The 71,377-nt window shown below is 41.8% G+C and overlaps 2 protein-coding genes across 5 annotated transcripts; one reads left to right on the top strand and one right to left on the bottom strand.

The window, feature by feature from the left end:
* Window positions 1-22,807: 22,807 nt before the first annotated feature.
* On the top strand, window positions 22,808-49,008 carry PPARA (peroxisome proliferator activated receptor alpha). 4 transcript variants are annotated; one of them, XM_040061276.2, is made up of 9 exons: window positions 22,808-22,970; window positions 23,672-23,952; window positions 25,264-25,386; window positions 38,966-39,210; window positions 41,066-41,226; window positions 42,240-42,378; window positions 44,804-45,006; window positions 47,836-48,283; window positions 48,460-49,008. In XM_040061276.2, the coding sequence occupies exons 4-9, from the start codon at window positions 39,003-39,005 to the stop codon at window positions 48,705-48,707; spliced, it is 1,407 nt and encodes a 468-aa protein (XP_039917210.1). In that variant the 5' UTR covers window positions 22,808-22,970; window positions 23,672-23,952; window positions 25,264-25,386; window positions 38,966-39,002; the 3' UTR covers window positions 48,708-49,008. The 4 variants fall into 4 exon arrangements, with proteins under 4 accessions (XP_039917210.1, XP_039917209.1, XP_039917211.1 ...); XM_040061275.2 differs by lacking the exon at window positions 23,672-23,952; XM_040061277.2 differs by lacking the exons at window positions 22,808-22,970; window positions 23,672-23,952 and adding an exon at window positions 23,191-23,251.
* Window positions 49,009-57,523: 8,515 nt separating this feature from the next.
* CDPF1 (cysteine rich DPF motif domain containing 1) lies at window positions 57,524-65,598 on the bottom strand. The gene is made up of 3 exons (XM_040062764.1): window positions 65,570-65,598; window positions 64,011-64,116; window positions 57,524-58,654 (listed from the first exon to the last, which is right to left on the bottom strand). The coding sequence occupies exons 1-3, from the start codon at window positions 65,596-65,598 to the stop codon at window positions 58,535-58,537; spliced, it is 255 nt and encodes an 84-aa protein (XP_039918698.1). The 3' UTR covers window positions 57,524-58,534.
* Window positions 65,599-71,377: the final 5,779 nt, after the last annotated feature.

Genomic DNA, 71,377 nt, shown 5'->3' with positions numbered 1-71,377 from the left:
CTTAGTCAGGAGATAGAAATCTGATGCTGGAGAGAGTCTGGAGCTGAGCCTGATCAATCTGCTTTGAGTTTTTCAAAATACAAATTCCTCCTGCTCAGGGGGACATCTTCTAATGAACAGGGTATATATTGGCTTAAAATTACTCCCCCAGAACTGGTCTTCAAAGTGAAAGTTTGTCTCAGTATTTGAACTCTTGAGAGTGCGAGATTCTGCAAACCAAGCAGAAGGATCTCCTGCAATTCAATATTCAGCAGCTGTCAAAGCTTTTCAGTCCCTCATGTGAATGAGGCCGTCATGGAAAACAGTCAGGCGAAAAGAGGTTTCAGAAACAGTCACTGCCCTGCAGGTGTAAACATCACAGGAGATGGAGGTACAGGGGAACTGGCAGGGAGGGCTTGGACAGACACGAGGAAGCTGCTCAGATCGTGTTTCAGCACTGCCAGGACTGTCAGTGTGTCTGTTAAAGATGGCAAGAATGAAAGATTAAATACCAGATTAACGTAACACATCAAGCTGAAATAAACAGGATCTGGAGAGAAGCTGAAGAATGATCAGAGTGGGGCACCCTCCAACAGAGCAGGGAGGGAGGGATGGATGGATGGATGGATGGATGGATGGATGGATGGATGGATGGATGGATGGATGGATGGATGCATGGGGAAGTGTTAAATCTACAGATGCATCCCAACTACAAAACAAACACTTCCGCTTCCAGACATTGGCGATGTGGGATGGAGCTTCAGCTGTCAGACTTGTCTGGGAATTGGGGAGATGTACATGAAGCTCCCTGGCAAAAGGTAGAAACTGAGGCACCTAAAACATGAGAAAATTCTGTTTAAGAAAGTCTCTAAAGAAGCAGTATAAATTATAAAGAACAGCATTGAAACATTACCTGTGACTTACAAACCCCCAGTATGATTCTGCCTTAACATCTTCCTTCCTCCCTTCCTACTCATTTAACGAGTTTTCCATGTACAATAGTGCCTTTATACAACGTTTCAATTCTTTTGCAGCAAATGTTACTGACTTAATATAAAGCTGCTCTTTGAAAGAAGTTACTTTCCCTTTCACCACTTCGAAATATTTCTGTTTTGACTTCATGCTCCTTTCCCCCCAAAATCTGAGTTACAAAACTTTCTTCTGTCCCCAGTGGAGGCTTATTTGTATTGGCTTTGATGTGAGCAGTTTAGCTGCTTGGTTTAATTTTAACCTTTCAGGGGAAGAGTTTATTCAAAATTAATTACAGCATGAAATCTCAAAAGGCACAGTGAGATTCTCATGGAAAAAAAAATGCAAAACAGGTCTGGTTGGGGGAAAAATGTTACAGAACTGATGTTCTCCTTATCTAAAAAAGGAAAGTACAGGTGGTATCTTTGTCAGTCTCCCAAAGGAAACAATAGGCAAGATTTTAAAAGCTGATTAACTGCTGCAGATGAAGACTGAACTCTGTGACTGAACTCTGACAGTCGCACAAAAATCAGAAAGACCAAAACAGTCTTAAATAAAGAGCCGGATGCTTTCTAAAAATATTAAAATTAACATCAAGTGGCTTCCCAAGAAGCAATTAGAGGTGATACAGACTTGAGGAGATGAAACCTCCAGGGCAGCTACAGTGTCTGGGTAAATTAGGAAGCCCAGTTGTAATGTTCAGAAGTATGAGATGGATAGGTAAAGCCACTGGCCAGCTGCCTGCTGCTGATCAGAAATGTCCTAAGCAGCAAGGAAGTACAAAAAACCTGAACTGCTTTGGCTCATACCAACAGAGAGAAACTGCAGCAGCAAGGAGCTTGCAAAAGGAAATTAAAAGCTGTCAAGATTCCTTGACGTGGAGACACGGATCCATCCAGTATTTCAAATTTTCTTTTACTTTGGATACAGATGTCAGTGATTATAGACCCCAAAATTACTGCCATAAGAAGGAGGGGAAGGCCATTACTATAAAAGTCTAAATTTTCTAGGGGCACAGCATCAGTTGAGACTGAAGAATGATCTTGCTGCTCTTGCTTTGGGAACAATAAACTAGAATACACCTCAAACATAAAGAGTTGGATTGGGCATAGGAAAGATGGAAGCAATTGCTTTACCTCAGAGTAGCTAAAAAAGGCAAATATTAGCTGTAGAGGAAAATGTCTTATTTCAGCATATAAGCAAAAGCCTTCCTTGATGTTATAATCCCTGCCTTGCTCCCGGCCAGATGTTCTCCATAGAGGAAATTTCACCAACTCCTCAAGTACCAGAGGTATATGAAAAGACACTAATTTTATACTGTCTGATTAATTCAAAATTGTACCACAAAGTCACTGTAATTTTACTCATCAATGCTCTAAAATGGCTGGGATGAGTAGGAGTGCCAGATAAAAGATAAAGCCCAGGAAGTAGGATGGAGATATTGAGTTTCTGTGCTTGCAAAACCCAGCCTCGACCCACCAAGTGGTGACAGGAGAGGCTTCTGGGCTTGGTCACCACTTAGAGTGTTTTTACTCTCCCTTATACAGAGTAACGAGGTGCAGAGCAACAGGTGGTGATGTTTTGGGTCTCACTGGAGGCATTTATGGAGAGAAACCACACTGGGCCTGAATATAACACAAAACCAGTGCAGCGACTCCGAGGGTCGCAAGAACACGTGAAAGAAAGTACAGATTATCAAAGTGTCAGCTTTTTCTGGGAAGGCTGCAAAGATATGTAAAATGCAAATAAGGACGCTATAATTAATTTGCTTAATAGACAACGTGAAGCTACACAAGACAGGCAACCCAGACACGCTGATTCAGTGCAAGGAGTGAGATTTGACAGCCTGTGCAGAAAGAAGGAGCCTCTCAAATTGTGGTGGGGGTTTTTTGTGGAAATCTGTGCATGGAGGAGGTTCTCAGGAGTGGCAGAATCAAAGCATTTGGAAATTTGTCTGTGTGGGGATATGCCCCTTTGGCCTGAGTGCACAAGGGCAAACCTGTGGTGTGGGCACCTGGCTCGAGGGCTGCCTCCCCTGGCCCCACGTAGTGTTTTGAGATGTGGATGAGATGTCATCATTGCTGTGTCTTTCAAGGACACGTGTGCGTGCTCTACCCACCCTGCAGGGTTTGGGGCTGCTGGTGGCAGGAAACTCAAACCCCTCTGGACTCACACCTCCTCTTTGTACACCCCTAAAAACCCCAAATTCTGCAGCTGCGAGGATTGCTCAGTGTTACCTTGCCAGTAACACACAAGGCGCACCCTCATCGACGTAAACTCATGCTCCAAACAGTAAATATTTGTTAATCCAGGGCCCTTTCAGAGCTGTGTTACAGCTTCACCTGTGATTCTCATTAGGCAGCACTGCAGTTTGTATCTGCAGTAACATCTGAACCCCTCGTTTTCCTGGAACATCTGTTTTCAGCTGGGGAGGAGGGTGGGAGAAGAGCACTTACTGACGTTGCTGTGCAGCTCAACCACGCTTCTGGCTCTGAATGTCAGAGCAATGCCAGTCCTCTGCCAGCCCATGGCCTCTGGACCATGGGGCATGGGCTTTATCACGTGCAGCAGCCAGCTACAAATTAATAGAGTAAAGCATACTTTTTGTCCTGTGAACCACGTTAGCCACAGAATTACGCCATTATTTCTTTCTTCAACGGCTTTTCTGGTTCAGTTCCAGTTCAGCTCTGCCTCAGCAGAATCCCAGCCAGGCTGAATATGAATTTCAACTGAACCAGAATCTCTGCTGCTTCAATGTTCCTTTCTTGTTGTGATACACAAATTAACCAGGAACCAGAACGCAATTAAGATTGATGAGTACAAGGATTATTTTTTTCACTCTCACAGCTTCTTCACAGAAGCTTCTTAGAAGTTTCTAGGTCTTCCTGTCTACAGCAGCAAGGATGAGGGATGAGCAGAACATGTATTCTACGTCAGCAAGTTACAGTATCAGAAAGAGAGTAAACAGCCCCTACAACTTCTACAAATCTAGGAGATGGATATTACCCATACCAGAGGCCTGTGTAGACACAAACAAGAGTAGACTCAGTCAACTTTGGGTGTTTTAAAGCCAAAATGCTACAGTCTGACTGAAACTCTGTGACTCAAATATTCCTCTACCCAGGACAGGAACTGTTTTGAAAATCTAACACGAGCTGAACCCCATTTTCAATTTACAAAAAGTGAATTTAGTTTTTCAACCACTAACCTGTCACACCAATAAAACTGGGAACAAATTATCAATTACTAAAACACATAATGAAGCATCTTTTGAACAGGAAGAGGTCAACTTACATTTTCCCGGGGATCATTATACAACTTTACAGCACCAGACTCTCCACGATTTGAACACTGTATTTCTAAATGAAATCGTTTTGGAGTTCTCACATTTTATGTGGCTGCTTTCCTGCAAGAGAAAATGAACGGTAATGCTGATTTCCTCTCAGCTCTCTCAGTTTTCCATACACACACACACCCCTGTACATATATACCCAGTGTAGTGTTAGTTCTTGGTACCTTAATGAAATGCCTAACTCGTAACAGCCTATTTTAGTACATTTGACCACCAAGTCCACGTTGGAGAGTCTCTTCTCCGTAACTTTTCTTGGTGTTTAACACTACCTGCAACGTTAGTGAATAAATTCTGACAAAATCGTGTGGTGCAAAGGCAGGTATTGTTTCTACTGCTATTAACGTACTCTTTGGAAATGAGGCCAAAGGAATACACTTCATTCAACGTGTACTACAGGAGTTACAGCACAGAGAGATTTGGACCCACATGCTCCCCCTCTCCCCATCCTTTGGGCCTTGAAACCTTTCTGCATGCAGTAATTTAGCAAAGGTTGTGATTCTGTATTGTTGTCCGACGTCTGGGTCACCTGTGTCTGGACACAGCCAGCTCCTGGCTGGATGAGAACCGGGCAGCTGACAGTGCCACGGTGTTCCTGGTGTAAATCCTTGGGCTGCTCCTTGGGGAGGATGGCAGAGCGTTTTGGGCTTGGGTAAATTACAGCCACGAACTTTGCGCGTGCCAACTAAAACAGCACAAAAATATAAAATTCCGCCCCCCTCCCCACGCCCAGCAGTGGCGAGGCTTTCACCAGAGCGAGCGCAGCCATCGGACTATAAATAGCAACTTCCCTAAAATTAGATGGAACTGGCAGGCTCTGGGCCATGAATGGGAGCACTGTTAATATGCTCATCAGGTACTGGAAGGGCTCCAAATCTGACAAGGCCTGCTACGGCACAAACGCTCTGTGCCTGGAAAAATGAGCAGGAACGGCTGAATGAATGGGGCCAGGGATGTTTTCCTAACTGGATAATAATGGCACAGCCTGCCTGACGATGCTGCCTACATTTAAAGGAGTACTGCGAGGAGGAAGATTGCTCCGTATTTCTTACTGCTTTGCTTGTGCTAACAGAAAATGATGTTACATCTAATGAATAAAGAAAGGTGGGGAATCATTTAGGGGGAAATTAATACCGAGGTACTCAGTAAAGTTAAGCCAAGCTGGGTAACAGTGTAAATTTTAGTATGCAACTGCTTCTGGCTATTTTTATTCAGAAATGGCTAGGGCTTCTCTGCGCTCCTCCATGGTGGTTTCCTAAATAGTGAATAAAAATATGAGTCGATGGTACACCATGTACTTGGTACTAATGGGCTGTTCCCCTGCTATGGAAACATCAAAAAACGCTGTTTGTCTTCCTGCAGCTCAAAACAGACCCCACAGCATAGAAGGTGCCATTGTGGTTCCAAAATGGCAGAGAAAACTTCAACTGCACAGATGATGTATGCTGACCTTTTCTCTACTGTAGCACCACTGAAATTCAATCACTTCTGCACCTGCCGTCAATCAGCCCACACTTCCATACAGAGCCTTTTTTTCCCCCTAAAAAAATTAAGTTACCTCATACAAAGGCACCTTGAGGGCACGTTGCATTTCCACGTGGGAAGTCAGAGCACGGCAGCTGATGAATTGTGAATTTACACCAAGCTTATTGTACACTGTCTCTCCCATGTTGATAAACCATTAGTTCACTTCAGTCTAATTCATTTTGAGCGTGAATTAAATTAAGGTAATTATGGCCGGCTGACTCCTAAATGAGTGTCCACAGAGAAATTATATATGCTCGAGTTCTACTCACTTTAAATTCACATCTTTTTTGGTTAATTCACATTGGCTTCTTGTGCAGGACAAGCCATTGGGTATCTTGGGCTTGTGCCAGAGAACCTTGGAGGTAAGGAAGGAGATTTTGAACTAGTCTCAACAGAGAGCAGAAAAATCAGATTCTCAGAGGCTACTAGATGAAAAACATAGCTATATATATATATATAAATAAATAGAAGACATAGAAATTACTCAAACATTATAAGATTTTAGACATAACTGTGATAATTTAATGGTTTTTTATGAAAAACATTAGAATTAAAGAGCATAGCACTGTTCCTATGCCCTTCTCAAGTCAGCACTTGTCGGCCATAAGGAAACTGCGAATTTACCCTGCCATGCCCCAATTAATGTGAACATTTAAATGGGCTAAAGTATTTGCACAGCTTTTTTTTTTTTTTCCTGAAATCATCTCTTCATATGGCTGTATTGATTTGTTTGTAATGTACAGAATTCTCTGAGTCACACGTAGCTTCATTTTCACTCTGGCTTCAGGAAATAAGCGTGAGTTACTCTAAATCCAACTGGAAAATAATGATGCCATTTCTCCGGTCCCCCTGCAGCTTTGCCACTGTCACATTAGCAGGCTGTACCGGTGGTCTGAAGGCCTCACACAGCTGGAATGAAAAGTAGGTTTAACCAAAGCTTCCAGACAATGGTTTTTGCTTGGGAGAAATTTTGTGTAAAGCAGCGCTTTGAAATTTAATCCTACAGGGGTTAAAAACAAGGCTGTTTTTCCTCCATGAGAGGATTTAATATTTGGGTTAACCACTTGATTAGCAAGGTTACGACCTTTGTTTATGGAAAAGCTGCTGTATTTTTAGTCCAATGGGAAGGAAAGCTTTGATGTCCAGAGTGCTGGTAGTGAAGTACGTATTTTCACTGGGGAGATGTTCTGTGTCATTGAGGAGCAGGAATGAAGTCTAATGAGGACTCAAGTGGGATTCTTGAATAATTATGTGTGCATGGGGGGGAAAGAAACAAAGTGACAAACTTACTTTCTATATGAAGCTATAAAACCTGTTAGGATATTGCTGTCATTCTTTTGGAAGCCTGTGCACACGCTTCCTAAACATAATGATAAACGTGAAGAAAAGTTTCAGAAAGAGAAATCCACAGCTACTCAATGTCCGTTTACTCCATGCAAATATTTTTGTTATGATACAAACATTATTTTAGAGGATGGCACAATGGATTCTGAACTGAGATTTCAGTAGAAAAGGTAATGAAACAAAAAATTGACAAAGCAACTAATGGAAGTTCAGGCTCCACATCACAGTTCCAGCTTACTCCATAGTCCCTTTTTTCCTCCCATTTCCAGCACTCTCCGTTCCCACCGAGCCCGGACAGCTGCCACTAGAGGTCAGGTGTTTATCGCTCTCCTTCCTCACTGCCATCGATCCCCTCTCGTGCTGCCCGCCTGGAAACCAACCTGCCTGAAGACAAATTCGAGCGAGGATGACCTGCGGATTTACACCGCGTTTATGTGTTCTTCACATATCGGGACATTTAAAACCTAGCTACGATTTTGTGTGAGAAAGCTGCAGTACAAAGATGGGATTTCCCTACGGGCAAAGATATCTATCAGTAATGGTGATGAACACAATGGCTAGGTACAGTACATGTAGGTTTGGAATGGCATAGGGCAGGTTTTGCTGTAATTTTTACCAGTGATGATTATTCTCCTCACACAATTAGTGTTTGCCTGACCGATTTTTTGGTCTCTGCAAAAGGGGGTGCCAGCTTGGACAGGCAGCATGAGCACAGGGGCAAACCAACTACTTTGGCCCCAAATGAAGGATGCTGGAGGATGTTCAATCTAGGGCTGCAAGCAATGACATTGATTGACAATAAAGGAACTGGGGGAGAGGACATGTCCAGCTGAAGTTCCCATCACACAAAATGCTTGGGAAATCAGGTTTTGCTTGTTTCCTGCCACACATGCAATGTGTGTATGGCTAGGAATTGTTCTATTATTTTTTCCAACTTGCTCTCAAGCTCTTCAGTCAACATTGCTGCCATGTGTAAAGATACAAATGTAGAATTTTGTTGAGTTGGGTCTTTCCCAGTGACGCAGAGAATAGTCATACAAACTAACACAAGTAGAGCAATCATCCCAGGTCCAAGTGCAAGCCCATTTCATCCATACGTACATATTTTATGGAGGATCATGATAATTTTCTGAGCAAGAGCCTAAGAAACAAGAGCTTAAGAAAAAACAAGAACTTATTATTTTTTTAAATGAGATGTAATTTAAATGAACTAAGCCAGCACGGGGTGGTGACATCAGAGAACCTCACTTAAGCTATCACCTCCCAACTCCACATCTTAATGGGGAGATGCATTAAATTAATTTCTGGGGATGGATCCACAGGCCAAAGGCATGTGCAAGGGTATTTAGCCAGCAGCATTACAGTCTCCTGAAAACACAGGTCCGGAAACCCCAGCTCATTCATGGTGCTTCTGAGAGGCACAAACCCAGCTCAGCACAAGGAAGGAAACTTCCCCCTTATCCTTCTCTTTCACAAAGGTGTTCCCATGACATGCTCCCTGTTCCATGGATCCAAGCAAGAGCAGGTATTTTGCTTTCTGTAGAAGAGATTAAAAAATCATCTGCTATTCTTCCTTTGTTAAATAGAACAGTTGGGCTCAGCCTTCTGTCAGAAACCATTCAGTAGCAAAGAAAGAGCTCTAGGCTATGTAGATGCAGCCCTGATCAGCCCCAAGCATCACTGCCATTCCAGCACTTTAAACTTCTGGTTTTGCAAGCTTTTCACTCGAGAAATCTCCACAGAAAAACCTGGAGAGTATCCAACTTCACTTTAAAATTTATTTCACCTGGCATGCAGAATGTCTTGTGTAAACCGCACTGAGGTGATCTTCAAAGCCTGTTCTTTCAGAGCTTCTTTCAGAGTGCAGCAAATTCTCTTACAGAGATTTCTGTGATGGTAACAACAATCATTAAGTATGTCCCAGAGCACAGTCTTTTATTCATTGGCATCGCTATGTTTTCAAAATATTTTCCAGGTGTGTTTGAAATAAGTAATTTGAATTTGTTATTTAATCTCTACCTCCATGCCAAATTGCAGAGGACCTTCAGTGCAATGTCTTAGAACTGTGGCAGGGTGAGAGGTGGTATAAAATTTCATCACTGAAAGACTCAAAGCACATCAATTCCAAATTTTTGGAGAGATTTAACTTTATCAACAACCAGAAAACCAAAACAATATAAGAGTAAAAAGCTTGAAATACCAGTCATACACATTAGCAATAAGGAAGAACTATGCTAATTTCGGTTTGGGAGGGTGGGCTTTGGGGATTTTTGGTAGTGGGAGTCTTTTTATCTTTGTTTAAAGGGTGAGTGGCTACTGTTCTAAGCAGCAGTATGGAAAAGGGTAAAAAACAAGTTGTTTTGTCTCAGGTGTTGTCTATTGTCTCCACCTTGTTTTTACACAGTGCAAATCGCAGGTACAGAAGTCCACAGTTACTCAATGTCCGTTTACTCCATGCAAATATTTTTGTTATGATACAAACATTATTTTAGAGGATGGCACAATGGTCGTGTTACTATTTTAAAACAACTGCTGGTAATATGAAACTACTCCCAGAGTACTTTAAACTGCTACTCTATGGTTTGCTAAAACTGGATTTAGGGTTTGTCTAGTGGCTTTGATGACTACATTGCTCAGATCCTGCTGTGCCTTGTGCTTTGTCTGCTCAGAAGAGGTACTACAGCTTTTCTTTTCAACCAGAGAGAAATTTAAACAGCAAATATTTAATTTTTAGGTTTAAATGATTTCCAGGGGGGGTATTCTTTGTTATTTGTAGAGACAAAGTATAAGGAATAATAATTTAAAAAAAAAAAATCATGGGGAATCACCTATTTGTTCTCTTGTAATGCCTTAAGACAAATGCAAAGAGAAATATTTTTAAATGAGAGAGGAATGGTTCTATCAAGCAAATAGGAAAATAAATTCAGTAAGTAGGCATTCATCCTCATTTTGCAGAGAAGTCATGTATATACCTTGAGTGTTAAAAGGTCAGTCTAAAAGATCACTTGTTATATCAAACTTCCACTAATTTGGGAGCAAAAAGATCCGCACTCATGGCTGCAGATGTTTTCTGCAGGGCTGAGTTCTTACCAAATCTGATGACAACAGAGCCCGCACAGTTCTGGGTGGAGCCCTGTGAGGTTTCTGTGCCTGCTGACAAATAGGAGAAGTAACTTTGTTAACACGGAGTGACTGCACTTTGTAAAGCTAAGCCACCGCATGTGGCTTTGAGTCCTTTCTTTTCTGAAAAACAGTGTTTTTTAAATCCATTTAATGCTGGAAGAGTTAGCATGCAGCGAGGTGTTCTCTGCTGCTGCCTTCATCTCTCTGTAAGTTCTGGCCCAGGTGTTTGGAGGCACATCATATATTCAAAGGTGAATATATAAAAGGAATATGTGCATCCACGTACTCCTGACAAAGGGATAACGTGGCTGGTTTATGTGGTGTGCAGAACCGACCTCCTATCAGCTGCACTCTTGCTGTCTTGACCACTTATACTTTTCGTAGTGATACAAGAGGAGAGCAAGAATGCAATTTTGCTGTTTGTTAGGGTTTTATAAAATAACTTTCTGGCTGTGTCTCTCTTCTACACCAGTGCATTTAGCAAGGCAAAAATAACCACATTATTCTCTCACAGCATGCCCCCAAAATAGGTAAAACCTGCTCACAAGGTGTAGGCTAGACAGGGTGCAGGGTACTGATAGAGACAAGAGGGTGGAAATGCCAATAGCCATCCTGCTCCCCGCCTCCACCCAGAGTTCTTCACTGTCAAAAAAGTGCCATTTGAAGGGCTCCGTTTCTTTTCTCCTCAATGTCTCTGCATCTGGCACGTCTCACAGTCCCTTATTTTCCTTTTTGTAATACCAGCTTCCCACTCCTGAGCCTCAGTCCGAACACCACCCGTAAAAATTCATGAAGGTGCCAAGTCCAGCGCGGCATTTACAGAGCGGAGATGCCACGTCAGGCTTTCATTGTGACCTTTATTGTGACCCATGTGTCCTCGGGCTCTCCTGGGAGCTTGCTGCTGCTGTAGCACAGGCCCCTCTGCTCTGGGAGGAGCTGCCCCTTTTTTTTTTTTTTTGCTGCAGAGCACTCTGCTCTCGGTGAGGAGCGAAAAATAACAGCGGTGGGTTCCAGTATGCATGGCATGAAGGATGTGGCTGCCAAGAACAAAGGCTCGATCCTCGTGTTCCACAAAAAGAACAGCTCAGTACACTTAGCACATTGCTCCAAGTGATTAATCCAGGGAATAAAGATGCGGGTTTTCTTTCCTGAGGCACAGGAATATTTTTTTTAAAGTACAAATTTGTTCTCCTGGAGCAGCAAGACCTTAGAACTGAATAACCTAATTTCTACTAGTCCTATCATGACTTGTGATGAGGAATGGAAAAACAATATAAAATAGTAGCCTACTGTATCAAACATATTTGTTCAATAATCTTTTTGATACTCAGGAGCTTATCAGAAAACCTCATATCAGGTACAGACTGCACTGGTACAACCCGTTGTTCTGGCTGGAGCAGTGTCCAGATCAGCTACCAGGATTCAGAAAACTGCACATATTGCAGGAAGCATTAGGTATTTTCATACATTTGTATAATCAAGCTTTTCTTTTAATGTAGTGTTTGTCCCTTCACCCTGAAGAGACTCTACCTAGAGGCTATTTAGTGAAGAGCCTTGCTGGATTCAGGCCCACTGGAAACTATTTATCACTGTTTACAGAAGAGAAAAGCAGGGCCACCAGACTAGCAACCAAATCTAAAACTGACTTCAAAGTACATTCTCCGATAGCACAATACGCATCTTTCAAATTTACGGCCATGAACGGGTATCTGAGAAAAACATGAAATCATCATTTATCCAAAGACAGCCTGACTTTCACGAACCATGGGTACAAATAAAATGTGCATACATTCCAGAAGCAAAAGCTGTAGCTAGGTCTCAAAGGTAACTCAAATCTGACTAGATTAATTTAACATCTGTTAGGTGCATTTCTAAATCAAAGCATCATTAGTGTAGTATACATACCAGCTGTAAAGTTTTTATTTCTGGAGTGAAAAACCAATATAAAAGCTAGAGACAGAAAAAAACCAATAAAAAATGGTTGGTTGTTCCACTTGGGCTCTCCGAGGATTTACAGTTTAGGGAGAAAAAAATCAGCATGGTATTTTATTTTTAATCACAGGTTCACTGGGTCTGGATTAAGTACATTTTGATAAGAGTATTCCACTCTGATTTTTCTGAATGTCTAGTTCACCTTTATTTATGTAATCATATTTTTCACCATATAGTTCCTGGGATTGATAGTGGGGTAATGACTGACTTGAATCTTTTCTCTAAGAGCAAATCAAAGTTTGCTCTAAAATGTCTTGGGATCTTTAGCTATGTAGAGGCAATCAGCACTTTACAAAATTGAGAGAAATTGTAAGATTTAGCCCCAAAGAACTGAATAGTCAGGTAAACAGGAGCAAGAACTTAGTATAATTATGTTAAAAGCAGTCAGTGGAGAGTTGGCCAATTGGAAAAACAAAGTTTGCAAAAGAAATAGGGCATGAAGGACTGATACAAAGAGAGCAGGCAAGGACAGTGTGTGCTTGTGAAGAGGGACATTGACCCAATCAAGGGGTTTGAAGATGGGGTAAAGAAAAGAGGAATAAAACTAATACTGGTGCAGTGGGAAACCAAACAATCCACCAGGGATTTCAAACACTTTTTGGTCTGTTCGTTAATGTCTGAAGAAAGTGGATATGGCCTTCACCACCTTCTTCTAAGGTGTGGTTTAAAAACCAAGGGAGCTGATGTAACACCTTACAGCTGCAGGGGGGAAGGTCTCTCTTCCTTCTGCCTTCTCCTGGTGTCCTCTCCTCACCCTTGTGCCTGCTCTGCTGCTCTGTGGCTCCCAGCTATGGCAACACAAGTCCCTTACCCACAAACAACTAGCCAGTCTTTTGGGGGGTTGAAAAATGCCAAGAATACTAAAGCCCAAAGAAGGTAAATGGTGGAGCCTGTACCTGAAAGAAGAGGTAGGAGGAGGGAATGTGGTTTACTATTTTCAGCAGTTCTACATCGATATTACCCCAAAAGACTCCTCTGCTGCCAGAACACTTTGAAGTGCAGTTGTGTGACACCTGGCTTGAGGATTTTTTCCTGACTCAGTTCCCAGTGTGAACACTCGCCCTTGATAAGAAAATAAGAAGACACTTCTTCACTTTGTGCAGTAATTAGAGTTTTACTGGGTCTAAAAAAAAAAAAAGTTAAAAAAAAAAAAAAAAAGGGGAGGCTTGGGTTTGTTTTTACTTAACAGCTGGTGCTGGAGCACAGTCACAGGTAATCGCTAATCTAACTGTAAAATCTGAGTGGAGAGACAGTTCTTGTAATTGCAGCCCGAGTAATTAGGTGATGTCAGCACCCTCACACCCTCGGTTCGTCTAACCTGGCTTACCCTGCGATAACATAACAGTGCCTTGCCTTCCCCATCTGCAGTGCCGCGGGTTCCTCGCTCTGCGCGGGGCACCTGAGGCGTCCTGTGCGTGTCTGCGTGCCCCGACAAACCTGGTGACATGTGGGACAGTGACAGGGCACTTCACCTCCCGCACAGCCCCGAAAGGCAAACTGCCAGAACGTAAACAAGAACGAGATCTACAGGGCAGGTATATTGACGAGATGCTTTTTCTTGCCAGATTAAATAGGAATAAATTGGAGGGATACTGAGATATCAGAAACATTCGAAAATCCAAGCCTGGTCATTAAATAAACATTTGTAACGCTGAAGCCCTAGGAAAAAACAGCAAATATTTTGTGTTCTCTAACAAATATTTGCAGAGTTGCAAACAGATGAATTAGGTAATCAGAGCAACTGCTGTCAGGTAGCAACTCAAAATGGGTGCAAAACTCTACGATATATCTCTAATTAATCACTCTTGTATGATGCTTCTTGTTCTCTGAGGCTCCCAGAAGGGCATCAGTGTCCTGTTGTCAGCATTTCCCAGTGAATTTCCAGACTTTCCAGAATTTTGGGGGTCTCCAGCTGTGGCTGTAGAAAGGGCAAAGCCCGACAACCAGTGTGTGTGCACCCTGAGAAGCAGGCAGCTGGCAGGACACCAGCTTTGATCTATTTGCTGCTCTACATTCAAACCTTATGGATTTTGCCTGCCGGTTTCTAGAGCGAAATGTACCTCAAGACATAAACAGGAGGTAAAAAGGGAGAAAAGGAGAGAATTATATTAAGATATGCAAAAGATAGTAATGATTTTATTTTTTTTAAATGGGAGAAGACCTGTGAAAGAATTCGGTTAAAAACCAAACCTCTGATAACACTAGTACACAGAAGAGCAGACTTCACAGGCTGCTCCTTAGAGAAGTTCTTGTTCTTGCCTCTTTTGAACCATATATCCAGATTTTTCTTCTGGCTCTGGCTGCATTTGGAGTGAATAAAATTATATGAGAAAAGACAGTTTCTTCACATTCTTGCATTTTTTATCTAGAAAGACATTAGCTCAGAGATTATTATGAGAAAAAGAACTGTTTGGAAAATATGCTGAATATTGCAACTGCAGAGCTTTGAAAACTTGCTGGATTTTCATCTAGTTTTGAACATAATTTCTATTTCTTACAGGTTCAGCATCAAATTGTTTCCACAAGGTCATGAGGTTTTCAGAAACAAATGGAGCATTTCAGGCTTGGTTTCACTAAAGAGAGATGGGTCTTGCTGCACAAGGATCTGTCATGTGCAATTTTGTTTACTTGGGACTGTTTGCTAACCTCCAGCTTCAATGAGTCATGGTATTTTTACTACCGTGCTGTCCATTCCATAGGCTTTGACACACTCCTCCACTTAATTATTAACAAAGTCCAAAGGTATCCACCCCTCTCCCACACAGATCTTCCAGCTAAACACAGCTTTGAAACCTCTTCTTATTTAAAATTGTTCTTTACTGTTTGGATAAATACAGTGTTAGCAGTTGATGCTTTCGTGTTGCTGCAATGACGTCCTTCCCCACGAAGGCTCCTGCTGCTGCTTACATTCCTCATGTCCAAACAACCCTCACTCCAACAGATATCCTCTGGCTTTGCTCCTCATGATCCAGCTGAAAATCACCTCCTTTCCCAGGGTTCCCTGTAGCCACTGAAAGAAGCCCTTCCCTCTATTTCCTTATCCCTCAGGTTCCCTGCCACAGTCACCTTTTCCACATCCTTGATCAGGCTGGCTTTGATGCCAGGCTTATTTCCAGGGTAGTGCAGATGGCAGGAATTCAGCCAGTGCTCCTCCCAGATGTGAGGCACATGCCGTGAATTATATAATGAAATTATTTTTTATTTTCTGCCGCTATTTTCTATTATTTTTCAGTGGAGCAAGTTCCCCGATCTGGTTCACAGCATAGCCCTGGCAAAGAGCTGGAATTGGGAGGATTGAGGAGTGGTGCAGCATGGCATGAGGACAAACAAGCTGGTACTGGATCTTGGGATGCTTCTGAGGCCAAAGGATCAGAAAACTGTGGCATTTCTGCTGCTTGCCTGGGGTGAGCCTCAATTTCTAGCCAATAATAAGCTTGTTAATCTGTCTTATAACAATGTGTTTTCAAGTCTTGTATCACCTCCCTCTTCTACGTTTTTTAGCATCTTGTTTATTTTATCAATCACTTTAAACAATATTAGAAGTACAGTCTTGCTTTAAAAAAACCTGCCTAGGACTTAGCTACGAGCAGCTCTTATTCACACAGTGAAGTTGGTCAGGGTGAAGAGCAGTGAGAAGTACTTGAACAAGAACGTGCACCATCAAAGTTTAGAGGAAAAACTGGTACCTACAAAGCATCGACACCATTATGTGTGCTTTTGTTTTGCAGTCTGACTTGTAGATGTGCAATTGTTGAGCAGAGATCCCCAAAATGAACTGTGTGATTGTTCATCCCAAGGCAGCTGTGGCTGAGGCTCGGTGTATCAGTTGTGAGTGTTGGAAAAGGCTGGGTGTGTATCACAGCGGGTGTTAGTCACGGCTTGGAAACAGGGTAGGAAAACAATTTAAGCTGAATGGTTACTCAGCTAATTGCTTTGACTAAGTCACACATTTAAACACCCAAAGCACCCAAACTCAACGTTTTTACTTGACAGCATGGTAGAAACACTTGCCCTTCCTCTGTGGGAGATAAGTACAATCAGTACAAGGGAAAGAAAGTGCTTGTATTAAGGATCCTGGAGAACTGCAAATCTGTGATTAAAGAGCTCTGGGAAATGCGCTGGACACACAGCACCACCACCATCCGGCAAATATCCTACTGTGTGCCACATGCTGCCAGCTCTGGGAACAGCAGCAACCTGTACTTTCCCTTTAATTGCCTCAGCTAAAACCAAACAAACCCAAATCGGCTTAGCTTTAAGCCCCCCTTCGGGAGCCACCGGACTTTGCACCAAAACAAGCACACATGCACGATTGGCACAGCATCTCCTCGGGTGCCCTGGCAGTCCTACAATGTGTGCACAACCACTGCATCTCCCTGAGTGCTCTGGCAATCCTACAATGTGTGCACAACCACTGCATCTCCCTGAGTGCTCTGGCAATCCTACAATGTGTGCACAACCACTGCATCTCCTTGAGTGCCCTGGCAGTCCTACAGTGTGTGCACAACCACTGCATCTCCTTGAGTGCCCTGGCAGTCCTACAGTGTGTGCACAACCACTGCATCTCCTCGGGTGCTCTGGCAGTCCTACAGTGTGTGCACAACCACTGCATCTCCTCGGGTGCTCTGGCAGTCCTACAATGTGTGCACAACCACTGCATCTCCCTGAGTGCTCTGGCAGTCCTACAATGTGTGCACAACCACTGCATCTCCTCAGGTGCTCTGGCAGTCCTACAGTGTGTGCACAACCACTGCATCTCCTTGGGTGCCCTGGCAATCCTACAATGTGTGCACAACCACTGCATCTCCTCGGGTGCCCTGGCAATCCTACAATGTGTGCACAACCACTGCATCTCCTCGGGTGCCCTGGCAATCCTACAATGTGTGCACAACCACTGCATCTCCTCGGGTGCCCTGGCAGTCCTACAATGTGTGCACAACCACTGCATCTCCCTGAGTGCTCTGGCAGTCCTACAATGTGTGCACAACCACTGCATCTCCTCAGGTGCTCTGGCAGTCCTACAGTGTGTGCACAACCACTGCATCTCCTTGGGTGCTCTGGCAGTCCTACAATGTGTGCACAACCACTGCATCTCCTCAGGTGCTCTGGCAGCAGTACGACCTGTACAACCACTGCATCTCCTTGCTAAAAGGGAGTGCTTACAACTCTGGTGCGTGAGGTGTACTGGGTTTGGAGGCGAACAGAAGCTGCAGCTTCGGTTTTAATTTCTGCACTTGGACAGAATTATTTACAAAGTAAAGTTATTTAGGGCAGGCTGACATTTTCACAGCAATTCCTTCTTGAAATCTGCATAAAACACTAGTGAAGGCCCAGAAACTTCTGCAACTTACATTAGACTACAACTAAAGCTAGACAAGCACAGATAAGCATTGACGCTGGGAGAATTGACCAGTGACTGCATAAGCTGATCGAGGCATGCAAGGGAATAAGTACACACTGCAGAGGTGGACACATTTTAAAGAAAACCAAGTAAAAATTGCTAATAATTGTCTCTTGCCTCTTTGTTGTGCTGTGTCATGCTCACGTAGAGGCTGTGCAGGGAAAGGGCAGGTTTCCTGCAGGATTGGTAAAGGACAGTAGAGAGTGCAGTGGAAGTTTCAGGAAAGCAGAATTGGGAATTGTAAGCAGACGTCAAAGGGGGTACAGTTGACGTAAATAGAAAAGAGACTTGAGAGGGGACAGTGAAAGTTAGCTTTAGCTGGAGAGAGGGGAGAATGAGGTCCAAAAGATATGTCGCAATAGCCACTCGTGAGTAAGGTCTGAGTCACAGTTATGGCAGGGACAAAAGGGGCAGATTTTAAGTATATCACCTAAGAAGAGAATCTCAGTGACACACATAAAACACCAACTGGGAAACTGAGACTGGGGAGAAGGGGGCAACAAAGGCTTCACTGAGCCAACAGAACAAAAGCAGGAACAAGTGGGAAACCTGGATCAGAAAGAAACTCTTTATTTGAAACGGCAAACATTCAAATAGTATACAGTTCAAAGGACTGGAAATACAGGGATCTATAAATTAAAATGCATTAAGCAATTAAATTAAGAGCACATTTATTTCCAAGGATAATAGGGAAAAAAATCTGCCAAAAAAGGAGGAAACTTATTCCCTCTGTCACACTATGGCAAGTACCACATTCATCAAAGAAAGGAAGGAGCAATCCACCCCAGTAAGAGAATAACAAAACTTCTCCCCAGTTCAAGATACCAAGCAGTGATTTGTTTTCTAAAAATGTATATATTTATTATATTAAGCTTAACTGATTTTTAGCAGTTCTCAGAGACCAAAACCCACAAATAAACCTGCAAAATCCTGCTGAATCTGATAACGAAGAGAAGAATTCTGAACAATTTGGCTTAAGAAGAGTTAAGTTTAAAGTACTATGATCTTACATGCAACTATTCTGAAGTATTTTTGACACCTGCAGTGTTTGATCTTGATGCTGACAAGTAATGAATTGTTTCAGTAAGTGAAGAGTAATGAGCAAAGTAACTTTCAAACATGAAAAGAAATTATCTGAAAACGACCAAGGCTGTACCTTATATAGATGGAGCGGCATGGTAAACTTCTCTAACAGAAATCAAATGTAAGTAACAGCTTCATTGCTTATTTTGTTGGAAAATTATAATAATCACATCTTAGATTTTATAAAAAATTGAATATCTAAATAGTTTTGTGGGACATTAGGCTTGTGTAAACCTGTAAGTTGCATCCTGCTTCCATCCAAAACGTGTCATAGTAAAATGAGGCAGATGAGTCTCATGTGACTTATCTAAATGTTTTCATTTATCATCTTTAGCCTTAGAGCTTTGCTCTAATCCAGGAGAGAGACATGCATCTAAAAACAACCAGCCCTCAAATCCAGCCTGACCTAAAACAACAGCAAAGCAAAGCAGCACAGATATTTCTGTACCCAGGCTGCAATGATGAGAGAGAGCCTCATGAGGAAAGCTCAGGGTGAATACATCTCACTGGTCTCCACTGCTTCACCAGTTTTCTTGTCTGTTTTGGGGGGTTTTTTAAGGGGGTTGATTTAATGAGAGAAAGGTGTGCTTTTAACATTAATTTGCATGCTGTGTATATTAAATAAATCAGAATTAATCCTCTCCTGTTCATTATCACGTGGGACTTTTGGCTTTGAGATATTTTGACCAGGCACAAAGGGGCAGGATCCAGCAAGCACAAAGTTATACAGAAAAAGATTTAAATTACACTCTGATAGTTTTCTATACTTCTGCTAGTGATCTCTGTTCATAAAACTTGTCGCTTTGTGATTGTCCAGCCTCTTCTATTCTTCTAATAAGTATGATTCAAAGATTAATTCAATGAATTTTCCATTAGTGCATGTTAGTTCTGTGAGGCTTCAGTAGGCACTCAAAGAGAAACAGAACCCTATGTATGCTATTTCAGCTGATAAAGTGCTGGCTACGATACCGGGTCTCTGCAGTTCCCACTTCAAATAAATACTCAAATGGGAAGGCTCTGTGGCTCTATCGACTTTGTAGGGGAAGTATTTCACGATGACCCAGCAAAAACAAGGCCCATTGTCTGTTAAAATCTCTATCATCAAATCAGCAAGAGAAACCACAGCAAATGTTTGAGCGCAGGGTCAGCCCACTTCCTGCATTCTACCCGTAGTTGGAGGAGGTGGCGAAGGCGCTGCCAATTTTTCCTGGTATGGTCTGTCCTCCCAGACTTCTGAATGAGCCTGTGCTGACTGGGAGCTACTCATCTGCTCCCGCAGAATTGTTATGAGAGACTCCATATCCGGCCCTTAAATAAAATGAAAAGGCATTTCCCTTTTGCAAATGAAAATGTTTTGTGATAGAAATGCTGTGCGTGGCTGTGCAAGTCTCTGACAAAGCCAGCTGGCTACTGGAAAGATGGAAAATGAACAACTGCACAAATCTGGCTGCTTCTCCCACAACTGTTGAGCTGTTAAGCAATTGTAATAAGGTTATTACATATTAATAGAATATAACACTCATTGAAGGTTATTCCAGCGAAAAAAATTAGTAAATAATCTAACTTCTGATTTCTAAAAGCTTGCACATTTAAATAGTTAATGGATTTTTATGATATTTAATATGTGATTAAGATTTGAACTGTGATACAAATTTACACAATCCGGTCAGTAATCTACACTTTAAAAGCTCTTTCAGTACAAAGGGAATTACTGCAGTCTCCTGTGCAAATATTTGGAGTGTGGAATAGATTCTCCTCCTTTACCTCTTTCTGCAACACCAGTCATTTTTGTAGACAAAATGTTTCCAAGTTCTTCAGAAGAATCACTTCCAGAATAGGGGTTAAGAGAGCTCTCCTCCATGCCTGGAGTAACACAGCTCGCCTTGCTGCAGATGGAGATTGCTACATGTTTGGTGTGGGCTGAGGAGCCCACAGCTCATAAACAGGAAACAATCCACAACTCATTTTGAATTCCAATAAATATTTTGTGTTTTTACTGCCTTTGGAACAGCGCTTGTGCATGAGTCAGGACAAGATGAGGTGTGGATAAAAAGCTGAGTCAGCCCGGCATGCCTCTCACTGGCAACAGCGGCGAATCCCTCAAAACGTGCATATTTCCCCAGGCAAAAGCCTGCATCCATTCCAACATCTTATTCTAGAAAACTGTACTGCAGTACTCACAGCATGTCACCTCACCTATGGGGAAATATGCAGGTGTTAAAATTGGGAATTAACCTGCTAAATCAACTGATTCTTGTGGCATTGGGTGTTGGCCCAGCTAGGGACAGACCTTGGAGCAGCTCTAGTGGTTGAGAAGTTGAACTGTGAACAGAACCAGTTTGAAATAGTCTGAAAATATTTTAAATCAATATAAGACCTTTAGTTAGCTTATGTTTTCCATGGTCAATATTGCCTTTTGCTGGCTGGTCCTGAGCCATGCCTTTGAGGGCTTTTCACCCTCTGCTGTTACTGCTGTTTCTGCACTGAGTGCTCTGGTGTCCAGGGCCATGTGCGAAACCCAAATTTATGAGAAATTTATGGAATTAAGTGTGGTGCTCACTGCAGTATGGACCCAACCCCCAAAACAGTGTTCTTTTCCCTTTCTAGGCCTCATTTAACTTCCCATTGGAAACATCCTAAGTGACTCTTGCTTTATCATCCCCGTACTGTGCCATTCACTACTCATCTCACTAATTAAGTGGTGTTCCTGATTAAATTTTGGTTTTGTTTGTCTGATTGGTTGGTTGTTTGGTTGGGTATTTTTTTCTTCCCCACATGGAATGCAAACGTGACGGCAAACACGCGTTTCTATGATTTTTGAGAAGCGTTTCTCAGGGCGACGATTGTCTCAGCCACAGCCCCTCAGGGAGGCGGCGCTCGCCGGGCCCGCGGCAGCCGGGCCGCCCCTCCGGCGTCCCGGGGGCTCAGCCTCGACCCCCTCAGCCCCGCGTCCCGGTAAAAATGCGGGGTCACGGAGGGTTATGAGGGGAGTGAGGGATGTGAGGGCAGTGAGGGGACTGAGAGCAATGGAGGGGTGTGAGGGGTGTGAAGGCAGTGAATGGCGTGAGGGCAGCGAAGCAATGAAGGCAATGAGGAGAGTGACTGCAGTGAGAGATATGAGGGCAGTGGGGGGCTCTGAGGAGTGTGAAGGCAGTGAGGAGTGTGAGGGCACTGAGGGGTGTGAGTGCAATGAGGGGTGTGAGGGCAGTGAGGAGCGTGATCGCAACGAGTATGAGGGCACTGAGGGGTGTGAGTGCAATGAGGGGTGTGAGGGCAGTGAGGAGCGTGATCACAACGAGTATGAGGGCACTGAGGGGTGTGAGTGCAACGAGTGTGAGTGCAAGGAGGGGTGTGAGGGCACTAAGGGGTGTGAGCGCAACGAGTGTGAGGGCACTGAGGGGTGTGAGTGCAACAAGGAGCGTGAGGACAGTGGGGATGTGAGTGCAATGAGGAGAGTCAGTGCTACGAGGAGTGTGAGGGCTCTGAGGGGTGTGAGTGCAATGAGTGTGAGTGCAGTGAGGGGTGTGAGGGCAGTGAGGAGAGCGATCGCAACGAGTATGAGGGCAATGAGGGGTGTGAGTGCAACGAGGAGTGTGAGGACACTGAGGGGTGTGAGGGGAGCGGGGCCACCCCCGCCCCGCCAATGGCGCGCGGCCGCGGCGGGAGGTGTGTGCCGACCTCACTTCCGGGACCTGTCACCGGCCGCTCCCGCTCCCGTTCCCGTTCCCGTTCCCTCCCCGCTCCTTCCCCGCTCCCGCTCCTTCTCCCGCCGGCAGCCGGGGACGCGGCTCGGCCCGGCCCGGCCCGGCCCTGCGCGGCCCGCGGCAGCGATGCACGGTACTGCCTGTGGAGCGCCCCCCCGCCCGCGCCGTGCCCGCGTCCCGGCCGGGGCGCCGGCAGGAGGCGGGAGCGCCCGCCCGGCGTTGGGTGACGCCCCCGCCTCGCTAACGCGGCGACGGCTTCGCTAATGACCTGTCCTTTCTTCTCCTCCCCTCCCTTGCTATTCGCTATTACTCATTTCTCCGGCCCCGCGGTGCGAAGCCCTCGGCGGAGCGGCGGCGGACAGCAGGAGGAGGTAGCCGGCCCGGGGAGATGCTGTAGCGGCTCCCGCTGCTCGCTCTGCGCGGAGCCCGCCCCCGGCTGCGGGAACGGGGCCGAGGGGCTGCGGGACGGGCAGAGCCGGCCCGGAGCGGGCGGGTGCAGGTAAAGAGCCACCCGGGAAGCCCCGGGGGAGAGGGATTTCAGGGCGCTGGAGGTGGGAACAGAGGACGGGGTAATGTCCTGTCGCACGACGGGCTGGCTGGCGACTGTCACGTCTCCTAAATGGAACATCTGGGTTGCCCTTAACCTGGAATGAACTCGGGCGCCTGGCACAAAGCATGTGCTCGGAGGTTCCCGCTGTTGGCTTGGCTCAGCCGGACAGGTTGTGCTGTCCCCGGTCGGCTGGCCAGAGGAGGGTCCTCTGTCCTGGGAGCGAGGAGCAGGTCGGTGGGAACGCCTCCGGGGCTTGCTTTTGTGGTTTGCCGAGTTCTTGGTTGTCCTTGTGGGGCTGGATACTTGCTTGCCAAAAAGCATTCCAGAAGTAACAATGGAAAGGAGTGCGAAAAGGTGTTGCCTTGTGTTCGTACTAAGATTGGCCCAGTCTCGCTCAGTTGATGCGGGGAGCTGTTCCTAAGCTCTCTGATGGAAGTAGTATGAGCACAGGATTCGTCACACAGGATTATCTGCCGTGATAATGTTTGGCACTTTTAGCATTGGGTGTCTTAGAAGTACTGCACTAATAAAGGTGTTGCATAAGTTTTATTGTGAAGGAAAATCGTGGTCAAACTCCTTGTATTACGGAATATGCACAGACTTTCTCGTTGACATGAGGCACTGCTCACCTTTTAAAATTTGCTTTGCAGGCAGCAAAACGGATCAGCTGTAAAAAGTGTTTCCTCTGTAAATCCTGAATCATTGACTTAGCACCGGGGCTGCTACCTGGTCTCGTGCTGGAACTGAGGCAGTTGTGGTTCATGTGATGTGGTCACACGTCTGCTAAACCTAAACCAGTGTCATAACCTTTGTTGGCTGGCATGAGCTACTGAGCTATCGGCTCCTAGCGACTTTGAGAGGCAACTTTGGGAATTTCGAGTAGTACAACGTAGTGAGTTGGAAGGATGAGAGTGTGCACACCTTATCAGAGGTTTGTGGAACTCCACAGACAGCATGCTCACTGTCTTTTCCCATGTTTGGAAGGAAGTCTTAGAATGGTCAAAAAAAGCATTCTTGTCAAGCAGTTGCTGCTTTATATTGTCCTCTACAAGCCAGGTGCATAGGGAGTTTTGGCTACCTATTGGAAACACCTTGTGGATTTCAGTAGTTGTTTAGTGTCCCCATTTTCTGTTAATACTACAATCTCCATAAAGGGGTATCATGAATTTTAAACCATGGAGAGAAGGTTACGCTTCAGTTGTGATTTTGTGTAGTTACGCTTTTAATTTTTCATGTGTGGAGTGTTATAAAAATATAAGGAACAATAATGTCCTACAGGAGAGTAGGATATATGGCCTAAGATACTAATTTTGTTATAAAAAATGGATTGTAATGCTCACTGTTGTCCCAAAGTGGGCAAGGAAACATAACGTTTCTTATTATTTTTTTCTGTAGCAGGTTGTACTTCAAGATAGCAAACAGCTCTATTCTTGTCTTGTCTATAGCTTTCCTGATGAGATTTGGGTTCTGAGCTCTCCTTCTATTGCACATGTCATATTTTTGCTAGGGGGAAAAAAAGAAAACACCATACTTGTCTAGGAAAATGAATGAGGTTGAAATGATATTTATTAAATGTACAAACAAATTTTCTTACATCATTGTGGAATATAACTTTCTTTTTTTTCCTAATCCACTCTTTCAAAATCTCTCTGAATCTTTAATTTGGTTGGTATTTTTTAGCTATGTCTGCTTTTTTTTTATATAGGCCTGATAAAGTATATAAAAACAAAATCTCTACTTTTGGGATGTAAATCCTCAAAATAAAGCTCAGTTGCAAAGACATTTAATGGGTCTGGGTGTGCACCTTGGAAACCATAACTATTCTAAATGTGTCCACAGAAAGACTTGGACTGTGTGAGAATCCTTTTTAGGAGTAAAAGTATTTTACTCCATAACAGATAATTAAAATAGCACAGGGCTGTGACTATAGTGTTCTCAGTTGAGTGGTTTTGAATTCTTTTAGTATGAAGGAAAAAAAGATCAGAATTACATTGGGATATTCCAGTTATATTCCCTAGTTAGCTAGATGTCAGTGTGGTCCTGCTGTAAAACTAGGGACATGTTAAAAAACTCAGTCATTTAAAAACTCATTTTAGCCCAAGTGAAATGAATTATATTTTTTTTTTTTTCAGAAGAAGCATAAAGAAACATTTTTCTTAAGTTATATTACATCATAGCTATGAAAAATCAGTATAATAAGCCCAGGGAAAATTTGTTGACTCTTTATTTTTATTTTTTTAAGAATGTCAACAGCTTTTTATTGATGAAGAACTGCTTGTTATCACCAATCTGCAAATGAAATGGAAGGGGAAGAGATTCTGGAAAACAACTTCTGTTTCAGCCTTGCAAGATGCTGCATGAAGGGGTGAGCACATACATGGACTGGGTATAGAGTCTCTGTAAAGAGTGATTTATGTATAGTCAAATGACAAGGAAAGAAGTCTGGGCTTGCAGTGCCAATAAATAATTGATAAACAGAAAATAGCCCCACAATCAGGGGAACAAAGTAAAACTTTCTTATGTCCTGATATCTACTGCTGTCTTAGGTGCTAATCAGTAGAATTCTGAATCCTTAATATTTTAGAAGTAGAGTGCTCAGCATTTCTAAGGACCAAGAATGTGAAATTAAATATTGAATGACTTTTTATGAAGTAGAAGGCTGAATTTTTCACTGAAGTAAAAAGTATGGTAAGGTTAAGCTCTTAATCATGGCTACCCTCAAAATAAAACTAAAATCTCTCAAAGAGTCTGATATTAGCCATGTTTTAAAGATACTCAAGTGATATGAGGAGGCTGTTGTGGGACCAGATTGCATGTGGCATTGAGATGTTGCCAAATCTGACTCCACTTCCTCATACCACTTCTCATAGTTTCTGCTTATGAAACAATATTTATTTATAAGTGCCTTGCATGTGTCTTTAAATATCTAAGAAGTGTAATTTCTGTGTCCAGTGAAGGACTTCTCATGCACAGAGTAATATAAATTATAAATCAACTCATCAGCACTCTAATCCTGACTGAGGCTTGAGTTGTTACGTGACTGGTTTGTGTGGGTCTTTGCTAAAAGTCTTAAAATGTGTATGGTGTTAAATTTTTTATACTTTGGAAAAATGCAAACTACCAAAGAGAAATTGTTTGTTCTGTGGTGCTGTATTCATCTAGATTTATTGTTTGGAGTTCAAGTTGTCTTATATCTGTGGAAACACTGAGAGTAGGAGAGATTGGCAAGCATTTGGCAAATTATCTATCACTTTCTAAAAATGCTGAAACACTACCATGGTTTTTAAAATATGTATAAGCTGAGAAACTATTCACTAAATCTTTCCAATAGTAAAAGATACTTGTTCCAAAATGTGTCTGCCTTGAGGAATTCAGAGCAGTGAGCTGAAGTTCTACTGAGATTTTACAGCTCTTTGGCATTTGTTTCCAGGCAGATGAAATACATGTGAAAGCAAGTTAGTCCAACGTTTTCATATTTCATATTTTTGCATCTCATTGATTTGTTTTCATTTTGTTGAGGAGTACATAGAAGAAAACCAGAGCTGCTGTTTGGTGTGCTGGTCAAGCAAATCCTTACTCATTTGTGAGAGTATAACATCCTGGAGCTGAGAGAACTTATCTTGGTGAATGGTTTAGAGTTTGATGTACTTTAAATGGAGAAATAATACCACAATAACTTATTGTTTGCATTTAACAACAACAAACAATCATAAAAATGGATAATTTGGAACTATTCTACAGCCTGTGAGTAAGGTTTGGAGACAGGTCTTAGTGTTTTGTCGTGTATATCCATGCATCCAGCACTGTTATGCTAAGTTCTATTACCTGAATACAGGCTTGTATTGCCATTCTTTGTTTTGTTTTGTTTTGTTACACAAACAAGTGCTCCATGCCTGTTTTGTTTTAAAAATTATTTACGGGAAATGGTTGATACAACAAATCACAGATGGATGTTCAGAAGGGAAGAACAACTCACATCTTATTTGCAAAACCTTATTTGAAAGTGAAGACTTGAATTACTGGTGATGTTTGCTAAGCTGCTGGTAGTGTTACTGCTTCAGGAAGAATGGAGCACAGTACCTGACACTGGAGTCATGGGGCAGGCTCCCGTTAAACAAAACCAAACAAAACCAAGCCAAACTCTCTGGTATCATTATTCCACACGTGTAGAAAATGTTCCCTGGAGTGGTAAGGCTGAAGAATATACTGTGGAACCAACTGGATCTGTGGGGGAGGAGGAGGGAGAAGGTGGGTGTTGTGTCAGGAGGCTGCTTTGGAGACTCTTGTTTATTAGTGCCTGGTGGCATTCTGTCCAACAGGGCAGAGGAGTCCTCCAGTACAGCTGGCAATTAATTCATGCACTCTGAAGTTAAAATACAATTAATTGCAGCCCACGGGTCGTAGTAAGTATTGTTGGCTTGTTGGCAGTTTTCAATGGAAGATTACAAAATAGCTATATATATGTGTGTGTGTGTGTGTGTGTGTATATATATATATACACACACACACACAGAGGTTTATATATATATATATATATATATATAAACCAGGTGAGGGTTATATATTCTTGGCCACCTCAGGGTAAAAGACATGCTGTGTGCAGTAAAGCACACAGTGTGATCAAATCAGGTAGCAGCTTTAGTACCTAGGGAAGTAAGAGACCGGCAGCACAGGGCTACTGCCTCTGAGCAAAGCAGCAGCTGTACCTGTCGTTCTGTGCCGGAGATGTACAGATGTAACTGTGCATAAACAAGCCAACATTTTCAAACAGCTGTCAAGTTTTCAAGCTAAATTTATGTTCTGGGCATCTGATTTTCAGCATACTGAGCTGCTGTCATTCTAACCAAATTTACAAGGAGTTGCTTTTTTCTCAAGATTATAAACTCTGTAATAAATCCTGTAGAAATGTAATAGTGATTATCCTCCAAGAACATGGAATTGTTCTGTTTGCAGCTATCATTCATTTTATTTCTCTTTTGCATGACAAGGGTGTGTGTGTGTATGAATGAACACATAAATGCAGAAAAGAACGGGATGTCCTCTGTCAATGGTTCCTGACAGCATGGCTGGATGTGATCCAGGCTCCTTCTTTCCTTCTCCCATCCATACTCTTCTGTCCATCCCGTTAGCTGTCCCTCGGTGGGTCTGTTCAGCCCTCCCTAGCTGCCCGTGGCTCTCCCGTGTTACGCTTGTACCGATTCAGTGAATGGGATTGTTTCAGCGAGGCTGTGCGTACCCTGGGGAATAAAACCGGCTCTGCGTGTCGGGATGGCAGGGATGCAGGGCAGCGTGCAGCGCTGGGCTGGGCGCTCTGCTGGGAGCCTGCCAAGCTGCTGCGGCCGCAGCGCTGTCGGAGCGGCTCCGGCTCCGGCCCCGGGTCACTCGCGGTGCCAGAGGCGGCCAGCGGGGTCCGGCAGCGCCAGAGCCGGCGCAGGCACCGCGGAGCAGCGCGGCTGGAAGGGCGGAGGGAGAGGGAAGGTGCGCGGCCGGCAGTGCCAGGGAGCTGCTGAAGGGATATCCTTTTGATGTGAGGGAGTTATTACCTTACTTGAGCTGACTTGTCTAGGTACCCTTAAGGGAACTTTATTTTGCAAGCAGTAACTCAGCTGTGCTCCGGGGAGGGACTGCGTGCTGTGTCCCCATAACTGCTCTTTCAAAGTCTGATTCAAGCCAGCTGAAATGCCTTAGAGAGTGAAGTAGAAATGGAATCTGAAAGTACATACATGGCTTTTTAAAGAGGTTTTATTTTCCTGGCTGTTTTGTTGGGCTCACATTCTTCCTCCACCTTTCTACCGTTCGGATGCTTCCTAGGTTAAAAGGAGCAGGGTGGCAGATGTTCAGCAGTGCTGGTGTTGCTGTTAAACTGGGCACCAGATACCCTTCATGTCATAGAGGATGAGCAGGGAGAAACATGGCAGGAAAATAATTGGCTATAGTTTGCCACTTTTTGATCACGCAGGAGCGTGAGGCTTGTGATCTGTATACTGTAGTGAGTGACCTGATTTAGAGCTGTGAAGTCATGTGTCCCAAGTATATCCTCTATCTGACACGTCAGGAGCTTGCAAGTACAAGTACCTGATGTCCATTTGCCAAAAAATGTAGATTAATTGCATTCGTGCCTGTTGCCAAGGCTCCTGTCATTAACGCTAATTCAATGTAAACTTTGGGTTTGTGTGACACATTTATCACAAAGAAAAACTCTTAAAGGTAGGGATGTCTGAATTGTCAGAATAAAACTGAAGGCCTTTTTCTTAACAAAAAAAAAAAAAAAAAAACAAAAAAAAAAAAAAAAACAAAAAAAAAAAAAACACAAAACAAAACACAACAAACCACAACAAAACAAAACCAAAACCAACAAAAAACCCCCAGCAACAAAAAGTGAAAGAATTTTGTTTCGCGTTCCACTCTGAGTCGTGGCATGACATTAAATTGAAGTTAGTTTATTTTTAGCAGGTTTCATTTGTTTATTTACTTAAACGTAATAGCTGAGCAACAAGAGCCTGTAAAAATACTTCCAACGAATGAGTAAAATTGTAGCACAATAAAGAGTAACTAAACTACACAAGTTCAGGTGCTGGTTACAGAAGACATTGGAATTTTTTGTGCTGGTAGAAGACTATAAAAGCTGGCCCATTGGAATTGCTCAGTTTTCAAAAAGATACTTGCAAGCGGAAGGGGCCTAAATCTGTAATATTTTATCTGAGGGTCATTATTTTTTAAAGGATATAAATCCCTCCATTAAGCTGAATTTAATTGATCAAATAAGTCATGTTATTATGTCCAGACAAGGGAATAAAGTTTATCAGTGTAATAAAACCACTAAAAATACACAGTGGTAGTGTTCTCTGCTACGAAGGCGAATTCAGGCTCCTTGAATCTCTTCCAGAAGGAGATGTAAATTCCACTGTAGCTTTTCAAACAGTGAATAATCATGGTCTGTTATGTTTGGTGATGAATCATGCAAGGAGTTGCAGATGGTGAGGGGCACAGCTGTGCAGATGCTGGAGGAGCTGAGATTGGAGACTGGAGGAGGTGATTTGGGGATGGGTTGATATGGCTGATAAAGGAGAGGGATAAGACAGCTGAAAGAATGTTGAAAAGGGCTGTAACCTGAAATTTGGGATAGGGAGTGTGCTGGTGACTGAAAGGAGGTATTCTTGAGGAAGACACATATTTTTTGTTTTTATTGATCTTGGAAACAAAAATTACGCTACCAGATACCAAAGCAACTGGACTTTTGTCCTGAGCCAAAACAGTAAGGAGCCTGAGATAGAAGTTTAATCTACAAATGAAAAGAGACTTTACATCTCTTTTAAAGGAATACTGGTCTCAAGTATTTTGTAGGATGTATAATGAGATCAGGGTGGCAAAATTTGGGAGTTTGTCAGGTGGAGAAGTTGTATCTAAGTCTACTAAAAATGGGGAGTTGCAAGGCCTAATCATTAAATGGCAGGTAAGACTCAAATGAAATTTTGCACAATCTTAAATCAATATGCTAGACACACCTTTCAAATCCTTGCATTTAAGTAATTTTATCTTTTTGGTTTTTTCCCTCTCCTCTTAGACTGAAAGTTTTGTTCCAAAACAATAGCTCTTTATTCAGGAACAATGTTGCCATTAAGATGTCTGCAAGATTTAGGGGGTAGTGCAGGCAAATGTCCAAATCAGCCTTGGAGGAGAGTTTTGCTCCAAAACTGAGAGCAATTTTCAGGAATGTTTTCTCACCTCTTCTGGTCTAGTTACCTCTCAGGTATATGCAGTATGGACTGCTGTCCTGTGGCCCTGACCTGCAAATCTCAAGTTAGAGACAGCAGTAGTGGCTGCAAAGGTATTAAAGGTCTGTCGTTTTCATGGAAGTTGGTGACTGGGAAGAAGAAAGGAAAACACCTCGACGCTGCTGAGGAAGTGATGCAATATCAATTCAGCAGTTGTCCCTTCTGTTTGGCCTGTCAGTTTCCACCCAGCACAGGAGGACAAGCGAGCTCAGGCTGAAGCAGCCACGGTGTGTTTGTGGTGTTTTGGGGGTGCCATGTGAGCATTCACACCTGTATGAATGGTACTTCTCAAATCTGGGTACTGCCTCAGTGCTCCCAAGCTTTTATCTTGCTATTTAAACTTGCAAAATCATATGCAGCTGCAGAAATTTCATTGCCAGTCAATAAACTCAAAATTAATTTTCACCTGTCAGATATAATACGTGAATGAGGTCGTATTCATTTGAAGTATTTATGTCATAGGAACAATCCTTTGCTCTTCTCTTAAAGAATAAGCAAGGTTGAAATAATACAGGAAGGTTAAATATGCTCAGAAAACAAAAGATTGGGTAATTATTTCTTATCCTTCTTTTATGACAAATGTCAGCTAAAGACAAGTATTTTTATCAATAATATATACCACTTGCTATCACACATAAAGGTCTGCAGATAAAAGGGATTCCTATAACCTGTTTTGTAAGAACACATTTTAAGTCATCCGTACTTACATGAACCCTAAAGATCGCTGAAATACCGTCAGTTTCAGAAAGTCCATCCAAGTGTTTGTTTGACTTTAAGTTAGTTGCAATTGGCTTTTTCTTTTCATAAATATAGTATGTCTGAATTATCCCATTTGTAAGGAAGAGTTACTAGACAGTTATGCTTGTAAAAGTTACGTTGTCCTTGACAAAACCGTCATGGATGTTATGCTTTTGTAGGTTTATTTGGTTTTTGTTTTTTTGGGGTTTTTTTATCAAGCATGTGAGCAAATAAATCTACTGAGTGAGAGGTTTATGTAGCAGCACCATCAATATGCCAAAAATTTCGCCTTGCTCTGCATCTGTGTGTATTAGATTATGATTTTAATTGACAATTTCAGTTGCACAGATGTCTTTAATTTGTTACCTTATGTAGTTTATTTTTACCATATGTAGTGAAAATGTACTCTTCAGGAGACTTACCAAGGGGCTTACATTTTATTTACTTCAGGAATTGATTATATTGGAGATAATAATTTAGCTACCACTCTAAAACGCAATTTCTATTTGCCTGTTACCCTCAGATATCTGTATCCTTCAACAAATGAGGTCTCTGTAGAATATCAGGGTATAGTTAGAAAATTGTCAAGCAGGCACTTTTCATAATCTGGGATGCAGTAATCACGTGTATAAGGAAACAATTGCAGCATTCCAATATAGTCTTAAGGATCTGGTTCCCAGTGAGCAGCATGTTGGGGCAAATGCGTGGGCTGTTTGTAAATGCTGTACATGTTGTAATCAACCTTGACTTCACCACTCAAACTTATTTTTACGTATTAATTTTAGAAGAAAAACCACCTGACAATGTCTTAGGACATCTAATCTATGTCTGCAGTTCATAAGATGCAGTTTTCGTGGGATTTTTAGTTTGTTCCTTTTTCTTAATTCTCTTAATTCTGGCCATACCATGCAACCAATTTTAGCCTCAATCTGAGCTCTGATCTCTGAAATTAAGGTGTCCCTAACTGTTAATCAATTCATAATCTTGGCTTATATAATTAGCTCATCAGATGTTTGTACAGTATTGCAAAACTTAAAAAAACCTGGCAACATCCAAGTAAACGGGCAAGGAGGTTTTGGGACACACCAAATAAATGGATAAGAAGTTTTTGGGACACAAGGAAAGTAAAATAAGTTCGTCAACGGGGCAATAAAAATAAAGCAAATACTCAGATGACACATTTGTGTGAACGTGACCTTGGCTCTGGGATCAGATAGCAAATACACGTATGTCATGTTTGTCTGAATGTGACCTCTCCTTGGTTCAAATATCGATCATAAATCAAACCCTAGCTTTTGATGTACATGCAGCAGGAGCAGCCTCTTAAAGGATGCACCAGATCTCAATTTCTCAGCAGTTGTGGTCTCCACATGTCACTGTTCAGCACACACTCCCAGCATGTGTGTCAGTTTGTTCTGTCAGCTTCATGGCCTGCCAGGTGTTGTCACAGAGGCTTGAGAATCTGTAGAACTTTGAAGCACAAACTGTTGTGATTAACACATGTAATCTTTTGAACCCTCCCCAAGCATGGAATAATTCGACTGGAATATGGCAGTGACTTGAAGAGATGCTGACATTGAAATGGATGGGATGAAGAGCAAAACCTGGGGATTCATTTGCGAGAGGAAAGGAAAAAGGGGGAGTGTGTTTCAAGTGCAAAGTTGTAAATGTAACTGGAGCTGTAACTGTAAGTGTAGTGGGGTTTTCAGGAGAAACTCTGATGAGCTGTGAGCAGTGTTGGTGGAACTGTAGTGAACCTGAAAGGTAGCACATGGCAGAGAACGCAGACAGGCTACTCTTTAACACAGTGGTTACTAAGATGTTCTCATGGCTTAGTTTCTTGCAGAAAGGAAATTCTCATTGTCCTTTTGAATCTCTTGTTAATAAAATACCACTTTCTTCAGTGGTTATGCCACCAAAATACTGGATATTATGAACTCCAGCATGAATATTTACTTTAAGTGTATTTACAACTTATGTAATAAACGGACGAATCTTCTCTCATACTGCTTTATCGGCTGATTTTTTTAAAGCCGTGTTAACAGTAGCATTTTGATTCTATAGATTAGGCTGGTAGTCAGTTTGAGTATAAAAATGGAAACAGACACCATTACAAAACTGAGAGGTTTTTAGGCTTTCTGTGTATCTGGACTATAAAAGCTGAAGCAAGACAAAACTTTTTTAACACAAAGTTTATCACTTGAGTCTTTGGCAGTGCTTGCTTGGGTCTAGTACCATCTAAATTTCAGACAAGATTATAATGTAGTTAAAAAATACAAAAACCTAGGGACTCAAAATATGGAAAACAACCAACAAAAAAAAAACCTCCAAAGCCCCACAAACAAAAAAACCCAAAGCAACAAAGATCCCTCCAAAAACACTTATTGAAGGAAATAGTAAGTTGAAGGAAAACATTATAGGTTTTTCAATAACCCCAAGTATAGTATTATATAGTTTGTTAATTTATATTGCTCTTGACATACTGAAGTCCTGAGTAGACAGTCCTTTAAAGGATTCAGCAGACACAGATTTAAAAGAGATTTCAAAGCTTCTCTTTGACATTCAGCTATTTCAGACTTTAGTTTCAGTTCAGCATTCACTAAGACAGAAAAGTCACATCTTCCTATTCCCAATTACAGAAGCCTCCAAAGCATTTACTTTTTGCATATGAAATCTCACATTTAGAGCAGAAAAAACCAAACCCAACAACCAAAAAATCTCAGTCATGTTGACATTCTATGCAGATTCGAACCTATTTGAGCTTGAAGGCGGTTCAAACAACACCTAATTCTCCACTCTTTACAATATGGGATTTTCCTTTTATCAGAAGGGCCTCGATGCAAATTCGAGTAATGCCATGTTTGACACATCCATTTATGTGGAAGAAAGCAAGCGTGATTGCAGATAGGTGTAAACTTGAGGTGATAGACCTGTAAGTCTTGTCTTTGGAGCCTGGAGGCAAAGGTTGCAAAACCTTCCTGTCCCGGTGCTGATGAAACCAAATCTGTCTCGTGTTGTCGAAGGGATTGCAGGGGCTCCTTTAAACACAGCCTTCACATCCTACTGCGCCCATACCTGGGAGCTGTGGTCTTCCATTACGTCTGAAGCTGAGCTGTCTGATACAGGCTGACGAGTCTAATGGTGTGGATGAAATATGGTGAAATCTGTTTTCTGCTCTAATATGAAAGTGTTCTGAATGTAGCTCCTAATTGCCAGGATCTTGAGGGGCTTGTTGAATTTAAAATCCTCCATTAGAAAGCCACTTGATGCTAGGACGTTGTTTTATTCTTTACAAGCAGCTGAAGTCTTTCTTTGAGCTAGATTCCTCTCTCAGCTTGAGTTTCCAGCATCGGAACTTTAACTTCATTTTTTGTTATTTATTTATTGGAGCATGTTGTGTCAACTCAGAGTAAACTCCTGTATCTTCCATTTACTGGATTTCAGTGACAGTTTTATCTATGGGATGTGCACGTAGCAGCCTGCATGACAGTGCCATGGCCCTGCCAAAAGATGGTAATACCCCTTAATCTAATAGAGGTGCTGTCTGATCTGTAAAGCAGTTTTCACCTCTCACAGGAGACCAAAGAGGCATTGGCTTCTTCACTTCAGGCAGTGCAAGTGCCTGGTTTGCAGACCCAGGCTGTCCACACAGTCTGGATTCTGCGGAGGAGATCCGGGCTGCACGTGCAGTTATATTTCGGCCACGCAGTACGTGTCTCCCTCTTCCCAGCTGCGTATTTCTGCCCTCTCCATTGAGCCAGCACTAGTATTTGTAAGGCTTTGCAGTGAACTGGATCAGGGAAGTGGTTGGATTGAAAAGTAGCACGGCTTTAGTGTGTAATCATGGCCTCAAAGATCAGTCGTGGCTCTGGAAATTCCATTGAGCTCCACTCAACCCAAACACATTAAGTGAGCTGTTTGACGTTAGGTGAGATGAATTGCCTCTCTTATTTCTGTTTGCTGAAAATTAATTTCCTCTTTGTAGTTTTTTTCTGCATTAGTAACTGCTTCTGTTGTGTGAAAGCTAGAGGGTATGATATTTGAAATAAATAGGGTTTTTTTCTCCTGAATAGTGTTGTTGCTGCCCTGCTATTAGCTACTTCTTAAACAGTAATCTTGGCAAAACAAACAGTTTTCCAAACTATTTAGTGTATAATAAATGTATTACATAATTGAAAGAAAGCACTGGAAATTGTGGATATATAATCTTGAAGGTCTAGAAAGCAGGTGAATAGTTTAAAGTGGGAAGGTCACATTTAAAAGGAGAGTTGAGTAGCCCTGTTCAGAGACACTGATCTGTAACATACACCAGCCAATGTCATTTAAAATGCAGTGGGACAGAAAATCCTGAGTCCAAAGAAACACAGCTTCCTAGCTCAGTACGTTCTCCTTGAGTTTGGCTGAGTACTATTAAAAAACCCAAAATTCCTATGTTGTTTTTATCATTTTGTCTGGGCTTAACCCCAGGAGGCAACCAAGCCCCATTTGCTCACCCCTCTGCCATGGGGCTGGGGAGAGAATTCGAATCAAGGTTGCATAGAACTTTCCCTTATGTGCCTTTTTAAGATCCTAATTTAAGAAATTAGGGTACGTGAATTTTGATTTCTTTTAAAGGCAATGACACCTATAAGTTGCTTATGGTATCTTGGAGTACAGCTGAGTAAAGGGAAGAAAGATGAAGTTTTTCTGTGTGGGTTTTTTTGGAGAGGGGTTGTGCAACTGGCAGTCTTGATGAAGGGGTGGCTTACGAAAATTTTTCATCACCTGCATAGAAAATGTTCTCTCTCTTATGTTATTAATAATTTTTAAAATAAAAAATAGTACAGGTATGTAAGGTTACAAACTATGAAAATGGGATTAATTGTCACCTGATAGAGGATCCTTTCCCCGATGGAAGTCTGGATGTCACACTTTAGGTACCAAATCTTATTTTCTATTCTTTTTTGTGCTGAATCAGGATATTGGAAATATTCTGCATCTTACATATTCAAGGATCTTCCTATGCAATGAAGTTTTCTAAAAATATCTATTGCAATCACGAGTTTTACATGTGCTGTTTTCAGCCCCAGCATTCCCAAAACGACCTAGAGGTAATGATTGTTTCAACTTTAACCCTGGTATTTGCAAGCAAGCCCTTTACACGATCAATTTGTTTATGCAGTAAGATCAGACTTTGTTACTGCTTCCCAGAGACCTTTGCATCTCAGAGACCTCTTTCCTTTCAGGGCTTATCCCTGGTGTGGCAAGTATTAAATGTGGAAGGGCTGGAGGTTTAGTATCCCTCTGTCCCTTTCCAAAAATGAAGCAAGTAACTGATAGCTGCATGTTGGGGTATTTTTCTTTCATAATCTGATTTCTTTGGGACCGATTTCAAGTTTCTAGGTAAGTTACTCAGTGGGTATTCACAGTGAGGTGGCGGGAAAGGACTTCTTGTGAAAATAGATATTTCAGAGATAACAGGACGTGAGACAGTAAAACCTGTTTAAGCTTAAAATCATAATTACATGAAATGGCGTCCTTATTTTTCTGTGTTCTATGCTCTCGTTTTCAGTTTGTGTGTGTTGGTACTTGGCGATAAGAAAGGGGTTAAGGAGATTAAAGTATAGTATGGGAAACTGAAAAAATCCTCTCAGGTGTCCTTGTGGCACAGAATTTTTGTAAATACTTAGAAAACACAGATCTTTGGAATCATCATGCTACATCTACTACATCTACTGTTGTAACATGTGCAGGGCTTTTTGTAAAGCAAAATTCTCTGTGAATATTAAATTAACTTTGTACTCGTTACCCTTTTTATTTGAGAAGTTTTTTGGTTTTTTTCCTTCAAGCAAGGATCAATGGATATTATATGAAACCTGCCAATGAAAGCATATGCATGTGTAAACATGCACAGAACACAAGAGAAGCCAGGAGGCAGTTTGCTGCTTAAATACCAAACATTAAAGATTATCCGTGCTTATGAAAAAATTGTCAGTCTTGTGAATATTAGTATATTTTGACAGTCTTCAGAAATTATGTTGTCGCCATGCTTGCCTAAGTACCAGTTAATCATTGACAAGAGCTCTAATGATTAAGCAGCTGTAATTTACTTGTAGTGTTTGAAAGTACAAAAGGGTATGTAATTTAATAGTTAAAACAAAAAGCACTCCATTTATGTTTCACTAGCTATTAGGTTGTTTTTACAGAAATTTAGCTAAAAAGGCTGCTGAATTTTACGTATCGATTGTAAACACGGAAAAGTATGGCGTGGTTTGGGCGACACCAGGCAGGGATTGCCACGTTCAGAGGTCAGCCCTCAAGATTTCCTGACAGATAATGCCTATATTGGTTGAAGGTAGACTTCAGTGCTCACTTAATCTTTGAAAAATGTGTGTGCTGGATGAAGAAGTGGTACATGGAGAGATGTGATTCGGCAGGGAACACTGGGTACAAGAAGCCCAGTGCCTACTGGAACCTCCCCAGCTACCCTGGGGCTGAACATCTGTAGAGGAATACAGTGTTTTCTGTGCTGTGAACAACTGGTTTAGTCCAGGAGAACTTCATGGAGAGCACACTGGAGGAGCAGTGCCAATCATATGCTCTGCCATTCCTCTCTCTTCTTTTTGCTGGTGGCTCCTTAGGGAGACAAATTTAGTAGTCTCCTTTGGATTCCTGGAGGTTTCTCTGTACTTTTCCCCCATAACAAAATAGATACATCACACAGATAAGAACTGAACTTTTATTTTCACAAAATTCACATGAGGGATTTCTCATTTCTGAGTCTGAGTATGTTCTGGTTATGTCAGGGCTGTGGGTAGATAACTAAGAGTGAACAGCACAGTTAATTCCAGGTGCTACTGGGCTTGTCCATGCTGTATGTCCAGCTCTTACCCAGCAGCACAGTCAGTAACAGCCCTGTTGTGTGTAACAGGTGTTGGAAATCATGGATAAATTCCCATACTTAGTCTCCTGTATATTCCTGCTTGCTGCACTCCCTGACATAGAAATTGTTTTACTTCTTTTTGTTAAAAAATAAATTGGGCAAATAGATCTGTACTAATGGTCTTCGTAGAATGAGATGGCAAGTTAGTAATAGTGGCAGCATCTCCTTTATTTTTCCTGCTGAGGAAGAGTGAGTAGAATATTGATGTTTGTTGTAAGTTTTGGTGGGAAGTGCATAATGCCTTCTGTAGAAACACTTTTCTCAGCAATGGAGAGAAAACAACAATCTACAGATTGCTCTTGTCATAACTTTCATTCATCCTGAAGTCTTTTGGGGAATTTTCCCCACTCTGTGTTCACGATGATTCATGTCGCATAAAGCTTCCAGAGCGATAAAATGTTGTATAATATTTCACCTTTTTGTTAGAAACCCTGTATTCAGTGTGCTGCAACTGGTTTAAATATTTCTTAAAATATCTGATTTTTTTTTTTTAATTATTCTTTCACCAGTAAAAAGAAGTTTAAGTGACTGCTCTACTTGATCAAAATGGTGGACACTGAAAACCAGCTCTATCCCCTTACTCCCTTGGAGGAGGAGGATATAGACAGCCCATTATCTGGAGAGTTCCTACAAGATATGGAGAACATTCAAGACCTGTCCCAGTCTCTAGGTGATGATAGTTCTGGAGCTTTAAGTTTAACAGAATTCCAATCACTGGGAAATGGTCCAGGATCTGATGGATCGGTTATAACAGGTAAGAGAGTTTGGTTTAACATAAACCTTTCTTTTATAAATAGAGTGGTAGAAATTAATAACTACTTTAATGCAATAATTATTGCTTATGATGAAGTGACACTAGAAATAATATAAGCTGATTATGGCATGGTCTTAAAATACTTAAGGCTAAAGCTGATAGATTAGATAGATGTCACTGAAGAATGGCTGTAACAAAAAGTTCATAGTCTTTAGTCAGAGGCTTTGTTTGGGTGGTCAGAATGGGAATCACTGCAGTGGTCTGGGACCCTGTGGTGATCTCAGTAAAGTTTTCCTGTTGAATTTAGGTGTTTGCAAGTGTTTCAGCAGGAGAACCAATTTACTATTAACCTTTTGGCTGGTTTGCATTTTGCTGTGTTAGGGGGTTCTTACTTCAGATCAATTACCAGCTTGTGATCCCTGTTTCCCCTTGAAATAACAGAACTGAGGCAGCTGAAATGAACAGTGTGGGTTTGAAGGGAATGGGGAGAGCTGCCTCCTGGCACTGTTGATCGAAGGAATGTTTCTAGAACCATGACTTTGTTCCCTTTTGGTTGCAGACCTTCTCATCAGAGAGGTGCCTTGTGCAGGAAAGGCTTTATGTGTGTGTGTATCTGTTTGTAACGTGGTCCTTTGGAGGCAGGAGTCTTTACCATTATTTGAGTGTAGGTGTACAAGGCCTACAAAAGCTTAAATCATCTCCTATTGTCACCTTCAGGAGTATTCAGTGGAGTATTCAGTGCTCATTACAAAACTTACTGGTTTTGTGGCTAGAGAACATGCAAAATGTAAACTTCCAAGGCTCAATTTCCATAAGGCAAGTAAAATGAAATCACGCTTTAAAAAAATCCTGGGGTTTAGGCTGTCCTTGATGACTCTGATGCCTGTGGGCTTGGCAGCGCTGGCAATGGAGACTGAGTTCTGTGCCAAGGTTTCTTCCAACATAATACTTGCTGACCTACATTCATGAGTGTTTCTTAATCTGTCTGTTAAAATAACACACCCATTAATTTGCTGAAGTCTTGTGGTGCAAGTTGCAAGATGGAAGATAGAAGAAATTCTGGCCTCAGAAAATATTTTCCTCAAACAAGGTGGAAATATTAATTGAAATAATTAAGGTTGGACTAACATGTTAGTTTTGTAACGTGTTCATCTACTGGTGGCACATCTGGTGAGTTTATTTCTTTGTACAATTCAGAAATGTTTTGCCCATTATAAGAAAAAAACCCCAAAATATCTGAGCCAGGCTATTTTAGAAGCAGGCATTTGTGTTACCTTCCTTTTAATATCTGTTCAGCCTTTCTACTGATGTGCAGGACTCGTCCATCTGCTTTTCACCTCAGTTTAGATCATCATTTAAAATTATGAGTAGCTTTTCAAAGGTCAGGGGGCTTATGTGTATCTGGAGTGTATCTGTGTGAGGTGGGAATGCGTCTCTTGTGGTACTGCAACAAGAGATGCCCTGCTCATCCCTGCACCACAAGAGATGGAAGATGTAAAGCCAAGATGAGCTGTTCACAACCTTTCTGCAAAGAACATTGGTGTGGTATGTATTTATTGGGTCCATTATCACCCATCTAGTTCTTGTTGCCAGAGTCACTTCAGTAAGGCCTTTTCCTTTTTGATATCCTATGTCACATCAAAATTGGCAAGGTATACCCTGTATTTTGTGTCTATTTGCACTGGGAATATGAATTCTTTTCCAAAGACTTATGGTCAAATTGTTAGTTCACTTAATGATTATTAATGCAGGATTATTTTTAGAATAAGGTAACTTTTGTGTGGTTTTTAGTATAGAAATTGCATCAGTCTTGCTAGTATAGTATTTTTGAAGTGTTCCTTTTTGTTTTTTTTAGACACCCTTTCACCAGCATCCAGTCCTTCATCCATTAATTTTGCCACAGCTCCAGGTAGCATAGATGAATCACCCAGTGGAGCATTAAACATTGAATGTAGAATTTGTGGGGATAAAGCCTCAGGCTACCATTACGGAGTACATGCTTGTGAAGGTTGTAAGGTACAGTCATCATTTTCTTCTTAAGAACTGAAACCATGTTGCTTTATTTATGGAGTAATATGAAGGTAAACATTTGATATGTAAATGTTTAATTACTGTAGCTTTAGCCATTACACTTGTTTAAATAATAAACCTACCTGGGTTTGGTTTTTTTTTTTTCTGAAGTAAGTCATCCAGATACTGTCACTCAATACCAGACCTTCATCAAGCAGGAGCAATTCACAATGATAATTTTAATGCTGCTTTTCTGCATGTAGTTAGTGAAATGCTAAAACAAAACACTAAACTGTGACAAAAAAAAAAAAACCAACAAAAAACCCAACAACAAAAAAACCCCCAAAACCTAAAAAAAAACCCCAAAGCCTTCTTGCTCCACCAGTGTTTTATTTGTGTTGGGAGTATGGCTGGGAAGAGTATGCCACATTCCTGTTATAATAGCAACAAATCCCGAATTTCTCACCTCCACCACATGCTGCTTCACTTAGTATTGTACCTCTTCTAGTTTTGGGGCCAAGGCATATCTCTGGCACAAATTATTCTCATCATTATGCATAATTCTTGGAATGATATGACCCATGAACTATAAGATTCTTTTCTTTTTCCTCTAATGTGTCAGATTTCCATCTTTTTTCTATATTAGAAGGTAACAGGAGAGAAATAACAGTCTTTGTGTACAGCTTTCTCTCCAGCATCATGTCAGTCTGATCATCCGAATGTAAATCTTAAGGAATAAAGCAGAATGTGTTAGAGATGGGGAACCAGTTCCTAGCCAGGTGTGTCCCATGTTGCTCTGTGATGTGACACAAAATGTTGAGATGGCTTTGGATTTGCTGTCCCTGTGGCTGGGCAGCGTGTGACCAACCTTGCATTGAGGACTGGAGACGTCCTGGGTAGAGTTGAGTTAGAGGCTGTTCTGCAATAAATGGTAAAAGAAAAGAAATAACTTGTATGATTGAAGCTTAGTAGTCAACATTCATTAACAATACATATTGGTTTTTTCAACCTTTTTATAGGGCTTTTTTAGAAGAACAATTCGTTTAAAACTCATCTATGATAAATGTGATCGCAACTGCAAAATTCAGAAAAAAAATCGTAATAAGTGCCAATACTGTCGTTTTCAGAAGTGCCTTTCAGTTGGAATGTCACATAATGGTAGGTAAGAGTGCCCTTAATTTGTTTGCTCCTACCCAGAGTCTGCTGCTGGAGGCAGGCACTTGGACAGCATTTTTACTCACACACATGCATTGAACCTCAGATTTTTTACAGGACAGATCGCTGCGGGGGACGTCGGTTTCCCTGATGGGTTCACGTGGTTGAGAGCTGCCAAATGTGCTGTTACGGGCTTTACACACTTGTGCTGTATGTCAGTTTGTCCATATGAATGTCCATTTATTTGCTTTCTTCACCCCAGAACTTTGGCACCAGTACTCCCATTGAAATAAATTTCAACACTGGAAGAATCCTGATTGAGGGTTGTGTAGAAGAGTAGGAGAACAACTGCTTTCATTGTGAGGGGGAGTGACGTAGGATAGAAATCTGTAGGAAAGCAGCCTTCGCTATTTTTTAGGTTACAGTGCAGCAGCTCTTGGGCAGAAGGCTCAGAAAGTGGGGAGGGAGAGCAAAGGTCTGTGCTGACTGTGCAACAGGAATCTGGTAGGTTGTTTGTTAAACAGAATGGTAAAAATTCAGAGCATTTAGATATCCAGTTTAAAAGTTATGTTGTTGTTTGTGCTAGTGATTTAAGATAAGGGTGGCAAGCTTGTGGCTTTCCAGACCAATTTCAGCCCACCAGGCAGTTCTCTGTGCAGGACGTAGCTTGCTGAGCAACACGGGTGAAGAGGGAGAGGCCAAGCCATGAGAAAGCACATCTCACTTGGCCACATGATAGCAGTTTGCATTCCCTTCTTGGCTCTAATATTGTCCAGGCTGAACTCGAGGGCAGGTGCAATGTGAAATAGGTAAAAATGCTGGCCTAGGTGAAAAGCTGTAGGTTCGGAGACAGATTTCCTAAGGAAGCTATGCCAGATGGGATAGGTGGGGTGGGAACATGGCTGGGGAAGCTGCTTGTGACACTGTAGTCTGGAGTCAGGAGGCATTGTGAGAGCTGACTTTCTGGTTCTGCAAGAAGCCTGGCTCTCCTGCGGTCAGCCTTGACTGAGATTGAGATCCATTGGGAGAGGGTTGGTAGTCTCTGCAAGACTGGGGATAACCATCAAAATCCTCAAAAAGTGTACTGGACAACAAAGTGACATCTCAAATTGGGAGCTGAGCAAGGAGCTATGATGGTTGGCAGGAACTGACATCCATGTGAAGCTGTTTCATCCCACTACCCACTGTGGCCACCTGTGCTCCAGCTGAAGGGAACAGCCATGGTTTCATTGCAGCAAACGTGGGAGGCAGCAGGGAAAAGGGATGACTGCTAACTTGCTGGAAATTCTTCTCAGGAAAAGTGCTACAACTAAATTTACACCCATGATCTTAAAACTGCCAGTTTTAGCTTAGAGCAGGTATTCTTCCACTTTTTCAACAGGTTGGTGTGACCACCCAACCCTGAGGGGGAGGAAGCACCTAAGCCAGATTCTGCACAGACTTTCCTTGTTGGACTTCCATTGAAGTCCACAGCTGTATTTCAGATCATGCCTTGAGTCACCTCCTGGTGTCATGAGAAGACCCCCTGGGCATGTTGAAGGGCTGATGGTGTTCATGCCTTGAGTTGCTCAGTGGAGGCAGTGAGGTCCTGTCCTGGTTGGATGTCGAAATGCGGCACAAGCAGCTCGCTGTATGAGCCATCTCAAACCCTTGCACACCTCCCAGCGAGGCTGGCTTAGCTTGAAACTGAAACTGGACAAGGATGTGGGCGTGCCCAGGAATAGCAAGAACACTTGCCCAAAAACCGGGAGACCTCCATACCCAGAGGTGTTTCAGACTTGCATCTCCTGCCTCTCAGAAGAATATCCCAATGACTAGATTGGGTATTCAGACTGTTCTCTCCAGTCTTGAAGGGCTGGTCTGTTGAGAAAGCACTATGGAGTACTGGAGTACTGGGGGTAGAGGAGATTTTGTTGCCTTTGAGCTGTAAATGCAGCTCTTTGTGCTGGGGTTCCCACTGGCAGTACAGATGTGTTGAAAAATGACCTGGATGCCCCTGCAGGTTCTGAGCCAGCAGTGGGATTCAGGCCTGACTCTGTTGCAGCTCTCCAGCTCGTGTGTGTGCTTTCTGCCAAGCTCCTGTTACGAGTTTTCTCACTGTTTTAAGAGTTCCCAAGGTGGGCTTTGGGTTTCACATTGCGAGCTGTAGAACTCAATAAGGAGAAAACAAAATTCAAGTAGGTTTAGGTGATGTAGAAGGGAAAAGGAATGTGTTCTCGCTCACTGCTCTAGCTCACTTTGTGCTCTGAAACACCTGACTTCCTCCAGTTTAGCATATTAGTGACTGACTGTGTTGGGAAGGGGTGATTTCTTCCCCTCTACCTCAGTTTTCCTAGACAGAAAAATCTTACTGCTCTAATCAGCAAGGGAAAAAGATTTGAGTTCTTGTATAATTTGTGTTTGTTTTACAATTATGTCTTCCCATCAGCAATACGTTTTGGACGAATGCCGAGGTCTGAGAAGGCCAAGCTCAAAGCAGAAATTCTAACAGGTGAAAATTATGTAGAAGATTCAGAAATGGCAGATCTTAAATCACTTGCCAAAAGAATTCATGATGCCTACCTGAAAAACTTCAATATGAACAAGGTTAAAGCCAGAATCATCCTTGCAGGGAAAACCAATAACAATCCAGTAAGTACTTTTTCTGTTACTTTAAAATAAAACTGAGAGGTACATAAGGTGATTGTAAGAATTTGGTAGACTCTTTAGCAAATCTTTTAGAAAATAAATACCATGGTAAAGCAGACATGAAATATTCAAAGTGAATATCTGTAGTAAACATGGATGCTTTTAACCACTGTCAGAACAGCAAGAAGCTTTAGGAGAATCAGGTGATTACCTTGTAAGCAAAAAGTTCATAACCCTAAATTATTGTTCTTAATCAAAAGTGAAGTGATATCTGAATACTTCTTGATATGGGGAGAATGGTTCAAAATTATTTTCCTCTTATGACAGTGAAAAAAAAAATAGATTTTGCTCTCACAAATGCCAGGATAATTACTGATAGCTTGTAGGGTGTACAGGTGCTCTGCATGACTTTTGTTTTAATCAAAATAATATTTATAGCATAAGGGAAAAGAAAACTTGAGTTTGTAATTTTTTGTTTACAGTGCTGGCCATTTCCTCATCCAACTTTCCTGGTCTTTTCTGTATGGTTCCTTTGAAAGGCAGAAGCAAGCAAGGTTGTGAAGACATATATGCTGTAGAAGTTTTTTTTCTTTCAGGGTAATTTAGCCAAGGTCTGCCCAATTTGATCAACTGCTTTTTATTTGGTAGCACATGGGAGAGTATAATTGATGTAAAGACTTGCTTGTTTCACTTCATGCATATTTATTTAAGCTCTGCTGTGATTTTTGTTTCTTTTATGTAGAAGATAAGTGTCTTATTTTATCAGCAACTTCAGTTTCAGTAAAAATTTCTGTAAAAAATGTAGGGAAGGAACTTTACATATGCCATAATGAAAACCATGTCGGTGTGGGGATGAGTGTTATCACAATTGTAAGCAAACTGTCTTCTGCTTTATGGAATTTGGCATATAATAGTCTAGTCTAGCCAAGCCTACAGCTTTCTGCATTAGAAGAGAGACACATGAGTTATCCCAGTCTTTTTCATTGCACTAAAGACGTGTGTAAAGTGAGGCACAGGCTTAAACATTCTAGGGGTACAGGCTGACGTGAGCCTACAGTAAAAACCAGATTTAGCTCCTCACTGAGAGGGCTTCTGCAGAAAATCAATTTTGTGCTTGTTACCCTCTGTCAGAACCATAAACCACAAGATGTGGAGGGGTGGATCCTAGAGCACTTAATCCCAGTTCTTGTATTTGAATGTGTGTGGCCGCAGCCATGGGATTGAGCAGCCAACAGCGGCACGCGCGTGCCCGGGTGAATTTGCACATAAAAATTAATGAAGAATCAGCCCCAGGGTGTTACAAACAGGCTGCTTCCAATTTTTTCCATATCCAGGGAAGAGCAAAGGGCTTTTAGGCTACTTCATCTTCTCCTAAGAAAGCAAACATTTTCACTTTCTTTGGACTTTCCAGCAGAAAACCAGTTTTTAAAAGAAGGGGTTTTTGCTTGTAATTCGCAACCCACCTGTTTCAGAACTGTGCGTTAATAGCTGATTTCAGTGAATCCTAATTTTTGGCACCGCTACATTTCAGAATGAATGAGCATTTTTCAGGATGACACGGTGTAATTTTTAAATTTAGCTCCCAAGTCCTTAGTCATACCTCTTTTCTGCATACTGACATGTTGTTAATTGTTTTGGTTGGTTTGTTTGTTTGTTTTTTTGTTAAAGTGTATAAGATAGTGTACATCTATTAAAGGTTTAGAGATGTGTTTCTTGCTTTGCCACTTTCCACTCATATCCACCTTCCCATGGAAAGTTCTGCTCTGTGTAACTGTGCTGGAGTGAGATGGAATGTAGCCACAAACATTTATAAATGTTGGACAGTTTTCTGAATGAAAGAAGTGAATCCTATGAGTTCATGACAGAACTCATGTGTTCCCCATGCTGTTTAATCTGAAATGAGCAAAACAGCACAGGGAAAGTGCTTGGCGTGTGTGGAACTAAATTTCTGTTCAGGGTCAGTGGCTGTGACTTTGCTAGGCTGGGAAGCACTGGGGTTTGTTGTTTTTCTTGAGTGGATTTTACTTTGTTTTGGTTGTTGCTCTGCAGTTATGTATAAAAATATTTTTGAGTTCTGACTGTTCGTAAGAAAGTCTGAATGCTGCTTTTGCTAGGATGTTTTAAGAGAGTGGCTCATCCGTTTGTAAAGCACATACCTTTTGAAACAAAGAGGATTATGGAAAAGACCAAATTTTGTGTTTGGTGTTCTAATGGGATTCTCTGTTTAGAGATGACTCAGCACCAAGTGCAGCTAGAAAGCTGGGACATCTGGGACATTGCCTATGAAAATCTGATAATAAAACACAAGAGTAGTGCAGGGTTCACACTCTAATGCAAATATGCTGCCCTGTGTATTGAAATGACTGTCTGTATTCCCCCTAGGGTACTTCAGGAAAGCATCATGATGTGCATCAGATGTAGTTAGTTTAGGAATCAATAGGAGTGTAGGCAGAATAACCTGGACTTCTGGAGAAGGTAATACAAGTCTTTTGTGAACCCTCTGGGACTGGCTCTGAGATGGATATGTGCATACCAAGCACAGGACTGCTGGAGCTTCGCTGTAACTATTAGATAAAACTAAATTAAAGATATGCCATACGCCTTTACATCTGACTATTTGCATTGCTGTTTGCAGGGCAGACTTGTTAGGTATTACAGTTTGTCATACACTGTTTGTCTTGATGGGAATTATAAAAAGAACTCAGGTCTATTGATAGTTGAGGGCTGATTAGCGAGGAAATAAAAGTTTATCAAAATTCTTGTTCTTTAGGAAGAAAACTATTAATAACCATTATTTAGTGACTGAACTAGTGGGTTTTTTTTCCTCTGTAGCCTTTTGTTATACATGATATGGATACCTTATGTATGGCAGAGAAGACCCTGGTGGCAAAACTGGTAGCCAATGGCATTCAGAACAAGGAAGCAGAAGTTCGAATCTTCCACTGCTGCCAGTGTACTTCTGTGGAGACCGTCACAGAACTCACGGAATTTGCCAAATCCATCCCTGGCTTCTCCAACCTGGACTTGAACGATCAGGTGACGCTGCTGAAGTACGGCGTGTATGAAGCCATATTTGCCATGCTGGCCTCTGTGATGAACAAGGACGGGATGCTGGTGGCCTATGGGAATGGATTTATAACCCGGGAGTTCCTGAAAAGCCTGAGAAAGCCATTCTGTGATATAATGGAGCCAAAATTTGATTTTGCAATGAAATTCAATGCACTGGATTTGGATGATAGCGATATATCCCTTTTTGTTGCTGCCATTATTTGCTGTGGAGGTAAGCATTACGTATTTGCTCTCTAAGGTAGTAAATTTTAACACTTCCCTCTCATTAATTAAAAATTTTAATGGAAAAGCTTCTATCCTCTGGAAGATTCAGTTCTACCACTAACTAAACTTTGAGGAATCATTATAAAAATATGACATATATTTTTTTGCTTGTTTTGAGAACAGATCGTCCTGGTCTTGTAAATGTAGGACACATTGAAAAAATGCAGGAGAGCATTGTGCATGTACTGAAACTTCACTTGCAAAACAACCATCCTGATGACACCTTCCTCTTCCCAAAACTTCTCCAAAAAATGGCTGACCTCCGACAGCTGGTCACAGAGCATGCTCAGCTTGTTCAGATAATCAAGAAGACTGAATCTGATGCACATTTACACCCTTTACTACAGGAGATCTACAGGGATATGTATTAAGGATTTTTAGTCTTTTTTTTCCACAATATTTAAAGACAGAGAAATACAGATGGGAGCAAAACTACTTGTACAGTTACGTGCTGTTCACTCAGCCCAGAGCAGGAAAAATCTAAAACTGGGGAACTGGAGTGTTACACTTGGTTTGGGATCTTTTGTCTTCTTTCGAAAAAGTGCTGCAGAAAAATACTGCTCAGAGTGCTCAGCGAAGTGTCTTACAATGGTTCTTTTATTTGGAAATTTGAAGAGTGGTAAGGAATACATATTTGTGTAATAAATGAGAATGTTAAGTAACAGAAATGAACAAAATTGTATTTCCTCTTGGCTTAGTCATTTTAGCATTAATATGAGAAATTCAGCACCTTTCTTCCAGGTATCTGCACAATCAGAAAGACAATGCACTTTTGCCTAATGGTAATTATTGAGAACCAGCTAACACTTTTTCTTAAAGCATTCAGTGTAGGTGTAGCAAATGGCTGGATATTACTGTCCATACACTTCTAAAAATTTGGAAATGTCTTTGATCCATTGCTGCTTTAATTCCATGAAATGATGTACATCTTCATCTAGTGTTACCTTGGCATACTTAGGGTTAGAATGTTTAAAAGATGGTTCTCTCATGAAATTAAACAAAATCCAAAGAGTTATCTAAAATACAGCAGAGATGCTCCAACAGGTGTGTCTTGAAGAGTAAACATGTTAAACTGATGGGACCTTTTTGTTTCAAAAGTCTTTTAAGAAAATGTGAAAATATCACTGATGAAAAATATATTATATACCCTGTATTTTTGTAGAACTTGTAGTAGCTCAGGATGCAGTTTTGACATAAAAATGTTATTTTGAATTAACAAGAGTTTTGGAGAGACTGAAAAATCTGATCCTAGCCCCGGAAAAAAAAAAAAAAAAAATAGAATTTTAACTTTGCAGCAGTGATACTGCACTCCACTGCGGTGATAGCTGACTCCAAAGGAATTATTGGATAGGAAAGGCACCAGCTTCCTTTAAGTGTCTTGGCAGTATAGTTGTTTGCACCTGTTTATTTTCCTGATGAATACACTGCATCATTTTTTACTCACTTGGATATATTTCTATTCCTTCTTCGGCCTCATTGATAGAAGTATTTGGTACTTGTATTTGGTTTTCACCAGATTTTGTCCTTGTGGAGAAGGTGACAGCGATACCAAGAACAGCGTTTGTAGGTGTCAGACCGTGTCATAGTAGGAAAGGCAGCACAGCTGAGAGCAAGTTTATCGTGTTCCTAGGAGTAAACTGATTTTTACAACAGCAGTTGATGTACTCCTGGTGCAAAATAAGCCACAAGGAAATGGATTTCTGACTTGGCCACTTCATGGGCTCATTTCTCAGAGCCCAGAAATGCCAGCTGCATGCAAGGCACTCTGCTGTTTCTCTTTCGTTTCTTTGATTCAGTAACTTCCCATTATTACCTCCTAATTTTACTTTCTGTTTCACAACAACGAGGTCTCAGGAGCAATCCCAGCATTTTCATTACACTCAAGCTTTCAGTGGCACGGGAGGACATTTTGTACTTGTTTTGTTGCAGCACATTTGAAGACACCAGAATCTTCACTGCAAGGATTGAGTGACGGAGTGAGAGCATCACGCTGTCATTCCTATTTCAGTGGCAATGCTTGTTCCTGTCCAGGTCCACAGGCACAGCTGGACACTGGAAAAATTACAGGTTTAAAAGCAACTCAGGGTTTATCTGGGCAATGATTGTGGCAGGAGTTATTGATAAATATACATATATCTAGTGTAAAATATTGTAGCACAAGCCTCAAATTTGGTACATCTAGGGCAGGATAGAAACAGTAACTGCATGTGTAGTTAAAACTTCCTCCCCTTCCCTGTTGCCAGCAGGAAGAACAGGCCTCCAACACTGAGAGAGGAATGTTGGTCTTGCCAGGAACTGCTCAGATGAGAAATGGGCTGCCTTTTGTGTCCCAGAGCAGCACACAGTGTGCCCTCAGAAACAAAGAGAGGATTTTTGGAGTGCTGCTGCTTCGTTCTCCCAGCCAACCCTGTTTCACTGAGAAGCTGTGAGGTTTAGGCCATGGAAATAATCGATCTCCAATACTGCTAACGCAAAAGTTGTCAAAATATCAGCCATTCTGGGATGGTGTTCTGAAATTGTAGGAGCCAACTGTTAGTTTGTCTTCTAAAAAAACAGGGTATCTTGAGGTTTTTTACCCCCAAAGCTCAGATTTTTGCAAAGGGCAAATTTCAAAGTTGTATTCCGTAGGTGTACTGTAGGTTCTCAAGAAAATCAGGTTCAGTCAGTGTGCATAACTATTTTTCCAGCTCTTGTTCTCAAAAGTAGCTAAAAAACTTTAGTAACACTTAAAAACATAGAAAATTAATACTAAATACTTAAATTCTCATCAAAGCTATAAAGAATTGCAAATAGAATAACTCAGTGAAAGACATAACATTTAGCTGTTTTAGCAGCTGCTTGTAACAAGGTCCTGTTAGAGGCATCAGAAAAGTGCATAATTTTTTGTTATTTGAAAACCAGCAAGAAATTTCTGACTGCTTCCTTGGACATTAAAAGTTTGATTTCTGTTTTAAATTAACTTGCAGACCCTTAATGGGGAAAAAAAAATCTCTGAATTACAGAAATATGAACAAGACGTTAACACAGCCTAAAATTCTGGATGGATTCTGCTGCCCCTTGCACATTCCCACAATCACTTCAAAGTGTGGGACAGGGCAGACAGTTGCTGAGAATTAATGGGTAAAAGAACTTCTCATTTCTACATTACACTTTTAAGGAATTACATTTGCTCCTTGCTCCTTCAGCAGGTGCCTACAGCAGTTTTTTGGCCACGGAGATTTTAAAGGTACTCAGTTTATGTCCTTTTTTTTTTTTTTTTTTTTTTTTTTTTTAATTTAGAATCCAAACTAGTCTCAGATCTGTTTCTGATCTATTACTTTAGCATCTCCCCTCTGTGCAGATAAATGAATACTTTAGAATACCCCATCTATGCAGGGAAGTAAAGTGATCAGATTTTAGGATTAAAGTGGCATTAAACATTTACTGGCTCATCAGGTACAGTTTGGATCTGATTCTTGCCAACATAACTCATTTTACAGTCATAGCATGGAAGAGCTCTGGTTAGCAACCAGGCCCCACAAACAGCTTAAGGCAAGAGACAGCAGATGGAGAGAGAAATATCCTGGGAAACAGTGCTGTCACTTACTTAAGTTTTCAGCAAACCTAGAGATTACTGATTTTTGAGCATTGTCTGGGGGGGAAAAGATTTATTTATTTATTCATTCTGGTGCCCTAGGTATTTTTTGTCAAAGAGGAAGGGAGGAAGAAAAGGAAGGGCTTGTGCCAAGTATTAGGGAAATCTGATGTTCATTCTTCTCTCATCCTTAAATATTTCCTTTAAAGCTGCTGTTTAAAAAAGGTTAGTTACTTTGTACCTTTCAAAATTTCCCATCCCACTTTTGCTTCAAACACAAACTGACACCTGACGGGAAAGTTTCCACTTACAGGAACTGCATCTTTTGTGGCATTTAAAGAAACCATAGGTTGTGTTAATTGCCATTTCCGTGTGCCTTTGTGCTTTGGTTCCAGCAGCTCTCAAGTGCTGCCAGAGAGAAGAGTTTTGCTTTATTCCTGCCCCGTGCAGATCTCAGAAATACCAGCAGTTGCACTAAGCCTGTTCTCATGAGAGAGCTGGCACAAGGCTGCACATCAAAGAGCTTATAATAAGCATCTAAACATTTGTTTGTTTATTCAAACTTGGGAAGATTTATTCATCACGAGAGCTGGGTCACATACTGTTGAGTTTGAATTTCCTCCTTATTTCTGATGGAAAGCCTTAGGACAATCTTAGGCTCCATCTGAGGCAGAGCAGCTGGGGGATATCCTGCTGTGGCTGCAGAGGAACAGTTTCAGTCTCTCCTGAAAAGCTCCCTGTGACTTAGCTGAAAATCTGCAACTGCATTTGACAAATGCATTTGCAGCTGTCGTGGTACTTGTTGAAGCATAAGGTCTTACAAATAATGGTCCCTCTCAGAAACCCCTCGTCCTTTAGGAAGCATTGGAATGTAAGGTGGAGCGTGGTATCTGTGCTTGCTTATGTCCCAAGTGCTTTCCTGGTAATCAGTTGCGTATAATTTTTGTATTTAGGTTTAATCAGCTTTATTATCCTTCTTTTACTGGAGATTTAAATTATATGTGGGTTTGATCTAAGATTATTGATATTCTTATGTGTTGTGGGATTTTTTTTTAAATTGAATGTAATACCATTTCTTCCTTATAAAATACAAGAATATAATTGCAAGGTATAAATTTTTACTAAATTAATTACAGAGGTGCTTAAAGAAAAATGTGTAAATTATTTAATTTAAATATTTGTTACATGCTTTATCGTGTGAACCCCTTGTACAGTGAGGAAGTATTTACTTTTATGGGCTAAGGATGATGGGGCTGATGTCAAAGACAAATTGCTGTTTATTCCTGTCTGGTCTTTATTGCTGTATAATTTGTGGAGAACTATCACAAATTCTTCAAAGTTATCAGTGTTTGGTGTTGATGATTATAACAACACTTTAAAATATATTTTCACAAAGAACATAGACTTCCTTTTATTTAATTTTAATAAAAGCAAGTCTAGTTGAGGAGTAACTGCAATCCCAAATTTGAGTTTTTAACTCCAGTCCACCAATAGGAAAACCAGTGTGTAGAACTGAGTTCATCTTTGTTTTGCAGCATGGTAGCTCATTTTCCTTTGAAAAGAGCTAAAAAGAAGCTTCATTTGGTTAGTGCACCAGTGCTGGTGGTTTCTGAGGAACTGACTCGTGGCTCACTGGGAATAACAGCATGAACTCAGGATTATTCCCTGCCACCTGCCCTGAGGGCGACCTGCGGCTTTTATAGATGTAATTCAAACATGATTTGGCAGCGCAAAGCAGAATGTTGAAATGGCATTACTGGCTTCCCTACAGGAGGGTTCCTGTGGGATTTTAAATAGAATTCAGAGTCTGCTCCTAGGGATTCTGTGTCTGGTGCACGCAGGTGTGGCAGTTTGTGCCTACAGCATCCTGCTAAGGAAGTCTGATATGGGGACAAAGGTAGCTTTCAAAGGTATCTAGATTTTATTTTGCTGTGTGAATCACCAAACACAGTAGCTATCACAAGCACAATCTATTAAAATTGTTCTGGCTATCATTTGTAACATATAACATTTTATTTCCTCAAATTACTGCACCTTGGCATTTTCACTTCGTCAGTGTCACCTTACAGGTATGTTGTCTCCTAAGGTGTTTTGTTTGTCCTGTTTGCAAGACTCTGCTGGACTTCCCTGTGCTAACCTGCAGCCACTTCCTTTACACTGTCACTTCACATGACACAAACCCACTGTGTAACTGAGCCCACCCCAAGGAAGGCTCTTTCCTCCTTTCTTTTTTCTGTTGTGCTCACAAGTTTTTGAAATCTTTTTCTGCTTCTGAAGCTGGGATGTTTTGGTTGTTTTTTTTTTAATTTTTTTTCTTGAGCTCCTTTACTGCATCGGTTAATCTCGTCAGATTCCATTGCTGTGCATGTTTCGAAACAGAATTCCTGTTGCAAGGACCTCAATTTCAGATGAGCTGCCTCTGCCAGGGGATAGGCAGCATGCACAAGAGAATCATCTGATTACAGGCTGGACCTTCAATAAGGACTGCAAGATCAAGCATGAGGTACTTGAAGTAGTTTCACTACTTGAAGTAGTAATGTTTTGGTGTATTTTCTCAGGTTGGATGTGCAGGTAATCGCTGTTGTGGTAAGACACCAGCCTTATGCTCCAGAGCCCCCTCTGAGTGGTTTGACAAAGTCTGGTTTAGCAGCTTCTTGGGGGGAGCTGCCTCCTGTGCAGCTCCTGCTGCTCCGCTGCTCTTACAAACAGTTGCTCAGAATTTTCTCTAGGAATGCAGCACCCTAGAATTTTCTCTAGGAATGCTGAAGCCCTCCATCACGTCTTGAATGGTCTGTTATCTGGTAGGACACAAAAAAACCCCACAGTGTTGTTAATGTTGCCAAACCCTAATTAACAGAGCTAAAAGTGTTTCATTAAATCAAGATGTCAATATTAAAGAGAAAAGAGCTTATTGCTTCCAGTCATCTGATTTTTTAGGAGGTTTTAGGTACATTTTACTGCAGTAAATACAGAACGTAGAACGAGCAGACATTTTTTTGCAAGGAGTAGTCAAACTTAATTCTCATGGAATGCTTGTTTCCCAGTAAAAACCACTAATTCAAGCCAAGTTCCCAAATTTCTTTCTGTTAGAACAATGCAAATGACACTTCCAAGGAGGAAGGGATGCCCTGGTCTCGCAGGGTTTTTTAGGAAAGACAACGTATCTTGCACTCGTGAATGTTAAAGTCACATCTAGCTGCATACAGTGATGCATTCTGAAACGTTACCAGCCTACTGATCTAGGATGAAAAAACTTGAACTAAACATTTTTTTTTTCTTTTTTACATTCTGATTTTTTTTTCTGCCTTCTTTAAAAATAAGGGGTTGAATTCACAGTGTTTGTATAGAGACTGGTAGGAACCTATGTGCTTTAATCCTTTCGGACTGAATGTAAACCAACTTAATTTGAAACACGGTTTTGCCTTAATGGTTTTAAAAAAATAAAGTATTTTTAAAAGTGAATTTACTGACTTGTGCTGATCTTTTATCTCCAGGAAAGGAACTCACTGCAATGTGACATTCAAAAGGCAGCGTATTTGAAGCATGTTAAAGTACTGATGTTTCCCTGTGTACTGCTAGACAACTTTTGAAGCAGGAGCGGGTGTGTAACATACTCAGAAACATTGCATATACATTTATCTATATATATTACCTAAGTTTGGTGCTGAGCCACCATCCAGCTGTGGTCTTTTTGTATTCTCATGGGTTGTATGGCTTTGAGACATCCATGGAATTCAATAATTGCACTTCTGTGTGAAGTGCAGCACTGACTAATTCAATGAGCACTTCTTCAATGAAATCAGTCAGGAAATATGCCACAGGTAGTTGTTTTTCTTCCAGAATCTGGGGATATTTAAGCTGGTAAGAGAGTGCTGAAGTGACAATTACAGCAGAGGAAAAATACTCAGATTTCTTCATCAGCTGTGCTCAGGAGCATGGAAGACCTGATGTTGAGCAGCAGAAAGTACTTGGAGACCTCGATGAAAACAGCCTGTAAAAGCTGTGCATCCATGAAGAGCGAGAAAGGTTGGGCACGGTATCAGTCAGGCTGTGAAATCACAGATATTCCAAAATATGATGGTACTGAAACCAGAATGCTCATGTTCAATGGGAATACAAGAATGTGGAATACATAAGTTCTAACATCTGGGCACAGATAATAATCCATTGTCATTCCAGGAAACACCAAGTGGCACGTGGGGCTGTCTCCTTTCCCTAAAGCATAGACCAGAGATGCCAGAACATATCTGCTGTCCCTCTGTGGTACCTGCTGGCTTTTCTGCACCTACCAGGTCTTCACAGCCAGGTAAATGTGAAGCAGAGGCATCACTGACTTGGTTTTCCTGCTGTACAATAAAATAACTGATCTGTACTGAGCCAAATTAAATATTCTGTAGTTCTGCTCTGAGGTTCTTCTCCCTTTTAAATGAGTCTTTTCCCCCTCCAGTTCAACATAACAAATACTTAAAGGCATGGTAATTTCTGAGGGCTTTAAATGATTCCTCAAGTCATATTGTGAAGGCAAAGATAATGGTTATGAATAAATGAGATAACTGCATTTATCTTAAAAGGGCACAGAGGAAGCTGAGCAGGAGGGAAAACTGGTCAGAGAGATGAGATCCCGTTCTCACTGATGTGGGAACCGCACTAGGCAGGCTTTTAAAACCTGCTTTTAAGAGTACAGTCTGTCATGAACAATGGGAAATCTAGGAAATTAAATATTTCAAGGTATGTTTGCTGGTATAAACATATCCTGTGATCTCACAAAACCGTGTTGCTTTGGCAGCTTGATTATAAGACTACAATTCCAAGGTGGGAAAGTGCTCTCTTCAGCTGTGGGTTTAGCACAGGACATGCCTCTGGTGTTTATACAGAACAGATACAGACACACCACAGCTTTTAAACAGTGTTCCTAACATGGAACTGAAATATAAAAACACCCATCTTACATAAGTTTAGTATCACTTTCCCTGAAAGTGTAGTCTTTTGTAATTGCAAAAAGGAAACTGAAATGTTGCCTCCTAACACGGATCTTTTTTCCCACAATTAGAGACATACATATATTTAACATATTAAAGCACTTAGGGCTTGAAAAGGCTACTAATAAGGCCATTATTGCTCCTCCAGTCACTGCAAGAAATTTCAGTCCTGAACAGAAAGTCACCAATATACTAAGTTCAGAAAAAAAGAAAGATTTTAGGATAGTTAAATGTTCTAAACGACTCATTGAAATAATGTTGATTTCTTTTAATGGACACAGGTTCATTCTACTAAAATGATCCATTTTTGATGTTGTCCTATTACACATTATAGGGGTGGAAGAGTTGGAAAAAAAGAGATGTTAGCCAAGGCACCAACAGGTTCTGAAGCAATGACCAACAATAACTTGAGTTTAAAAAAGGTGATTTTTTGATTAGGGAGCATTCTAGATGTATCCTTAAGGTATGTGACTCTGGTTTTATAAAAATCTTAAGACAGTCAAAACAGATAACTGAAGAAGCTAATTTTTGAGCTAAACAAAGCTGCTGTTTCCATAAGAACTTTTTACCTTTTTTGCCTGAAACTGTGTTTCTGACATCCCTATTACAGCTGCACTTTATTTGTCCGGTTCAGGAAAGAATTGAGTGTATTAATGGAACTCTTCTATTTCCAGATTAACTGCTTTGAAAGTGAGAAGGAAGTCATCTTTGTTGTAATGCATAAGCCAAATGTATTCAGGGTCCTCTCCAGTTGCTGTGCTGACACAGACTGGAAGGTCAAGTGAAAAGTGTTGGAATGTAAGGTGGAGCATGGTATCTGTGCTTGCTTATGGCCCAAGGGCTCTCCTGATAATCAGTTGCATATAATTTTTGTATTTAGGTTTAATCAGCTTTATTATCCTTCTTTTACTGGAGATTTAAATTACATGTGGGTTTGATCTAAGAATATTGATATTGTTATATGTGACTGCAAGTGCAAGGGACTTGTAAATACTTTTATTGATTGCAGGAGCACCAACCTTCAAAATCTCAAGTCTCAGTGCTGTGAGAGCATTAAGATTACCATATTGAAAAATGTAGGTATTATATTTGTGGCATTTTCTCAGAGCACTTTTATTTTAGACTTAAAAATAAAGCTTTAAATTCCCTGCCTAATGTAATCTTACCAAGACAGCACTGCCAGATTAACAATTGGTGTACGCTGATTTTCTTGCGTATATACTGAATTAAGCCAGATCAACCTATTTCGGAATTTCGTAACACCATAGGAGTGTCAAGGACAACACAAAGCACTAAAATAGCAAATTTGAAAATCTGAACGTGGTTCCTGTGCTCTGTGCTGTTTGGTTTCTTTCTGCAAGCATTTCATGGTGACAGCAGGCTTGCCTGCCTTCCTTTCTGGCCCCTCAGCACCTCGGAGCCGCTCCCTGGCGCGGCCGGAGCTGCACGGGGATGTCTGAACCCAAGCCAAGGGCAAGGAAATGTGCTGCTCTCTCCGGTAGTAGTGAGCTGATGAAGGTCACTTCTTTAAAAGGAGCAACATGATAGTCTCCAAGCAGAGAGAGGAGAAACCCCAGCCAAAGAAATGTCTCTCTTGGTCCTTCAAGATTAATGCTTTGTATCATTTTTTGTTGGGGTTTTTTTTTCAGGATTTCTGCTGGGGCTTCCTTTTATCCATGTCTTCTTGTATTTCTAAAGGAAAGAACTTCAGGTTTTCCTTCACACAGGGGAGGCAGAAACTTTTGGAGTAGAACAGACTACGGTCCTGTAAAGAAAATAGCATTACTAGCAGGATACACAAAATGGAAATGCTTACGTTCCACAGTCTCATTAAACTACATTTCTATTTAGAATTCTTCTAAAATGAATTATTATTCTTCTCGGCTGAAATATTCCAGCAATTTAACTTTTTCTAACTCAATAATTCTAACACCTGGTTAGAGCCAACAGGGTGAAAAATCAAACCCTCAAATCAACTGTCCCACTGGTCCTATTAAAGTGACCTTCACCAGCTCCCTGCTCCAGGGAATCGCAACACCCCTCCTTCAGCTGCCTTCTCCTTCCAGCACCATGCATGGGTCCCTGGCCTGCTCACTGAATTCCAAATAGGATTTCATGGGTAAGCTGCAGCTGGTGTTGCTGGTGGATTATACTTGGAGAGTGAATAAAGGTGTAAGAGATTCCATGGGTTTTACTGAAACAGCAAAGTTTCCCTCTAAGTCTTGGCTGATGAAGATTTCTACCTCCCAGGAGGATCTTCCAAATTCCTGCAATGGCGTGTGAGACTTGGAGCCTCAGCACACTTTTTCTTACCAATCTCCACAAAAATGGCCTAAAGGCCAACACAAGTACCAAGTACTGGGAGCTCTCACAAGAGACCATCTTTTCCATAACTCTCAAAAAACCCAATTCTTACTTCCATTAACCCATGCACTTGTACTGTCCTAAGAGACTACTAAAAAGTATCACTATTATATCGATATCACAGAGGTGCCCAATAACCAGAGCAGTTAAATGAATTCTGTTCACCTGAGAGAATTCAAATGAGATTTCAGCCCTTAACATCAATAAATGTCCTCACTGGCTAAAACCTAAAACCCACACCTGGTACTAAACTTGACCTAATGGGCTCTCCTCTGAACTCCTGATGGCAAACTATAAAAGCTGTTGTGCACAAAGAAGATATTTTTGCTGTCCCTGTTCTGTTCACAACTCGTACGGACCCAATATTTATTTTTTTCCCCAGGAGCTGTAACCAGATGTTAGTAATTGAACAGAAAGAAGCAAAATTGATGGAACATTTTAATGTATTTGCAATGTAGAGTTTGAACAAATGGAAGAGAAACTAATTAATGTATTATTCCTTTGCTCTGCAGTGAGACTTGACATCCCTGGTCCTCTTGATGTGCTGATCACCAAATTCCAAATAGGATTTCATGGGTAAGCTGGAATTGGTGTTGCTGATGGATTATTCTTGGCGATTTACAAATGAATAAAGACATCCGTTTAGATAGAACTGGACATCTTTTGGGGAGGAATGGATTCCCTGGGTCTTACCTAAATAGCAAAGTTTTCCCCTTGCCATGGTCATTTGCAGCTGGCCTTTCTCTGGGAGCTAGGCTTGGCTATTCCTGTGTTCCTCTCCTTGCTTTTGTTTCTTATGTGCTTTAGCAGCAGATTCAGCTGATAATTATATCAAAATCACAATCAGCCTGCTTCCATGTGACTTGGAAGCTTGAGGAACAACTTCTCTTCATCTATTGTCCTTTTCTGTGTTGACTGCCAGGCCCCTTCATATTCAGGAATGAGTGAGGCCTTAGCCTCTGAAAAGCCCTGTAAGTGGATTTCAGTTGCACAACCTCCAGAGCCTATTGTTTTTTGTCTCTTGGTATCCTTAATACATTAAGCTGGCAGTTTAAAAGGGGAGATTAGAGTTTAAATTGGCCTGGCTATTGTTGCTTGCACTGCCAAATGGCACACAGCCCCCCAGCTCCAAGGCTCAGGGCTCCCAGTGGTGGCCACTGGGCCATGGCAAAGGAGGGGAGAGGCTGTTCCTGCAGGTGGGATCCCCCATGTCGAGACACAGCTCCTCACAGGTAACACAGGTGCTCAACTTGCAGTCTTTTGGCTGAAATGAGTTGCCAAGTGTGGATTTTGGCCAACAGGAACTGGGGAAATCATGACTATGAACCACTGCACCCCTGAGCATGTACCCATAGTACTGTTCTCCCAGTTCTGGAATTTTCAGCCTAACCCTTCTTCCAATGCCCTATGAACTAAATTTACTATGTAGAGCCCTTCTTTTAAACCCTTACCCTGGTGCAGTTCTGTGTTTAATCAGATGATTCTTTAACGTGTTTTCTCCCTTCCATGACCAAGGCAGGAGGGGGCCATTTCAATTTCAATTGTAATAGTCCAATTCAGGCAAAACAGAACAGCCAAAGCATGCTGCCATAGTTTATTTCTGTTTTGACATGAATCATGTCTGAAAGTCATATATATATATAAATATATATATATATATAGGGATGGTATCTTTAGCACAATACGTAAAGGAAAGGCTCTGCCCATCCATATCCAGGAGTGACCCTGCATGACTGGAAGTAGAGTGGGAAGCAGCTGTAGTATTACATTTATCACTTAATACCTACAATCATGTCCAAGGTCAGTGCCCTGTCACCTTCTGCTGAGGTGAGCAATAAGGGATGCAACTTACTCCCTTTCCTCCTTTCTTCTCCTTTTTTCCCATGTCCTTAGAAAGTTTTGCAATAAAACAGAAGTAACTATTTTCAATTACTAGTATGGTCAGATTATATAATTTCCTCTCCCCTTTTCTGAAAGGGTAATAGGAAGAAGGGCACTCAACCTGCCCAAGCACTTTTAAAAGCATTTCTATTATCTTCCTTTTCGTGTGGTTTTGACATGTTTTAAGACATTACAGATAATCATTGGAATTATTCCCAGTTGGATCGGAACTAATGGCACTTACCAAGGCACTCTGATAAAAGACTTGAGCAGGGTGATACAGGCTACAGAATGATTGAAGTAAATTAACTGAGTGAAACTTCAGAGGATTTTTGGAGATATTTAAGTTTATGAGCACTATACAGAACATCTGCTAAGTCATGACTTTTATTGGCACGGCCACTGTAACGAAAAACACTTCAGCTAGCATGGGTTGTCTCATGAAAAGTCTAAAATCTGTTCTGTTTCTCAAGTCTCCTCAGGTACAAAAACTAACTAAAATCCCCTTGCCTAATACAAGGTCAGAGAAGTTTTAATTTTGCCACACATTAGCCTAATACTATTCTGAAATATCACAATATTAAAACCAACCTGTCACTAAACCCTTTCCAACTAGTACAGCTTCTTTGCCAAAGAGGCCCAAGAAAGGATGATTTTCTGCAGCTTCAATTCCTATGTTTTAACATTTAACTCAGCTCACGGGTGAATTGAAATACTTGGGTCAAGCAAAAGCAGGAACCACAACCAATACAAAGATACTATCCCAACTTTGTCTCTCTCTATTGCCTTGGATAAGTTTTTACCTCTCTGGATTTTTAATTTTCCTACATGAAGAGGAATAGTGTTTACTTACTTTGTGGTGTGGGTGTTTAAAGCGCTAATTATCATTTCTGCAGATCTCTTTCAGTGTTACCTAAGCAGTATTGCTAAATTCATTTTGAAACCATAGTCATATGTGTGATTCACTATCTGGCCTGGCCAGTTTGGTAAGAAATTTATTCTCAATTATTTACAATCAATGCTTTACTCTGAGTGATACCATCAGGGGAATCTTGAAAACTCAGATAACAAGCAGTAAATGACTGACAGATTTCCACAATAGGCAAAATAAGCAGGACTTTCAAAAAGATTAGAAGAAAAAGCTCCACCTCCATTCAAACAAAAGCAGTGTGTGCAAAGACCCTGAAAGGCTGAAATGCCCTATTTCTGACACCTCAAACTGCACACTTGGAAATATCTGCTGAATCCTTCCTAAACTCAAGACACTTCATTTGGGAATGAAAATAGTTAAAAGTGCTCAGGTTTGTCCCAAATGTGTCTGTGTTGCCAATCCTCTGCTGTTAAAAAGGAAGGATAAACCTGGCGTGTCAGGGCAGGAATTGAGCCCCTAAGCCCAAACTCTCTGAGCAGCTGCACTTGGCTCCTCCTTGGGCTGTGTGTGGGAGGGAGTCAGGCCCTGCCACAGCAGGGACAGCAGGAAAGATCCTGCTCATGTGAGCTTTGCCTCCACACAACTGCCCTGAGCAACCTGGCTCTGGAAACTTGAGCCCAGCCACCAGAGTCTCAACCAGAGAGTGTTGGCACTTCACCTAGTCTGAGCCTACAACTCCCTCTTGTAGCTTTAGAATAGGAAAAAAAACCACCCAAACCCTCTGGGCTGCAATCACTTTTGGTGATTTTCAGTTATTTAAGTGTCAGAGGAGACTTCAGAGATAGGATATTGAGAAATACTCCCAGTGCAGGTAGCTGGGTGTGCAAGCTCCCACGCCAACTGAATATTGTACCGTGGATGGGAGGAAACAACTGGAACCCCAGCAACAAGCCAGGAATGGGCACAGATCCTTTTCCCAACAAAGGGCTCAAGGCCCTGCATCACAGTCTGGGAGAGCACTGGTCACCCCGAGACTCTGCAGGAGCCAGTGAACAGCAGGAAGACCCCAGACCCAAAATTCCCCATGGGAATGGCTGCAAAGACTGTAGGGGGTATAAAAGCCCAGGGGTTCCTTTGTTCGGGGCCCCTCCTGGAGGAAGCAGCCTGAGCTGTTCCTGCTGCTGCAGGAATTGCAATTCAATTATTAAACCACCTTTTTTTTTTTTTTTTTCTGGAATTGGATGCCTGACAAACTTGGCTACAAAATTTCTTTAACAAGGAAATAAAGCCAATCAGGAGAAAGGTGTTATTGCATGCTCCTCTTAGCTCATTCTTGGTGCTGACTGCCCACAGGTCAGAATAGCAACTAAACTGGGCCAAGTGTGCCAACATCCTTCTGGCTGTGTCTGCCCAGCTTCCAAAATTTGAGACTCACAGCAAACAAAGGGGCCAGTTCTGCACTGAGAAGAAGGAATTAAGTAATTTTATACCACCTTTCTGGACTGCACTCAGATTTCACAGTCTAAGGTTGCCTTCCAGCTGCTACTTAAATTCATTCTCCTTCAGAAAGCAAGCATGGTACAACTCTCTTCCCTACTCACTTTAAACATTAACTTTTGCAAATAGGATGACAGCCCTGTGCTGTGAATGCAAATCTAACAATCCATGGACGTTTATATTCCCTTTATGGAAAAAAAAAAACCAACCAACAAACAAACAAAATCTACCATTGTGTGTGATCTGTACTGCCCTTATAGTGTGATCTACATTGCCCTTGCATTTCCTGGTGCTAAGAAAGTAGAAAAGAACTGAGAGCTTCACCTGGCATAGTCCACAAGAACATACAATTATGTACAATTAACATGCACGTAGTGGTAGGACAAGGGGGAATGGTTTGCCTTAAAAACGGATTGTTTGGGATTTTGCTGCTTGATCTTTCTCTGACAGGTCACCAGGACTGGAAAAAAATAAATTATTGAAGCAGCTTGTTTTGCTTGTTAATTACGGTGGCAATACACACTGCTCTGCTACACAAACTGCAATGAGACCCAGCGATGAGGAACTTGTCAGGGGTGAAAGGATCCTTCATGATGTAGGCTTCTTCCAAAAGCCTGCAAAAGAATCATCTTGGGCTTTTAAGTGTATGCTTCACAGTAGGGGATGGTTGAGAGAGGGAAATTGTGGAGGCTGGAAAATTATCAGCCCTTTGTACTTGATTTGCTCATCTTGCTGTTGTACATGAGGCAATGCAGCAGCTCTGCAGCTCCTTTTCTCTTCAAAACCTTCACAACCTCTGCAGCTGCCTTCAGTCCTATACTGCACTTTCTATCTCTCTTCCAAATGTAGAGCAACTGGTGAGCCTCTCAATGTCATCTTACTAAGTTTTTCTCAATGCTCTACCTTAAAGTAATTATCTTCTATTTTTTTATGACAGGCACTCCTTAGCATGTCCAACTCCAGTACCTTGTCAAGTCACCATTTCAATTGCACAGCTTTTAATCAGAAATTCTCTTCCAAAGCTGCATTGATGTGAGTATAAAATACAAAGGTTTTACTGCTCTTGGTTATGTCGCTGCTGTAAAGATGAGGTCCCCAATTCCTGAAAGCAGGAGCTACTAGCAGAGAGCCTTGCATTACCTCCAGTGTGCTTACTTTGTGACACAGACTGTACTGCTTGCTCCAGGGTGGTGAGGGAGTGCATTTATTAATAATATGGAAACCTGCTTGGGAAAAACTAAAGCTTTCTTTTTCCTGGGAGCTCCAGGCAAAAATAGTACAAAAGCCACTTGAGTGTCTGCCTGCACAGGGCACCCAGCAAGGGCACCTGGATTACTCCTGGGTTTAAATCAAACCTGGATTATGGTAATAATATGGATAAAAAGCATTCTGTCAACTCGTACTGCCTTCTCTTGGCCTCTGTACACACAGGTGTGTGCAGGGGTGTGTCCAGCACGGTGTTCCTCTCTCCTTTTTCTGTCCACTCAAACAGAAAATTATATGGCCAGAGCCTTCCACTGTTAGGAAAGATCAGGCATCTTACCGTGGCAGATCACTTTGTACCCAAGTCCCTGGGGTACAAAGACAGGACTGTGTTTGCAAAGCTCCCCTTGCAGGATTCCCAGCCCTCATCAGTGCAGAGCCATTGGACAAGGCCTCCTGTCCAGCACTGCATTCAGGACGTGTGAGCAAGCCAAGAAAGATGAGGTGTGAAGCTGTTTCTTCAAAGCATCTATAGAAGTGTGATGCTTCAGCATTAGTCTTTTGCTTTTGGCACCTGGGCAATCCAAATAAAGCTGGGATGTTAACACTGAACTTGGATAACCTAAATTAAGATTCACATTCAGACTCTTCAGGAATGGACCCGATCAAAGGTGAGCCATTGCTCTGCAGAGTGGAAGAGGGAAAACCAGCAGCACTGTGGGGTTTGGAATGATAAAAAGACAGCTGCCCAAGGACAACAGCCCCAGCAGGTGGTGATCAACAGCTGTTTCCATTCTTTAAGAAACTGAGCAGTCTTATTGGGATGAAATGCTGCCGGACTTCCAGCTCCAGAGAGTTCCTGACCACGTCTGCCTGGTGGATTTTTTGACCATGATGGCCTCCACCAAGCTACTTTAAATGCTCATGCATTTAAAGCTTTATTTTATGGGGAATTTAATGTCTGCAGACAAAGCTGTAACTGCATAATTTCCAGTCAAAGAATCCCTACTTAGCAGAGAGAGAAAAGGCTTTGGTCCCTGAAGATACAAACACACAGTGAACATCCACACACCCTGATGTCACACGGTCTGACAAGGGATTGTCCGATCCACATAAAAAGGCACAGCTATTCAACACTCCACATCATGCCAAACAGCTCTCAAGAAGCTCCCAGCTGAGCACATCCACAGCCTGCCAAAGGACAGCAGGGCATTCCTCCTCTTCCAGCCCTGCAGCCAGAGTCTCTCCCTGCAGACCTGATTCACTGAGGCCATATCCCCATTTATGCTTCAGCTCAGGGGTTTTCTTTGGGAACAAATCACCTGAGTGTCCCTCCTTACCACACTGGTTTGCACCACAGAGCAGGCTCACAGCACACAAACCAGAGGGTTTCAGAAAAAAACAAACCAAAAGATGTGCTCCAGAAGCACCTAACACAGTCCAGCCTAAATGCCCAGCTGGTGGCCATGCAGCCCGCAGGCTGGCACCAGAGGTGATCCCAAAACACAGAGAATGGGCAGCTGGTATCCAACACCTTGGTCCATGGTTTCAGTCTTACTAAATCACACTGCTTACTAATGCAGTTACAAAAGATGTTTTTCATCTTCTTCTTCTTCCAATTTTTTTTCCTTATTGCTTTTAAGGAAGTAAATTGGCTTGCAGAGGAATCCAACAGCTGCTAACAGTAGCACAAGGTAAGAGGCAGAACTGCAGCACCAGCAGAAAGGCAGGGCTGAGATGAGGGACCTGCACATCCCTCTTTTGGTGACAGTAAGCTGCTATTTCTGCTTGCCCAACAGAGTGAAACTGAATCCTCAGAGACAACTGCTGACAAGGTGAACTGGGGGCAAGGTGAAGCAGAGCTAGTTGTCATCTAATGTTCCAGAAGAACGGGGAGATCCTCAGGGGTGACAGAGGCTTCATGACAGACACCTAATTCAGAAAGTCCTAGCCTGTTAAACCCTGAAACTTAATTTTGGAAATAATCTTCCTTACCTCATCCCTTCTTTACCACCAGCCTTTCCACTGTCATTCCTGGCATTTCAGTAGCACAGAGTTCTTCAGATGTAACACAAATGGGGCTGGACACTGGATTAGTAAATAAATTCACCTTGAGAACATCTTAGGAAATGATATTTTTTCACAAATGATATGACCCTTAGATACGATGTGTTTTCCCTACCTCACAGGGATGATTGAGAGCATTTAATTAACTCAAGTGTTTTCATATTTATCAGTTAGTTGTAGGGCATGTACATGCTACCTGTTTCTCCCTGTATATTGTAATTTGGATTCTTCAAGCTGTGCACTAACTCAACTAAGAAGTCTACTTTTTCAACCCTGCATTTTAGAATTACCAGCTAGGTCCCCCGACATACGTAACTTTACCTTTTCTGCAGGTACCCAGCAGCAATACCAACACACCCACCTGACTGACTGAGATTCAGATCAACACTTGTATGCAATTTTCGGTAATCACTCTTCTTTAAAAAGGAGAAATCATTAACCCAAAGAAGTAGAGTATGGAAAGTCACTCGAATCAAACAGAGGAGACTACAATGGTGACTTTTTCTTTAAAACACTGCAAAAGACCAAGAACCACAACAACCAAAAAAAAAAAGTATTTATGGCAGCGAGGGTCATAGGCTTTGGAATGAATATGTCCTGATCCCAAGTTAAAATAACAGCCCTAGATTCAGAGCTGAAGTACGTTAGATATAGAAACACCTGCTCTCTCACCAACCATCGGCATGTAGAACAGAATCTGTTCTGCCTGCCACTGGGAAGGAATGATATCTATGTACAAACACATTTTTGGCTATGCCAGTTGAAAAGCATATGATCCTGCCTGCAAGGCACCGATGAATTTATGATGCTTTCCATCTTACTCCCAGCTTACAAGTCACTGGTAGCAGCTGTACCAAGCTTTATTTCACTGGGAACATCGTTTGTCCTGAGAGCTTGTCTACACATCAGCACTTGGGAAAGTTAGGTCCCTAACTAAAGGTGTGAGGTCAAAGAACAACAGATTTCAGAGTGAATGCTCCCATTCAGAAGCAAAGTTTGCTGTACAACAAAGTAAAGCCATTTCCTTCTGAAGAAAGATATTTAATGGCAAGTTTATGCATGTGCCTTTAGTCTAAACCTCGAGCAGACAAGCCCCGAGATGCACTTCCTCACAGAGTTGCTTGCAAAAAGTTAATTTGCTTTGAATAACCATGTCTTTATGTCATAAACCCAGCTGAGCCAGACATTGGTTTATCACACTGGTCAGCTCATTGGTTTGGCACTACACACCACCTTAGCAGGAAGTGACTGTGACAGGTGTCTGTCTGCCCTCCAGACACATGAAACAGGGTGAGAACTCATTTCTCTCTAGAAAACCAGCAGCAGGATGAAAGATCTCTTGAGGAGAAAGTCTAGGGCACTAATCCCTTAATAATGGCAGCCAAATTTGTGGCCACGAGCAGCCCAAATCATCACCAGGTGCTACTGCTATATTTTTTTTTTACCTTGGAATGTTCTGAAGCAGCACCATGTCCCAAGTCTGTCTGGCTGACACATATGCTGAACAGGTCTTTGACAACATCTTGTCTAGAACTGAATTCTGCCCAAGCATTTTCCAGTCTGACTGGAAGCCACAAGGCACTCGAACACATCCTCACTTGACGCACATGCCCAGCTCTTCTGGAAAGAGCAGAGTTACCCACATGCTTGGGTAACCACTGAACTAACATGCTCCACAGAAACCTGCCAGTTCAAGCCTAGAGTGCTGCAGGACGTGTGTGAGGTTGGCTCACATGTCCTGGCAAAAGGTGAAGCACGCAGATTTCAGTGCCATAGTAAGGAAATAAATGCAGTAAAAGAAAGGCATGTGTTAGGTAGTGCTGAAAGAGTGCTTCTCCATGCTGTCTGCAACTGATACCTGATATAGATGTGGGGAAATGGCTCTCAGTCCAGTTCTCTGGAGACTCCTAAAGACTTCAGGGCAATTCTGCTCAGAGCACTCTGCTAAGAGGCCTGGAAGGCATGCCAGAAATCATAAATCACCCTTAAATTGTCAGGGTCAGTGGCAAAGTAGTAGCACAGATAAGTAATCTGATTTTCTTTGCTTCAAACCTCATTAACACAAGTATTTACAATGCATAGGTTAAGCCCCTCTTAATACTACACAGGAGACTTCTGTATTTCTGAGTCACTGATAAAGTAGAGAAACCACACAAGAAACAAAGTGCCTATAAACAGATGCAGACTTGGATTTGAAAGGCTGTCAGATAAAACCAACATTGACACACCCTTAATCCTCTCCTACAAAAACCCTTGCTTCTTTTACCTGCCAGGGTTTTCCTTCAGTATCCACTGTTGATGAGAATGATCTATTAAAATATTCACAGCTCGACTGTCTACAGGTAGGAGTGCTCTCTAGTAGAAGGGCAGGAGTTCATACCTTGGCATGTGCCAGGGATTGATGTGACAGATATTTAAATACACTTCAGCACCACTTGCCTTCTTCAGAGAAACAATCTGCTGCCTAACTGATCAGGCAGTAGATAAAATAGCAGAATGCTCTTACTTGCTAGTTAATCCCCAGGTGAACAACTTTCTTCCTCCCATTCTTTCGTGCTACATCCCTGAAGGCATGTTTAGGTTACCCGTGGCTGCCTCTCTGCTCTTCCTTTGAGGTGACTTACCTTGGGTTCAGCATGAATTAGCCCAGGACTGTCATTTCTCCAAGCGTGACCATTCAGAACTTTCGTAATTCACTCTCCCAAAGATCACTTGATTGAGTTAAACCTCGATTTGTTGCAGCACCCTTTTCCCCCAGGCTGGGGGGTTGTGCTGACATTGCTTTCTCTGCTTGGAAGGAACAGAGATCCCTGCAGGCTTCCCTCTAGCCACAGGTCACAGAGCAAGGCCCAAGCCCAGCTCCTGAACAACAGCTTCCACATATTCCCCATGGCAGCAGCAGGATAAACAGTCTAGGTGGTCACAGATGTTAGAGCCAGTGTGTTTTCTGACAGCTGTAGGGAAAGAGGAGTAACACAGAGAGGCAAATCAAACCCCTTCCTCAAGTAAAAAGGCTTTCTGAACACACAATGGATCTCAAAAAGGTATCTGTACTTAAGATCTATGATTTAACAAAGCTGAGAAACCAACACTCAACAGAAATGAGCCCAAGTGCCTCTTACTCAGAGACAACATGCAGCCTGCTTTAAATCAGGCAGTATTTCATAAGAACCTCAAATTAGGTGGGAATTTAAAGCTTCACACGGGAAGGCTGCACGAGGCATCATCTCCCCATAACACAAGAGATCCAAACACTGAAGTGCTGCTGAAGTGATCATCAGTTCTGGATCACAGAACTGTTATTCTTTGCCAAAATGGAAAAACCAGACCTGAGGTCGGATTTCATTAAATCTCCTTCTGGTTCAGCCACAGTAGAAAAATCAGCCTACAGCCAAAATAATCCTCTGTCCTGAACTCATTTTGTCTCCCTTTCACTGCAGCTCCCTGATAGAAATTTGTTACATTAATAGCCATAGTGGGGAAAAGCAAGTTGCTCTATTAATACTCCTTCAAAAAAGTTAAGTGCAGGAGACTACACATGTACCAGTGAAATTTGTTAAGCACAGTATCAGTCCTTTCCAGCAGAGTCTAAAGATAGGAATACCAAGATTTGGATGAAATACAGGAGGAGAGGCTAACACAGTATCCGGGGAAATAAGACACTGCCATTTCACATAATCCTGAAAGGAAGAAATACAGCTCCAGTGATCAGTTTCCCTTAAGAAAGCAAAGTTGGGACAGTCAGGAAAGACTCAGCCCTGTGACATGGGGTTGCATGTGACAATGTCTATGCTGTGGAGCTGGTGCCCACTGTCCTGTGACCAGGAAGATGTTCAGCATTAACACACTTGGGAAAGGGAATTTTTTTCCAATAAAGTGTGGCTGCAGCTCTTGGTTTGTTAGGGCCGAGCTCGAGCTGGGGACTGCAGAATGAAGTAAAGAAAAACTATGCAGAAGGAAAAGCAAACAAAACTACCAGAGGGCTGAGAGGTATGGGGTGAAGAGTGCCAGCTTCAAGAAAGCCTGGGAACAAAGACAGGCCTTTCCCTACTATACCCACAACCTCTGCATGCACATGGCCCAGCACACCTTCTGCAGCCATGCTCATTTCCTCTGTGACATACTCCTCGAGGTTTGTTATCTCATCTGGTGTGAACAGTACGCACAGAAAAGCACCAGGGAGGTCCACTGGCAGCACATCTGACAGAGCAAAGCCCACAGCCACCCAACTCTTACAAAGTTTTCTTTTCTGGGGCACTTGCTGGGAATTCTGTCACAAAAATTTGCAAACAGGTTCCTTGTTCCACACCTTCACACCAAGGTCACAACATTGGTTACAGTTTACAGTGGAAATTAAGTCTTTTAGTCAGGGCTGAGCAGCTTCCAAACTGCCTGACATACACCTATGTCAAATTCTTGTCTTCTAGCCGTGTAGGAATATGGATCAAGGCGAATTCAGGCAGGCATGATACTTCCTGAATTTTTAGCAGTGTTTTCAGGTTACTCTGTTTGCCCCTGTCAGAAAGACTTGGCTTCCCAACTAGCACTTGGATTACTTTGCCTAAAAAATACGCAGGTACCGAGGCCGCACTTCTTTCAACACCT

This window comes from Hirundo rustica, chromosome 4 (genome assembly GCF_015227805.2).
Source record: "Hirundo rustica isolate bHirRus1 chromosome 4, bHirRus1.pri.v3, whole genome shotgun sequence".
Classification (NCBI taxonomy): Eukaryota; Metazoa; Chordata; class Aves; order Passeriformes; family Hirundinidae; genus Hirundo; species Hirundo rustica.
This window is presented reverse-complemented; position numbering and strand designations above follow the sequence as displayed.

Excerpts from the sequence above, each read along its gene's own strand:
- PPARA (XM_040061275.2), top strand. The coding sequence starts at position 39,003 with ATGGTGGACACTGAAAACCAGCTCTATCCCCTTACTCCCTTGGAGGAG. Across the intron at positions 42,379-44,803 it reads AGTTGGAATGTCACATAATG|CAATACGTTTTGGACGAATG; the intron begins GTAGGTAAGAGT and ends TCTTCCCATCAG. Across the intron at positions 48,284-48,459 it reads TGCCATTATTTGCTGTGGAG|ATCGTCCTGGTCTTGTAAAT; the intron begins GTAAGCATTACG and ends TTTTGAGAACAG.
- CDPF1 (XM_040062764.1), bottom strand. The coding sequence starts at position 65,598 with ATGGTCAAAAAATCCACCAGGCAGACGTG. Across the intron at positions 64,117-65,569 it reads AAATCCACCAGGCAGACGTG|GCTTTTGGAAGAAGCCTACA; the intron begins GTCAGGAACTCT and ends ATTCTTTTGCAG. Across the intron at positions 58,655-64,010 it reads GAGCAGTGTGTATTGCCACC|GACCGTAGTCTGTTCTACTC; the intron begins GTAATTAACAAG and ends TTTTCTTTACAG.